This window comes from Nymphaea colorata, chromosome 9 (assembly GCF_008831285.2).
Source record: "Nymphaea colorata isolate Beijing-Zhang1983 chromosome 9, ASM883128v2, whole genome shotgun sequence".
Lineage (NCBI taxonomy): Eukaryota > Viridiplantae > Streptophyta > Magnoliopsida > Nymphaeales > Nymphaeaceae > Nymphaea > Nymphaea colorata.
Window position 1 is genome coordinate 19743029 of NC_045146.1, and position 62074 is coordinate 19805102.

General features: G+C 38.3%; 3 long non-coding RNA genes across 7 annotated transcripts; all 3 read left to right on the forward strand.

Annotated features, from left to right (window-relative positions):
• The first annotated feature begins 31590 nt into the window (after positions 1-31590).
• On the forward strand, positions 31591-41430 carry LOC116260336 (uncharacterized). 5 transcript variants are annotated; one of them, XR_004174093.2, is made up of 3 exons: positions 31661-32985; positions 33058-33110; positions 34530-41430. It is a non-coding gene; the product is annotated as an uncharacterized LOC116260336 (long non-coding RNA). The 5 variants fall into 5 exon arrangements; XR_004174090.2 differs by having other exon boundaries at positions 31662-32985; positions 34527-41430; XR_004174091.2 differs by having other exon boundaries at positions 31591-33110.
• A 3688-nt stretch (positions 41431-45118) lies between these two features.
• Positions 45119-49951, forward strand: LOC116260375 (uncharacterized). Its single transcript, XR_004174100.2, has 2 exons — positions 45119-48282; positions 49113-49951. It is a non-coding gene; the product is annotated as an uncharacterized LOC116260375 (long non-coding RNA).
• A 1404-nt stretch (positions 49952-51355) lies between these two features.
• Positions 51356-52129, forward strand: LOC116260934 (uncharacterized). Its single transcript, XR_004174213.1, has 2 exons — positions 51356-51571; positions 51650-52129. It is a non-coding gene; the product is annotated as an uncharacterized LOC116260934 (long non-coding RNA).
• The last annotated feature ends 9945 nt before the right edge of the window (positions 52130-62074 follow it).

Genomic DNA, 62074 nt, shown 5'->3' on the forward strand with positions numbered 1-62074 from the left:
GATGCCGGCGGTCCTTTGAACTTGAAGTTCTTTAATCATTTCAGCCAATTTATCCAAAGAGATCTGATTTTCCAATGAAGCCGTGGCATGATTTGCTTGATTGAAGTTGTTCTCTCTTTTTTCTTGATTGCGAGCAATGCTTTTAATGGAAGAATTCTGCCCCTTTTCAGGTTTCCCATGAAGGAACCAACAGGAATCTCAAGAGTGCCCATTCCTCTTGTAGTGAGTGCACTTAACTTTCTTAGAGTCCTCACATTTGTATTTGAATGGCCTCTCACCGGTGGTAGAATAAGCATTGTTGCTTGTTGCAAAAACCATTTTTTCTTTATTAGGTATTTCTTGACAACCATCAGCCAGCATTCCCATAGCCTTACGCCTAAACTCTTCACACATAAGCAAGGAGAAAACTGATGCTAGAGATGGCAAATCATGAGCCATAGGTATTTGACTATGTAGTTATTCATAATCATTAGGCAGATTGCTAAAATTTCAAAATGTGATCTTGTTCACGTTGCTTTTTGGCCTTAGTAAGGTCCGTAGTCAAAGGTGGGTATATATCCATCTCATCCCATATTGCTTTAAATGTACCAAGATAGTTACTAATAGATGACGTTCCTCTTTTCAAGCAGCCCTTCTTTTGTGCTAATTGATACATACGAGCAGTGTTGTAATGCTCTCCGTAAAGGTCTTTGGCACCTTGCCAAACTTCTTCGGCGATTTCTAAGAAGGTAAAGCTCACTGCGATCTTGGGCTCCATAGAATTTATGAGCCAAGATGCTACAGTGTCGTTGGTGGACCTCCATTCCTTGTATTTTGGATCATTAATGGCAGGTTTTTTTATACTACCATCAATATAATCCAACTTAGATTTTCCACTAAAAAATCGTGTAACTGCCTTAGACCATGGCAAATAATTGAAACCATCAAGCAAGGAATGAGTAATTTTGAGATTGGGTTTACCTTGTTCATGAACGACAATCTTATGCATCGACCCATCCCTGGTTTCCCTTTCTTGCTCCATAATGACTCATTGCTTGAAGCTTGATGGTTTTTGCCTCATATGATCTTACGCTTTGATACCATGATAGACTGAGATAATGATTAGAAAAGAAGGTGGTGGAGAGAAAAAGTGGCACACGATTTACGTGGTTCTGCCTTGATGGTTTGTTGCAACAGCCAATAGAAACAGAACTTAAGCATTCTATTCTTTCTTTTTTCGTAAAGCTCTTGTCTTTTGATCAACAGTACAAGAAAGTGCTTAGAGAAGTTGGTATGTTGGAGCTTTTATTGGATGATATCAAGCTGCGTAAGTACCTCTGTGGTGTAGACCTCCAAAATGCAAACTTTGATGCTCTACACCATAGAGGTACTTAAGTTGCTTGATATCATCCAATAAAAGCTCCAACATACCAACTTCTCTAAGCACTTTCTGGTACTGTTAATCAAAGGACAAGAGCTTTATGAAAAAAGAAAGAATAGAATGCTTAAGTTCTGTTTCTATTGGCTGTTGCAACAAACAACAAAGAGAAAGAAGCTCCTGTTCAGGGACGTAATTAACTACAGTCACAGCATATTCTAAAAGCTTCAATATCTTTTCTTGCAAAAGAGCAGGAAACTCTGCCATGTTCACGACAAAAATCATATTTCTAAAATCATGCTCCAAGACACCAACGGTAGGTGTGTGGAAAAGGGCAAAACCAAACCCAGAAATTTTGTGGTTAATGTTGTTCAGCAACAATTAAAGAGTGCCACCACGGTCTACCTAACAACTGGAAAAACAAAGGAATTACTGGGGGTTTATGGCTCTTGAGAAAAAAAAAAAATACCGATCCTCACTTATAATCCTTAAACATTTTCAGAAACAATCCAAACCCAGAGAACTTTGGAAGTCAACCCATCCAGCAACAATTAAGAATTCGAACCATCTAGGTCCTGAAAGAAGAAGCAATTTTACTCCAATACCAACACCAAAATCGCTTCAATAAAAAAGTAGTATTATCCAGCTTCAAGTAACAAGGGAAACAATCCAAACCGAGCCAATTTGTTGGGTTAATCATTGTGTAAATCTTTGTGTAGTTAGTTGCACCCGATAGCTCCTGAAAGAAGAAGCATTTCCTCAAGTACCATGAATCTGATTAAAAACAAATGCAACCAAACTTCTAATTACTTCCACAAACAATCCAAACCAAAACATTTTGATGGTTCAACGTTCTGCAGCAATGATTAACAGGGCAGCTGCACCACCTAAACTCCTGAAAGAGAACATAAACCCCTGAAAGAGTAACAAGCGTTTTACTCCCAGAGCACCATAACTACCATTACTAAAATAACGAACCACTTGCACAAGAAATCCAAACCGATAACATTTTGGAGGTAGTTGTCCGGCACACCTATCCCAGTAATTCTTCCTTTGAAGAAAAAGTGACGAAAAAGCTTTGGAAGTGCCAAACAAGAATCATCTTCCCCACGAGAACCGAGCGACAAAGAGTTTAGTGCCGTGACAAAGTAGGCACAACCATTCCACCAACCACCACTCTCATAAAGGCATTCACCACCGCTACCCCTGCAAGAATCCCCACAACACGAGTTACTAATATAGACAATGTAGGGATAAAACAGATACGCCCATTCCTTGACATGAAATATTAAGGATCCTCTTCCGGCCATATAGACGACGAAATCAGAAGCAAACCCCAAGGAAGAAAGATATCTGAGCATTTCGAATGAAGAATATAAATCACACCACTTTTCCTTTTTCTTTCATAATCGTAATTACGTATCAAGACAAATAACATTTAAATCATACTTTTTTGTACTTTTTTGCTCCGCTCATTTGCTTATTTGTAGTTTACCAAAATGAATTTTAACTTATAAATACATTTCTAAAAATTCATTAGAATGATTATATATATTAAAACTAATCCGATTTAACAATTGTAATTGAACCTACACATTGAACATAGAAATTACATTGGATTAGTAACTTTTTGAAAGCTTGTCCCTCCTTTCGAGACCCCAAAAATTATTACAAAAAGGAAAAAAATGCAACTACAATTTCTATCAGTACGGCCTACTACCGGGCCGATTCCTTGTAACCAAATCCAACTCGACGCAATACTACATGCAAGGCACGGGTATATAAAGCTGATTTCATTGGCCTCTTAATGCCAAAGGAGAATTCAAATTCACTTCGATGCCATATCTTGAAAAGGGATCCAATCCAATTTTAAATCAAACATTGGATGATTTTCAGACCGCCCTACACATTTTGACGATGTATGATAAAAACACGGTTCCATGAGCACCTTATTTATCGGATCAGAGCACCTTATTTATCGGATCGGACCAATTGTCGTCCAAAATTACTGATTTTCCTTTCATCTGGAACCTGAATATGCAACTAATCGATGCAAAAATATATTTTGATCTAGACAATCTCCAGCTCTTCTTCTCCTTTTTTTTTTTTACCCAAACTGTCAATATAGCTGGGCATTTCAGTTTAGGATATATATGTATTCGAAAACGAAAAAGGAACACTGAGCATGAGCATATGGACACGCATCGACTAGGTTTAGACATTCTTTAGGCATACTTCAGCACATGTGGTTCAAAAATGTCATATATTTCATTCATGTGGCACCATTGGCACCTACTTATTCACTTCATTATATCATTAGATAGACCACAAAACGTGACATCTAAACGTGCCTCGAACCTGTGCAAATAACTGACGGACACAGCTTTTCTTCAACGATCCAGCAGTAGGAAATTTGTATACTTCCTCCTTAATTATGTGTTCCCGTTTTGCATAGAACGCAGCTTTCGGTTGACACAAAGTGATTTCTTGCGTCCATTCAAAAATTATTTGCCAAATTCAAGGAAGATGCATGCACCATGCAGCAAAGGGAACGATATACAGATCTTTTAGTTCTTCTTGGTTTCGAACACTCGGACTCTATAGGCGAGACGAGTCATATTTGCTAAGTTCAAAACAATAAAAAAATGGTCCCTTTTCAAAGTTCTTTTACCTGCAAAGCAATTATGCTCCTAGCAAACCTTCCTTAATTAACAGACTGCCTCTCAGTTTTGGGGTCAACAATGTTGGACGACCACTTGTTGATATATATATATATATATATATAAGACCTGAGATAAGTTTTTTTAAACCTTGGAGAATATTGGAGAAAAACCTTGCTGATAACATCCTAGGGAGCAACATGTAAAAAAAAAAAAAACCATGAGATGGAGTTTCATAAAAGGCAAAAACACCAGATTGAAACAGCAGGTACTAAAATCCGTAGTTGGATAATGACTAGGTGTTTACTAATCTCACATAGTAGTCAGCATGCCAGCAACTGATCTGATTAGGTGACGAATGCTTGATGATTTTTATGGGTAAAAACCTAACTCCTCGACATCTCTAATGGCGGTCAAGGGACAGCCTACTAAAGACCATCGGCCTCATTGATGACATTTGGTATTAAAAACATTGTATTTTTGGAATGCATGCTCTTCTAACGAGAACACCATTTTTTGTTTTCTAAGAAACGTTATGTGATTAATTATAATGAGTATTTGATTGTTGAGATTCGAAGAGACATCTATAATCACATCTTAAAACAAAGCTGCACCTTTGTAGCTTATGTGTTATAAGAAGAACCTCTTCAACCGAAAAAAAGAATGCATTACGCTACATTTGTATTCATTTGTCCAACCAGAGCATGATCTTTAAGTATGCCACTAGCAGCTTGAACTTAGGCAGCTAGGAAATGCAGCTTAATGTACATAAATTTACCTGAATGCATATGTATGGCTATTTTAAAAAAATCCAAGGTACGGATAGGAAACAGGAACTGTTTCTTGTACCTTGGTTCGTCAACCAGTAATGCAATCTGTTCCATGCCTTTTCACATTACAAATTCAAGGTATGAACTACAGTAAAAAAAGTTTCAAATTCAATTTTCACATTACAAATTCAAGGGTATGAACTACAGTAAAACAGTTTAAAATTCAATTTTCATTTCTGGAAGCATTGAGGCAAAGTATTCGAGTTCACAGCTTAACCAGTTATATGTAATATGAAATTTGCTTATTAGTGTACCCCAGAAGATATGAAAAAAAGTGGTAAAACCAAACGCACTAAGACTCGATGCATCGATAAGTTTTAGCAAAAAGGAATGGCAGGGGACAGATGAAGAGATGATTTTGGAACCTGAGAATTGAACTGTTCCAATGAACTATTTCCCGTTATCCTTTGGCTAACATTGGGGATCTACATGTTCGTTAAGTAATACAAGATTTTCTCGAGATGTCCACAATGTCATGACAGGCACTTTTTCACTTAACATTGCCCTCCCAGATGCTTTGGTGGAAGAATCCTGCCACTGCCAGTTAATGATAAGGATCAGAAGCAAGCAACTGCACAGATGGATTTTCTTGGGAACTTCACCAGCCGTTTTCCTTCTCTCAAGATTGACTTCTAAAATAACCAAACAAGTTTGATCACTTTAAGAACACGATTCAGGGCACAATACCAAAATAAGGAGTTCCTGCATTGGCTTCTAGGAACTAGAAATGTGAAATATGAGAATAAGGAAGCTAGTTCCTATCAGGCAAAGCCAGAAATTAGCAGTAATACTTGAGTTTTTATGCTATAATAAAAATACATTAGAATAAAACCTTTCTAAGCAAAGAAGTTTTTTATGCTAGAATTTTTATATAATTTCTAATTAAACTATTCGCTTTTAAGCTCTATAAATATATTTCCATAGGCATGCAAACTATCCAAAACAAGTGATAAATTTTTAAAATAATCACGTAAATTGCATCAATTTAATACTTTTCAAAGCAAGGCTAGGCCGGATGCCATGAACATTATATACATTTATCCTCTCTCTCTTTCACACATGAAGCTTGTAAAGAGTCCTAGTTTTGGAACAACTACTTTGCTTGGACAGCCTTTTTTCTTCTTTCTCATGGCATGCAATGCTTTCCTCCCCCTTGTGGTGAATACGGGTTGGATAAAGGAATTGTGTCAAACCTTGAACGACTTGTATCCGGATTTCGAAGGCGGGTCCGCATCCTTCGAACTGTTGATCCATCCAACGAATTGGATCCAGTTCGACGTTTTCACAAGTAATGACTGAACCGGTTCAGATCCAAAGTTCGTGTGCTTAGCCGATCCAGTTGCACCTGCTTCGTATTTCGGGTTGATTTTCATTCTCTTGATTGGGAATCGAGACAGCCTGGTACTTGCCGTTTTTGTAAACGGATTTGCTCGAAGATCCAAATTTGAATACCAATTGAAATTGAACTGTGAATAAAACTTGCATTACCTTATTGGAGCCTGTTAGTTTATGTCGGCGTGATGAGCAATATAATATGATGGGTGGTTCAAGTGGTTGCATTACCTTTACTTCATGATTCCTAGGTCCAACAGAAGTTTTTAACATAGATTCACACATGTAAATTCAAAACTACTAAGTCTATTCTTTCTCAAAAGGGATGGTATCATATTATATTGGGTGAGTAAGAGGAGTATTTTGTCTTACAGCCCAACAAGAGAGCTGATGAGTCTACCCTCCTCCACATCGCACCAGAAAATGATGGTGTTACTACAAAAAGGACGTGGCTCTCAACATAGTGATTGTATGCCTTCTTCTAGCATTTGATTCAGCCAAAGATTAGATATATGTCAAATGGATGTCAACAATGCATGTTGATTTACATGAAGAGGTGTACATGAAAATCACTCTTAGGTATACCAAAAAGAAAGAAGTAAAACAAATAAAAATCAGCAATGAAAATATTCTTTTCATTAAACGTATATAGTTTTTTACCATGGAATGCCACCATGAGCCTTAGTTACACAATGCATAAAACGAGCTTAAATAGTTGGAGTTCCTATAATCTTGGCAATGATAATCATGAGAAACTAAATTTGATATTTGTGGAAAGATTTTCTTTTTCCTTTATCATTAATTTTGATTGATCTTGCTGGGATTCTTTCCTTCAATTTCTCTTGAACGGTTGCTTTTCAACATTATCATTAATACTATAAACTTGGCAACGATAAACGTGAGAAATTAAATCTGATTTTTGTGGAAAGATTTTATTTTTCCTTTATCATTAATTTTGATTGATCTTATGGGGATTCTTTCCTTAAATATCTCTAAAACGGTTGTCTTTCAACCTTATCGTTAACAAAACGAGACAAGGGGAGCGAAGGAGCAAACACGACAACACATAAGGGAGTTGCTAAGGGATGCATGGAGGAGGCTGAATAGGGAGCTGTTCTCGGCTCAACAGCAGCAGCAACAAACCGCTTTCTCTCGTTCCTTCATGAAAATGGCTCCCAACATTGCGAGGGTCTCCCAGTGCATGTACGACTATGAAGATGACGTTGGTGTCTTGGAGCATGAGTCCATAGATCGTGTTTACTCTTTCATTGTCAAACCCATCCCTAAGCAAACCACCAATCGCTGTTTCCCACTTTCAACCATGTTTGTGTCCATTAACTGGATCCTATTTATGATGCTATGTATCATCATGTAATAAAATGGATACATTAATACATTAAATTCAGTACTCTCTCTCTCTCTCTCTCTCTCTCTCTCTCTCTCTCACACACACACACACACACACACACACATATGCACACAATCACAATTTGTTTGCGTACGTGCTTCCAATCTCACCTTTACTATCACTAGAACTGTTTGGATTTAGATGAATGGTGTTCTTGTTTGGTAACTTGAACCAAAAACTAATTCAATAATAATATAGATCATGTACAAATGGGTCTAGGTCTGTATCAATATGAAAGACAAAAAACAAAAAAGTAGCAAAGCATATATATACATAACCACCACTTATTATGTTAACTCAAACTTTATTTATCTTTATGTTTTACACTATGGAAATCAACACAAAATAGTGAGTTTTATATGCTTAAAAGGATGTTATTGACTCTTAAGATCTAATTTGTAGATGACATTTGAATCTTGTTACTGATCAGTTGTGAAAATGGTAGTTTTTATAGCCATAGATCTAGTTACTGACCAGCCATGCCTGGTTTAAACAGGAGCTACATAGAGATGGAGAAGAGGATGAAGATATGGATCTACAAGGCAGGGGAGCCACCCATTTTCCATGATGGGTCTAGCATGAACTCAATTGAGGGCCATTTCGTCCAAGAGATGGACAAGCAGAGGCTGCCCTTTACTATCTCACCTTTACTATATCTCTTGTCTCTCTCTCACTCACATAGAGAAGACAGATCGAGATCCTTCAAATGAGATGATCCAGAATGTACTTTCAGACCATATTGGAGTTCAGTTAATTAGGTTGATTTTGGTATTGGATCATAACCAGATTGATGCCATATAGAAGAGTTCGGACACACATGACACACTCAAATCTTTATTTTGTTGGATCCAATATCATAACATACATTTCATAACAAATACCTTCGCTTCACTGGACATTACCTGCATCCAAACTGATAATAAGATCCAAACTTTGCATCTCAGATTTAGATCTTGAATTAGCCTGATATGGCCTTTGAAATTTAATGAACCGAATTTATCTGATTAGTAATCAAATCCATATTCATTATATGGTCTTCCATTCCTGGTCCCTCCTTGAACCAACTCTGCGACCCAACTAGAGTTGGCAAAGACTTGTAAAGATCCGATGACAACTTGGTTAAATTCTAGTATGGCTATGGAAAGTTACATCCTAGTCAAATTGAACTGGATGGGGAGGAACCAAGATATCATCTCTCTCTCTCTCTCTCTCTCTCTCTCCCCCCCCCCTCCCCTAATCAAATTAAATCAGACTTCAATAAAACCCAGATACCATCACTACCCAATAAAAGCATGAACAAAGAACAAAAGCAGAGGGAAGTGGTTTTTCAAGAAAATGATGAATCAGTTTGAACATCGCCCTTTGTTTGGTATACCTGAGAGGGATTTTCATGTACACCTCTTCATTTAAATCAACATGCATTGTTGACATCCATTTGACATATGTCTAATCTTTGGCTGAAGCAAATGCTAGAAGAATGCATGCAATCACTATGTTGAGAGCCAACGTCCTTTTTGTTGTAACCCCATCGTTTTTCGAGGGCGATGTGGAGGAGGGTGGACCAGTCAGCTCTCTTGTTGGGCAGTAAGACAAAATACTCATCTTACTCACCCAATATAATATAATACTATCCCTTTTGAGACTCAACTCCTAATCTCAAGAATCAGACTTAGTAGTTTTGAATTTACATGTGTGAATCCATGCTAAAAACTTGTGTTGGACCTAGGAATCATGAAGTAAAGGCCTGAATGAAGGAAGTCCTGCTTCAACCACTTGAGCCACCCATCATATTATAATTGCTCATCATGCCGACACAAACTAAAGCCAAAACTAACAGGCTCCAATAAGGTAATGAAAGTTTTATTCACGGTTCAATTTCAATTGGTGTTCAAATTTGGATATTCGACCAAATCCATTTACAAAAACGGCAAGTACCACACTGTCTCGATTCCCAATCAAGGGAATGAAAATCAATGGGGTGCGTAAAATGCCCGAAATACGAAGCAGGTGCAACTGGATCGGCTATGCACACGAACTTTGGATCTGAACCGGTTCTGTCATTACTTGTAAAAACGTCGAACTGGATCCAATTCATCGGATGGATCAACGCTTCGAAGGATGCGATCATACGGACCCTCCTTCGAAATCCAGATACAGGTCGTTCAAGGTTTGACCCGATTCCTTTATCCAACCCGTATTCACCGCAAGGGGGAAGAAAGCATTGCATGCCATGAGAAAGAACAAAAAGGCTGTCCAAGCAAAGTTGTTGTTCCAAAACTAGGACTCTTCACAAGCTTCATGTGTGAAAGAGAGAGAGAGAGAGAGAGAGAGAGAATAAATGTTTATAATGTTCATGGCATCCGGCCTAGCCTTGCATTGAAAAGTATTCAATTGATGCAATTTACGTGATTATTTTTTAAAATTTATCACTTGTTTTGGATAGTTTACATGCATATGCAAATTTATTTATAGAGATTAAAAGCGAATAGCTTAATTAGAAATTATATAAAAACTCTAGCATAAAAAACTTCTTTGCTTAGAAAGGTTTTATTCTAATGTATTTTTATTGTAGCATAAAAACTCAAGTAAAGTTACTGCTAACTTCTAGCTTTGCCTGATAGGAACTAGCTTCCTTATTCTCATCTTTCACATTTCTAGTTCCTAGAAGCCAATGCAGGAACTTCTTATTTTAGGTTTGTGCCCTGAATCGTTCTTAAAGTGATCCAAACTTGTTTGGTTATTTTAGAAGTCAATCTTGAGAGAAGGAAAACGGCTGGTGAAGTTCCCAAGAAAATCCATCTGTGCAGTTGCTTGCTTCTGATCCTTATCTTTTTCTCATTAACTGGCAGTGGCAGGATTCTTCCTCCAAAGCATCCGGGAGGACAATGTTAAGTGAAAAAGTGCCTGTCATGACATTGTGGGCATCTCGAGAAAATCCTGTATTACTTAGCGAACTTGTAGATCCCCAATGTTGAACAATGGATATCGGGAAATAGTTCATTTGAACAGTTCAATTCTCAGGTTCCAAAATCATCTCTTCATCTTATCTGCCCGCAGAAGGACCCCTGCCATTCTTTACCAAAACTTATCGATGCACCGAGTCTTCATGTGTTTGGTTTTACCACTTTTGTCATATCTTCTGCGGTACCCTAATAAGCAAATTTCATATCACATACAATTGGCTAAGCTGCGAACTCGAATACTTTGCCTCAAAGCTTCCATAAATGAAACTTGAATTTTAAACTTTTTTACTGTAGTTCATACCCTTGAATTTGTAATGTGAAAGGGCATGGAACAGAGATTGAATTACTGGTTGACGAACCAAGCTACGAGAAACAGATCCTGTTTCCTATCCGTACATAAAAATTTATGTACATTAAGCTGCATTTCCTAGCTGCCTAAGTTCAAGCATCTAGTGGCATACTTAAAAAAGATCATGCTCTGCTTGGACAAGTGAATACAAATGTAGCGTAAAGCATTCCTTTTTTCGGTTGAAGACGTTCTGGATTTTTAGTGGGGAAGTTGGGTTACAGTAGAACTTGCGTAATGATTTTTGTTGTGGATTTTATGCAGAACTTTCCCACTAAAAATCATTACGCAAGTTCTACTGTAGTGCAACTTCCCCACAAAAAATCCAGAACCTCTTCAACCAAAAAAGGAATGCTTTACGCTACATTTGTATTCACATGTCCAAGTAGAGCCTGATCTTTAAGTATGCCACTAAAAGCTTGAACTTAGGCAGCTAGTAAATGCAGCTTAATGTACATAAACTTTTTACATGAATGCATTTGTATTTTTAAAAAAAATCCAAGGTACGGATAGGAAACAGGATCTGTTTCTTGTACCTTGGTTCGTCAACCAGTAATGCAATCTGTTCCATGCCTTTTCACATATTTTGTTTCATCTAAGGGAACTACCGTTCATTCTTTTGTTCTCTGCATATCTTAGACATGAAAAGATAGCACATACTTGAGTGTTTTGAATATCTATAGAGTTTTCAACTTGTCATCTCCAGTTATGGATATGAAAAAATTTAAGTGGCTAGGCTTGCTACTACTTTGTGCTTTCACATTTCTCCTTTATTTGATTCTTGGCATGTATGAAAATTCTTACATTGTTGACTTAATAAGTTGATTGACTTTCCATTTGTTTTCAGGTTAAGCTCATGACTGCTATCTACAGTCTCCTAATCTTTTACAAGGCAGCTATCTATTTCTCTTTCTTATTTGCTAGAGAACAGTCTTCCATGATTTGGATGGTTGAGGTTTGTAGGAAATCAGCAGTGTACTTGTTATGTTTTTGTATAAAAATGCATTTGGATTCCAAACTACAGTTTGTATTTTTTAACTTTTTCATAAATCATTGATCTAATCAGCAGGACACATGGTCACAAATGATGGCTTGTGAATAGCAAGTTTGTGGCATTCAATGCATTAAATTTTCCAACAGTTATCTTAAATAGTGGGTTGTACCGGTGGGTTTAATGTCATTTCATTAAACGTGCATCATTTTTCACCATGGAAGGCTACCATGAGCTTTGGTTGCATAAGTCATAGAGCCAACTTAAATAGTTGAAGTTCCCATAATCTTGGCAACGATAAACATGAGAAACTAAATCTGATTTTTTTAAAAGATTTTATTTTTTCAGTATCATTAATTTTAATTAATCTTACTGAGATTCTTTCCTTGAATCTCTCTACAACGGTTGACTTTCAACCTTATCGTTAACATCCTCTCCCAAATTAGACAATGAATCTAAAAGTTCAAGTTTACTGTAGAACTTTGTAAAATGTGATCATGCCATAACTTTGGCTGTGATTCGGCGAGACCAAATTTGCTTCATGAAGGTTTTTGTGAAGGTAGATCATACTTTAGCAGCGATTTAGAAAACCCAAGTTTGATTGCTCAAGATTTTCTTCAAATGATCGAGTCTTCGCTTTGGTGAAGAAGACAACGATGTATTTGGTGGTCTGCAGGCCACCTATGGGCCTCATTCTTTTTCGTCAAACATCCTGTTTTGATACCAAGTTAACAAATAAAAAAGAAGCAACAAATCAAAACCAGTAATGAAAAGATTCTTTTCATTAAACGCGTTTGGTTTTTCACCATAGAATACCACCATGAGCCTTGGTTACACAATGCATAGAACAAGCTTAAATAGTTGAAGTTATTATAATCTTGGCAACGATAAACATAAGAAACTAAATCTGATTTTTGTTGAAAGATTTTCTTTTTCCTTTATCATTAATTTTGATTGATCTTGTTGGGATTCTTTCCTTCAATTTCTCTAGAATGGTTGTCTTTCAACCTTATCATTAACACTATAATCTTGGCAACGATAAACATGAGAAACTAAATCTGATTTTTTGTGGAAAGATTTTCTTTCTCCTTTATCATTAATTTTGATTTATCTTGTTGTAATTCTCTCCTTAAATCTCTCTAAAACCATTGTTTTTCAATCTTATCGTTAACATAACGAGACAAGGGTAGCAGAGGAGCAAACAGGGCAACACATAAAGAAGTTGCTAAGGGATGCATGGAGGAGGCTGAACAAGGAGCTGCTCTCAGCTCAGCAGCAGTAACAACAAACCGCATTCTCTCGTTCCTTCATGAACATGGCTTTCAACATTGCGAGGGTCTCCCAGTACATGTACGATTATGAAGATGGCGTTGGTGTCTTGGAGCAGGAGTCTATGGATCGTGCCTACTCTCTCATTGTCAAACCCATTCAGACTGCCTGAGCAAACCACCAATCGTTGTTTCCCACTTTCAATCATGTTTGTGCCCATTAATCGGATCCTACTTATGATGCTATGTATCGTCATGTAATAAAATGGGTACAATATTACATTAAATTCAGTATTCTCCCTCCCTCCCTCCCTCCCTCTCTCTCTCTCTCATGATGTGCTTCCAATCTCACTTTTACTATCACTAGAACGGTTTGGATTTAGATGAATGGTGTTCTTGTTTGGTAACTTGAACCAAAAACTAATTCAGTAATAATACAGATCCTGTACAAATGGGTCTAGGTTTGTATCAATATCAAAGACAAAAAAAAAATAAAGCATATACATACATAACCACCACTTATTATTTTAACTCAAACTTTATTAATTTTTATGTTTTACACTATAGAAATCAACACAAAAGTGAGTTTTATATGCTTAAAAGCATGTTATTGACTCTTAAGATCTTATTTCTGCATCGCAACGCCACTTTAAGTAGATAGATTTTATTGTTTTCATGAGCAAGATTTGTGTCCGCATTTTGTACGAAATGGGTATGGAATGTTAAAGAGCGCAACATACTGTTTATAATCATCTTTTGCAAGAGACCTTCTTTCCAAAAGCACTAACTTCTATAGTTCATGTCCAAAGAAAACAAAAAGTGCCTCTCCAAAAGAACCTGACATGCACAAAAAGCAAGAGGAGAGACGACTCATTCGCCGCTACACATGTCGAAGATGCAATTCAACGGGAAAAAATAAGTGCAGACAGCAAATCATCTAATAATTAAAATCATTTTACAAATCAAGACAATTCCAAAACTTTAATTACACAACACTCTCCCTTTAGCATATATGCAGAAAAAAATGACCTAAACCACCCACCGGCCGCCTGCGACCAGACACCTCCTTCTCCACCACCACCACCAAGGTTCATGGTGAGGCTCCCCACAAGACCTTAGCAATAATGATAGCAGCCTCAGTGTTGAAGTCCACCGCCTCTCTCACCTTCCTCAACACCTCCAGCTTGAAGGTCTTCTTCTCCCTTTGCCTTAGCTCCTACCCCACCTCCATTTGTATAACAAACTTGGCCACACACCAACCAAATGGGTGTCTCTCCAACCACCCCTCCTCCTCCACCACCACCTCCTCCCCCTCCTTCACAGAAGGGGACCACCATCGCCACCACCTCCCCATGGAGTGGAGAAATCCTGCATTTCTTCACCACTCGCACCGTCCAGTTCTTTATCTTCACCATGCCTGCGAAATTTTGACCTCTGCAAGAGCACGAGCTTCCTCACCAGATCCTCCTCCATCATAGCCTCGATTGCCTCATTTATACCAAAGTACCCAATCTCCAGAATACAGTCCAAAGCAGCCGATTTCAACCCTAGGTCTTTCGAATCCAAGGCCTTTATGATCTTGCGGAGCTCCCTGCTTTGGTGGATCTCATCGACAAAGGGGCTTTTAATGGCGAGGATCAAACTACAGAGGACCTTGAGTCCGTCGGCGGAGCCCAATTACACCAAGGCCGTCGCCATTGGGCACGAACATGTCCTTGTTGATCCTTTCCACCAGCCTTCCTTTCACCGTCTTGGGAAGTCCCATATAAATATAGTTCTTCGAATGTTTTTTTTTTTTGTTAAATCGAGTGAAAAGATAGTAAAAATTTGCAACTGTTTCATAATTTAAAGAGAGCATGAGCATTTCTATATTCTAAATGCTCCTAAAACATCCTTTCACAAATTTATAGATCTAATATAAAACATAGGGGAAATTGGTAGATTACAGGCCAATAGGTTAGGCATAAAAACCAGACCCTCTAATTTTTTGCTAAAATAAAACCATCATAATTTGTTTATAAAAACTAATTTGATATAAACCATGTTTTATTTTTAGTTGCTTTTACAAACAATGAAGATTTTTCCATGGTTAAAATTTGGATGTTATATTAGCCATTCGATTTTATGTTTTATCAATACAAATTAAATTCAAAAAATAATTAACTTTATGTATGTTTCTCATCAATTTATTCATGACACCATAGCAAAAAGTAAGTTTAGATCGCAAAAAAGGAAAATTACTTTAATCATTGCATTTAAGCAGTCTAGTTTTTATTCCTAACCTAGTAATATAGGACATAAAAATTGCCTATGCAGTTACCTAGCTAATTTTAATATTAATAAAAAATAACTAATTTGAATAGTTAAGAAAGAATTAGTAATCCTATATTGTATAAATTAAAGAGGCCAATAAAAATCTGTCAACGTACAATTTGTTGATATAAATGTTATTTTAATAAAGTTTTCCATCAACCCAACTAATTTTAGCAATAACCTTGGCCTTAAAATCAATATTAAAATACATTAATTTATTTGTGCATCTTTCCCGGCAGTATTTTGTTCCCTGTTCACATAAGTATATCATGGCTTGGAGTCTTGTTGTGAAAGACCGTCCCCTAAGATTATGATGATCCTCATTTTATTGTTACAATTTGACTGGTTGAAAAGATGATGGGGTCTCCATTGATTATTAGCTGCTGTCAGAAATCTATTAGTTGTCTACGCATTAGACTGCACAAATTCATGTTGTTGGGGTCTTCCTCGAAGTGGCTATGTCGAATAATTCCACTTGTGAAGCTTTCTCATGATTGTGGCAACTTTGTATCGCGGCTTTAGATGTTTCGGCTTCTTGACCAAGCTTATGTGGGATTTATTTGAGTGGTGATCCTTTGTTTGCTCATGTTATGCTAGGGGAGCTTCCTTTCTTTCCTTTCACTGGTTCTTCCAAGAGGTTTTGTTTTTCTGCAAACAAGCAAGTACCGACCTTCGAGTTTTGCGATTACTTTCCTTTCACTGGCTCTTCTAAGAGGTTTTGTTTCTTCTTCTGCAAGCAACGAAGTATCGGCCTTCCTGTTTACAACTTATTTTGCATCTATCTACCAGTTTGCCATTTTGTGAAGCCTTTCTCGGATTGGAAATCTGCACATGAGAAGTTCTATTTAGACGACCAGTATTATTTTTACCAGTTTGCAATTTTGTGGAAGCCTTTTTTGGATTGTTTTATTTAGAGGACGGAAGCCAGTTTGCAATTTGTGAAAGCTGTTTTTGGATACGAAATTTTCATGTGCCATATGCCATCAGTGTTTGTTTTAGACAATGGAATTTGAAATTTGGTGGAGCCTTTCGGAAATTTGCATGTCTTGTTTGGGCGACGGCAGTCAGGTTGCGTGTGCAATATGTGGAGCTGTTTTTGGATGGGAAATTTTCATATGCCATCAGTGCTTGTTTTGTTGATATAGAGGCTTTGTACAACCATCTCTGACGGCACGATGTTTTGTATGCAATTTTGAGAAGAGCTATTGTGGTGTATTGATGGGGTTGTGCAATTTTGAAGAGAACTATTGTTGTGTATCGACGGGGTTGTGCAATTTTGAAGAGAGCTATTGTTGTAGTGAGTTTTACATGTCTTACACGGAAAAGCTGCACATGTGTTTTCTTTTTCATAGATGAATGCATCTCTAGGGTGTGGTTTAGTGGTTTTCCTAGTGGAGTTGACATAGCAATTACGATACCTTTCCTACTAGCTGTAAGTGGGCCGTTCTTTATTTGGAGTTGTTAGATTTTGTGCGTTAGGCTTGATATTTTTGCACCGCTTTATGTCTTAGTTTTTGTGTATTGGGCTTCATTTTTTTCCACCGCTTTATGTGTGAGAAGTCCTTCCCTCTTTCGACTTATGGTAAACTGTTGTAGCACTTCCATTGTGTGGCTTGTCCGACCTTTGTTTTTTTGTGTGTGGATTTAATAATTTGTTTTGAAGTATTGAATATTGTATAGTATATGTAGGATTAGGTAACTCCGCCATTGGTCGAGTCGTCCCGACTCGCCAATGCCAGTCCCCAGCCTGGGTGAAGGAGGAGGGCGATCCTTACAAACATGTAGTGAATATGCCAAGCAGGATTGTTCGGGAGAAAAGATAAGTTTTACATTGTTCCCTTGACAGGGTTGACAGGGCTGTCGGCGGTAGTCGCATGAAATCCTTCCTAAACCAAGAAGCAGGGTCAGCGCCATTTCGCAAACGGTCGGAGCATAAATCGCAGCACCGTTCTGGGGTCGATTGGTGAAGGCGGCTTTGATTGCCTACGCAAGAGAAGGTCGATAAAGAATTCAACAAGAAAGGTCCATCTTGCATGTGGTAAGAGTTGTCTGTGAATTTAGTGGGCTTATCGCGTCGATGTAAAGTATAGATTTATTGGAAGCCTCTTTGTATCTAAGATGTACTGGTGGTATCATAGAAAACGTCTCGACCTTCAGAAATTCAAGCTACTGTGTTTCTTCAGTGTACTCTACTTTCTGGCAAACTACAGGCTTGGTCTTTAGTGGACTGTTCTGAAAATAGAAGTCGGTGGCATGGCGTGCACTTTTTCTTGCTAATCACATCTGTTTCTTTGTTGAAAATGGTTTAGTCAGTTTTCTTTAGCGGTGTTGAGATGGCAACCTTTTACCCCTGTGGTATACTTTTAAAAAAAACTGATCTCATGTCTTAAAACATATATATATATATATATATATATATATATATATCAACAAGTGGTCTTCAAGAAGAACTAAAAGATCTGTATATCGTTCCCTTTGCTGCATGGTGCATGCATTTTCCTTGAATTTGGCAAATAATTTTTGAATGGACGCAAGAAACCACTTTGTGTCAACCGAAAGCTGCGTTCTATGCAAAATAGGAACACATAATTAACGAGGAAGTATACAAATTTCCTACTGCGGGATCGTTGAAGAAAAGCTGTGTCCGTGAGTTATTTGCACAGCGTTATGTCACGTTTTGTGGTCTATCTAATGATATAATGAAGTGAATAAGAACTGCACTATACTTGGTATAGGTGCCAATGCTGTGACATGAATGACATTTTTTATCCAGATGTGATGAAGTATACCTAAATTGTCTAAGCCTAGTCGATGCGTGTCATTAGTCATTACGGTCCATAAGCTCATGCTCAATGTTCCTTTTTCGTTTTCAAATACATACATATACTAAACTGAAATGCCCAGCTATATTGACAGTTTGGGTAAAAAAAAGGAGAAGAAGAGCCGGAGATTGTCTAGATCAAAATATATTTTTGCATCTGCATATTCAGGTTCCAGATGAAAGGAAAATCAGTAATTTTTAGACGACAATTGGTCCGATCCGATAAATAAGGTGCTCTGATCCGATAAACAAGGCTAGGAGCATTCGTGTAAGCAAAAGAGAAGAAAAAAAGAAGCAAGAATCCCAAACAAGAAACTAAAAAGTACTAGACGGCATCATCTTGGTGCAACGCTTTTCTAGCTACTGCCTCTTCTGTGCTGTGATCTCTTCAATGACCAATCTCCTAGTCTTGTTGATAGTTAAGAACATTGTCACAAAAAACGCCGTTATTTTATAAAAAACGCGTATTATACGTTAAAAACGTCTTTACCGTATAAAACGGGAATAAAACGCGTTTTTTTCAAAAAAACGTTTAAAAATAAAAGACGCGTATAAAACGTGTTTTATACCCGTCTTTCACGTTTTTTAAGACATATGTTTTTAAAAGAAATGGCACGCGTGTAATATTTATAAAAGAATTGGTTTTTTGTAACTTGGATGCTCCTTTTAATGGAAAAAACGTCTTTTTAAAGGATGGCATGCGTGTAATATTTGTAAATGAATTGGTTTTTTTTAACTTGGACGCTCCTTTTAATGGCAAAAATGTCTTTTTAAAGGATGGCACGCATGTAATATTTGTAAACGAATTGGTTTTTTTAAACTTGGATGCTCCTTTTAATGGCAAAAATATCTTTTTAAAAGAGAAAGTGGCTTATTAACTTCCCGCCATCCTCTCCTTTTTCCGTTTTTGATTTTCTCATTTCCCGCCTCTCGCTGGAGTTCACTTCCCAGGGGAAGGGGAAGAATTTATTAACTTTAAACTTTATTTTTAATTTAAACTTTATTTTCAATTTTTAAGTTGGCAAATTGTTTCAGACATGTACCTAAAATTTGTTGCTTATCTAGCTATTTTCTAATGTTTTTTTAATTTCTCATTTATTTTATTTTTATATAATTGTTAGGATTTTTTTATTTATTTTTTAAAAATTTACCGTCTTTTTCCCGTTTTATTCCCGAGATTTTTTTCCTCGCCGTATTATACCCGTTTTTTTCCTTACCGTATTATACCCGTTAGCGTCTTATGTGACAATGGTTAAGAAACACAAGTAGACGTGCTCCTCCAACTCATTTAGCTGCTCTACAAATCCTCCTCTGCTCAGCCTCAGCTCTCTCAGGATCTCCTGCAGCGTATGTCTCTCCCTGTTCCTCAAACAGATCTTGATGACTGCTCTGTTGTGCTCGATCTCATCATGCAGCCGAATCACCAATCTGCTCATGGTGTGGAAGTCTCTGATCAAAATGTAGGCCGCCCGAGCGGCGGCATCCAATTGGGCACTCAGAGTATTCAGAAAATTGGTTCTAAATGCTCTCAATCTCTTCAATTTCATCACCATTTTCGTGCAGAAGCCAGGCAGAGCCAGCGGTGCTGCTAAAACACCAGCACAGCCATGCAAGGCTAGGAAGACGCCCACTGCCGTGCACGCCAGAATGAGGCCTGCGGATGAGAGCTTCTTGACGAGCCCTATCAGCTTCACTCTCTTCGTTATCTTCCTCTTCCTCTTCGTCAGCTTCTTCTGCATCGAGCTGTAGAGGTCATGAATGGTTCGGAACTGGGTGGGAGGACAGATGGACAGAGGGTTGTCTAGTATGGTGGAGGAGGAAAGTTCTCCCATCACCAAATTGAGTTCTTCATTTGTGAAGTCCCGTGGATTTTGCGTCAGGCTCAGGACCTTCTGTATCTTTCTATAATTTATCCTCGCTGGTTGATGCACTGAAGGAGAATGGCGCATGTCCTGCCAGCCTCGGTGCTGCTGTCGAAGTAATCATGGACGAGATCGATGAGCTTGGAGTTGGAGGCGGAGATTTGCTGCTGGAGAATGAAGTCTATGGTGTCTTGTCTAGGTTCTAAGAGGGACTCAGGCAAGTGGTTGTACAGGGAAGGCGACGATGGTGGTGGCAGTGAAAACAATGACGAAGAAGAAGAGGCTAATGAGGTCGGCTCGTCTCTGGGGTGCCGTATCTGACATTGGACCTTGCTCCATATCTCTATGTATGATCTTGTTCTGAAAGATTTCAGGTACTCCTGATTAACACTTGGCTTGTGCAACAGGTTAGCCTCCCCTCTTTCTGTACCTAACAAAACAAAGCCATCAATCAGGTAGAACATGAAGGAATTGAAGGAAACCAATGAATACCAAGAAGACAAAATCTTGAATGCTTGGGAAATCTTCAGCTAAATTTGATGCAAGCGATGGGACGTTAGAGAAAGGGATGTAGAAGTTTACCTCTTGGGGGTGGAGGGGGAGCCCCGGCGGTCTGTCCCTTCAATCTCCTCCACATGGAGATCATGGGGGCTTGCATCTTCCTTCTCTCTTTCAAATATCTTTGTTCTTTTTCCGTAAGCGTGAGATCTAAGATGAAAGAAGCAGCGGAAGAAGGAAAGAAGCAGCGGAAGAAGGACGGGAAGGAGGCGGTGGTGGCGATCAGAATCTGATAAGAGAATTGAAGAGTAGGGAGAGGGGCAGCCACTGAGAATTTAATGGCGGATGAAGGGAGGGGGAGAGGAGGGGTGCATTGTCAACTCAACGAAGGCTGTGCACCGCCGTCTCTCCCTCTCTCTCTTTCCGTGTCTTCCGTGTGATGTTAATCTTGTAGAGGGACGCTAGAGAGCTCGCGGCCACCAGCCTTGCGCTAGCAGTTGCCGCTGCAACCTGGCGCCGGGCGAGTCGGGGTCCGGCTCTTGGCCGGTGGTGGCCATGTGGCCGCGTTCCGTGGTCTGCGTGGGAAGGAAGAGGGTCCGGCCGGGGGGGCTGGTCAATTTTTGAAGAGCCCCAAGAGTGTTCAATTTTTGGATCCAGCTAGGTCTAGCTTTCTTTGTCCAACCAATGTTTAGCATCCTCTTGATTTCCCACAATCATTAGATCTCAACATATATTGAGAGAAAGTTCCCACGCAGACCATGGAACGCGGCGACATGGCCACCGCCGGCCAGGAGTCGGACCCGGACAAGCCTGGCGCCAGGTTGCAGTGGCAACTGCAAGCGGTGTAAGCAAGGATAATGATATTTACGCAAGGCTGGTGGCCGCGAGCTCTCTCGCATCCCTCTACAAGAGTAACATCGCACGGAAGACGCGAAAAGAGAGAGAGGTAGTGAAGGCGGTGCACAGCCTTCGTTGGGTTGACAATGCACTCCTCCTCTCCCCCTCCCTTCATCCGCCTTTCAATTCTCAGTGGCTGGCCCTCTCTCTACTCTTCAATTTCCTGATCAGATTCTGATTGCCACCACCGCCTCCTTCCCGTCCTTCTTCCGCTGCTTCTTTCATCTTAGATCTCACGCCCACGGAAAAAGAACAAAAACATTTCAAAGAGAAGAAAGATGCAAGCCCCCATGATCACCATGTGGAGGAGATTGAAGGAACAGACCGCCGGGGCTCCCCCTCCACCCCCAAGGGGTAAACTTCTACACCCCTTTCTCGCTAACGTCCCATCGCTTGTATCAAATTTAGCGGGAGATCTCCCATGCATTCAAGATTTTGTCTTCTTGGTATTCATTGGTTTCATTCAATTCCTTTCCTGATTAATGGCTTTGTTTTGTTAGGTACACAAAGAGGGGAGGCTAACCTGTTGCACAAGCCAAGTGTTAATCACGAGTACCTGGAAGCTTTCAGAACCAGATCATACATAGAGATATGGAGCAAGGTCCAATGTCAAATACGGCACCCCACAGACTAGCCGACCTCATTAGCCTCTTCTTCTTAGTCATCGTTTTCACTGCCACCACCATCGTCGCCTTTCCTGTACAACCACTTGCCTGAGTCCCTCATAGCGACCTAAGAACCACGCATGTTTTAGTAATTGTCACACAAAACATGTTTTATTCGAAAAAAAAACATGTATAAAACGTGAAAAACAAGTTTGCCGTATAAAACTTGAAAAAACACGTTTTTTAAAAAACATCAAAAAATAAAAAATGTGTATAATACCCATACTATATGTTTTTTTCCATTTTTTTTATTAATTTTCATCTACTTCCCCACTAAAAATCATTACGCAAGTTCTATTGCAACACAACTTCCCCACTAAAAATCCAGAACCTCTTCAACCGAAAAATGAATGCTTTACGCTACATTTGTATTCACTTGTCCAAGCAGAGAATGATCTTTAAGTATGCCACTAGAAGCTTGAACTTAGGCAGCTAGGAAATGTAGCTTAATGTACGTAAATTTGTTACCTGAATGCATCTGTATAAGGTATGGATAGGAAAAAGGATCTGTTTCTTGTAGCTTGGTTCGTCAATCAGTAATGTAATCTGTTCCATGCTTTTTCACATATTTGGTTTCATCTAAGGGAACTACCATTCATTCTTTTGTTCTCTGCATATCATTGACACGCAAAGATAGCACATACTTGTGTGTTTTGAATATCCATAGAGTTTTCAACATGTCATCTCCAGTTATGATGGATATGAAAAAAATTGAGTGGCTAGACTTGCTTCAACCTTTGCTTTGACATTTCTCCTTTATTTGATTCTTGGCATGCATGAAAATTCTTACATTGTTGACTTACGAAGTTGATTGACTTTCCATTCGTTTTCATGTTAAGCTCATGACTGCTATCTACAGTCTCCTTATCATCATTAAATCTAGTAGACTAATCTTTTACAAGGTAGCTATCTATTTCTCTTTCTTATTTCCTAGAGAACAATCTTCCATGATTTGGATAGTTGAGGTTTGTAGGAAATCAGCAGTGTACTTGTTATGTTTTTGTATAAAGAGGCATTTGGCTTTCAAACTACAGTTTTTATTTCTTAACTCTTCCATAATCATTGATCTAATCAGTAGGACGCATGGTCACAAATGATGGCTTGTGAATAGCAAGTTTGTGGCATTCAATGCATGAAATTTCCCAACAGTTATCTCAAATAGTGGGTTATACAGGTAGATTTAATGTCATTTCATTAAACATGCATAGTTTTTCACCATTGAAGGTCACGATGAGCATTGGTTACACAATGCATAGAGCAAACTTAAATAGTTGAAGTTCCTATAATATTGGCAACGATTAACATGAGAAACTAAATCTGATTTTTGTGAAAAGATTTTATTTTTCCTTTATCATTAATTTTGATTGATCTTACTGGGATTCTTTCTTTGAATCTATCTAGAACGGTTGACTTTCAACCTTATCGTTAACATCCTCTCTTAAACTGGACAATGAATCTAAAAGTCCAAGTTTATTGTTGAACTTTGTAAAAGGTGATCATGTCATCTCTTTGGCTGTGATTTGGCGAGCCCAAATTTGCTTCATGAAGTTTTTTGTGAAGGTAGATCGTACTTTGGCAACGAATAGAAAACCCAAGTTTGATTCCTCAAGTTTTTCTTCACATGATCGTGTCTTTGCTTTGGTGAAGAAGACAACGATGATTTGGTCGTTTGTAGGCCACCTATGAGCTTCATTCTTTTTTGTCAAACATCCTGCTCTGATACCAAGTTAACAGATAAAAAAGAAGCAAAACAAATACAAACCAGCAATGGAAAGATTCTTTTCATTAAACGTGCATGATTTTTCACCATGGAAGGCCACCATGAGCTTTGGTTACACAATGTATAGAACGATCTTAAATAGTTGAAGTTCCTATAATATTGACAATGATAAACATGAGAAACTAAATCTGATTTATGTGAAAAGATTTTTTTTTCTTTATCATTAATTTTGATTGATTTTACTGATATTCTTTCCTTCAATTTCTCTAGAACGGTTGTTTTTCAACTCTATCATTAACACTATAATCTTGGCAACGATAAACATGAGAAACTAAATCTTCTTTTTGTGGAAAGATTTTTTTTTCTTTTATCATTAATTTTGATTGATCTTGCGATGATTCTTTCCTTAAATCTCTCTAAAACGGTTGTCTTTCAACCTTATCGTTAACATAATGTGATAAGGGCAGTGGAGGAACAAACAGACATCACATAAGGGACTTGCTAAGGGATGCATGGAGGAGGCTGAACAGGGAGCTACTCTAGGCTTAGCAGCAGCAACAACAGACTACCTTTTCTCGTTCCTTCATGAACATGGCTCTCAACATTGCGAGGGTCTCCCAGTGCATGTACGACTATGAAGATGGTATTGGTGTCTTGGAGCATGAATCCATGGATCGTGTCTACTCTCTCATTGCCGAACTCATCCAAACTACCTAAGCAAACCACCAATCGTTGTTTCTCACTTTCAACCATGTTTGTGCCCATTAACCGGATCATACTTATGATGCTATATATTATCATGTAATAATATGACTTCATTAATACATTAAATTCAGTACTCTCTCTCTTTCTCTTTCTCTTTCTCTGTCTCTCTCTCTCTCTCACACACACAATGCACACAATCATAATTTGTTTGCGTACATGCTTCAAATCTCACCTTTACTATCACTAGAACTGTTTGGATTTAGATGAATGGGTTCTTGTTCAGTAACTTGAACCAAAAACTAATTATGTAATAATACAGATCCCGTACAAATGGGTCTAGGTCTGCACCAATATGAAAGACAAAAAAAATTAACAAAGCATATATATACATAATTACCACTTATTATTTTAACTCAAACTTTATTAATCTTTATGTTTTACACTATGGAAATCAACACAAAAGTGAGTTTTATATGCTTAAAAGGATATTATTGACTCTTAAGATCTTATTTCTACATCGCAACGCCACTTTAGGTAGATAGCTTTTATTGTTTTGATAACTGAAATTCATGTCCACATTTTGTACGAAATAGGTAGGGAATGTTAAAGAGCGCAACATACTGTTTATAATCATCTTTTGCAAGAGACCTTCTTCCCAAAAGCACTAACTTCTATAGTTCATGTCCAAAGAAAACAAAAAGTGTTTCTCCAAAAGAACCTGACATGTACAAAAAGTAAGAGGAGAGACGACTCCTTCACTGCTGCACATGTCAAAGATGCAATTCAACGAGAAAAAATAAATGCAGATGGCAAATCTTCTAATAATTAAAATCATTTCCTCTAATAATTAAAATCATTTTACAGATCAAGACAATTCCAAAGCTACAATTACACAACACTCTCCCTTTTGCATATATGGAGAAAAAAATGACCTGAACCACCCACCGGCCACTTGTGACCGGACACCTCCTTCTCCACCACCACCACCAAGGTTCATGGCGAGACTCCCCACAAGGCCTCAGCAATAATGGTAGCAGCCTCGGCGTTGGAGTCCACTGCCTCTCCCACCTTCCTCAGCACCTCCAGCTTGAAGGTCTTCTTCTCCCTCTGCCTTAGCCCCTGCCCCACCTCCAACTGTGTAGCAAACTTGGCCACGCACCAATCAAATGGTTTTCTCTCCTACCGCCCCTCCTCCTCCTCCTTCGCGGAAGGGGACCCTCCATCGCCGCCATCTCCACAAGTAGTGGGGAAATCCTGCATTTCTTCACCACTCGCACTGTCCAATTCTTTCTCTTCACCATGCCCGCTAGATTTTGACCTCTGCAAGAGCACCAGATCCTCCTCCATCATGACCTCGATTGCCTCATTTCTGCCAAAGTACCCAATCTCTAGAATACAATCCAAAGCAACTGATTTCAACCTCAGGTCTTCCGAATCCAAGGCCTTTATGATCTTGGGGAGCTCCCCGCTTTGGTGGATCTCATCGACAAAGGGGCTTTTAATGGCGATGATCAAACTAAAGAGGACCCTGAGGCCGTCGCCATCGGGCTCATCACCACTTGACCCACGAACATGTCCTTGTTGATCCTTTCCACCAGGCCTCCTTTCACTGTCTTGGGAAGTCCCATATAAATATAATTCTTCGAATGTTTTTTTTTATGGGTTAAATCGAGTGAAAAGATAGTAAAAATTGCAAACATATCTACATTCTAAACCCACCTAAAACATCCTTTTACAAATTTATAGATCCAATATAAAACATAGGGGAAATTGGTAGATTACAAGCCGATGGGTTAGGAATAAAAACCAGACCCTCTAATTTTTTGCTAAAATAAAACCATCATAATATGTTTATAAAAACTAATAAAACATGTTTTATTTTTAGTTGCTTTTACAAACAATGAAGATTTTTCCATGGTTAAAATTTGGATGTTATATTAGCCATTCAATTTTATGTATTATCAATACAGATTAAATTCAAAAAATAATTAACATCATGTATGTTTCTCATCAATTTATTCATGAGACCATATTAGTAAGTTAGTAAGTAAGTTTATATCGTAAAAAAGGAAAAGTACTCTAATCATTGCATTTAAGCAGTCTGGTTTTTATCCCTAACCTAGTAATATAGGACATAAAAATTGCTTATGTAGTTACCTAACTAATTTTAATATTAATAAAAAATAACTAATTTGAATAGTTAAAAAAGAATTAGTAATCCTATATTGTATAATTAAAGAGGCCAATAAAAATCAGTCAACATACAATTTGTTGATATAAATGTTATTTTAATAAAATTTTCCATCAACCAACTAATTTTAGCAATAACCTTGGCCTTAAAATCAATATTAAAATACATTAATTTATTTGTAAAACTCATAAAATCCAAAATATGGCAATATGAGCCTCCTAGCCGAACAACAGTAGTGCTTGACAAATAAGTTGTTTCCGGTTGACAAATCCAAAATTTATGTGTATGGTTTTAATAATATCAAAAGGTGAGGCGTGTTTTATGTTATTTTAACTTTTTTATGTGTTGTTCACCAAGATGACAAGATCGAACATTGCCAATTAAAATATCCCACAGCAACCACGTGATCGATATACTTCACCTTGTGGTTAAATATTTTTTAACGTATCGTTTTAAAAGAATTAATATAAATTTTAGTTGACTGATTACTGGGTCAATTAAAAGACGCCATTTACTTGGTTGACTCTTGGACAATTTTTTTAGGATTTTTTTTAGGATGGTATATAATTACCAAAATTTATCAAGGGTGAAATTAAAATTTTTGGAAATGTTAAATAGTAAAATTTTATTTTTCAAAAATTCAAGGGACCGTATTAAACTCAAATTTGTGTTAGGCGATTAAACCGCGGTCTGAATACCAATATGATTAGAACTAAATCTGAATTTGTTTGTCAAATCCAACTAAATAAATTAATCCATCTGGTTCACAAAGTAATTAATTTAAGAAAATGTGAAAAATGAAAGACAAACACTTCATGAATGCTTAGTGGTTATTTAAAGCTTTCAAACTCCACCGTGAAGGTTGAACTCTCGGAGATTCTTACCGGCGACGAGGATCTCCTGCGGAGATCAATGGCAGCATAAACAAGAAGTGGTTTGAAATGTACCGCCTATGTGTGTTGGCGCGAAGAGTTTTTCATACCACCTGCGGTAGCAGGCCGCTGTCGGTTGCTCTGACGGGGCCCCCAGAAGGAGAAGCAGAAGCGCATGCAGCAATATGAGAGGAGCCTTGTCAGCCTTTCTTTTCCTGCTGCTGGTGCTCGTACTCTCTGTGGCCATCTTCGATTCCTACAACGGCAGTGGAACAAGTTCCTCTGGACTCTCCTTCTTTCATCTCTTCCCTATAACCATGTCTGCCCCCGCTCCCACTGATTCTGCACCTACACCCATGTCGGTCCCTCCCGCCGACTTTGCCCCTGCACCGATGCCCCATCGAGTCTGCCCCTGCAACGCCCAACGACACTTAGCACCGCTTCGAATGCTTCGGTGATTACAGTAGGAATTTGAACTCAGCTAATTAATCTCTCTTTATCTTCTTTCACTGATCAATTGAAATGACCAGCCAGTTTTTCTGACTATAACTGTCCTCTCTGGCTGCAGAGGAAGAAGAGAGGCAGCGATGTTGAGACGAGGAGGTGGGAGAAGTTGGAGGAGGGTCTTGCCAGGTCGAGGGCGGCGATTAGAAGGGCTGTTCTGGCGAGAAACTACACTTCTTTGATTCACCAGAGCTTCGTGCCGAGGGGGGCCATCTACCACAATTCTTACGCATTTCATCAGTAAATCAACTTTGTATTTGCCTTCTTTTATAGAAAGTAAAAAGAACTAGGGATCAAGCTTCCTAGGAGTTGATCAGGCCTTGGTCACTTTAAGAATCTTTTAGCAACGAGCTTATAATTTGTAGATGGCATTTGAATCTTGTTACCAATCAGATGTGAAAATGGTAGTTATTATAGCCATAGATCAAGTTACTGACCAGCCATGTCTGGTTTAAACAGGAGCTACATAGAGATGGAGAAGAGGCTGAAGATATGGATCTACAGGGAAGGGGAGCCGCCCATTTTCTATTAACGGATTTAGCGTGTACTCGATTGAGGGCCATTTCATCCAAGAAATGGACAAGCAGAGGCTGCCCTTTATCACCAGTGATCCACAGCAGGCCTTGCTCTACTTCCTCCCTTTCAGTGTTTAAAGAATGTAAAGGTTTGTCGCATCCAAGGCCGGCGTTGTGGATCTTCACCGAATGTGGGCAGTCATCAGTGACTACATCCATTGAAGTGATAGCAAACAAGTACCCATATTGGAACAACACAAATGGTGCAGATCATTTCATGGTCACCTGCCATGATAGGGTAAGTAAAAATCTCCACTTTCCTTCGGTTTTTCTTTACTTCTTCACCCATTATTTGAAGCCATTGTAAAAAACACATTTGCACCAGCCATTATCGCTCACATCAACTAGTTGTAAACAGTGATTGGAAGCAGCAAGTTTGCATGTGCTAATTCCAATGTCACATTCTGCAAATTATAAAATATTAATATCAAAATCATCCTTCAGTCATGCACTTAATTTAGTTTTAATGACTGGTGTCGATTGGTGAAGGCGACTTTGATTCCCTATGCGTGAGAAAGCGTCGATAAAGAATTGAACAAGAAAGGTCCAATCTTATCTGGTTAAACTTGGCTGGACGCTCATTGTACGCGCCGCAGCGGCGGTTGTCACCCTGGTCTGTCTCCGTGGTAAGAATTATTTGTGAATTTAGTGGGCTTATCGCTTCGGTGTAAAATATAATACTTTCCGAGCTGTAGATTTATTGGAAGCCTCTTTGTATCTAAGATGTACTGGTGTACCGATTTTATGTCATAGAAAACGTCTCGATCTTCAGAAATTCAAGCTAATGTGTTCCTCCAGTGTACTCCACTTTCGGGAAAACTATCGGCTTGGTCATTAGTGGACTGTTCTGAAAATAGATGTCGGTGGCATGCACACATTCATACGCTCAGTGCGCCTTTTTCGTTTTCAAATACTGACAGTTCATATCTTAAAACTGAAAATACCAAGCTATACTGACAGTTCATATATGAACACATTCATATATGCACACATTTATATCTTAAACTGAATTATTTTTCAAATATGCACACATTCATATCTTAAACTGAAATGCCAAGCTATACTGACAGTTCAGGTGAAAACAAGGAGAACAAGAGTCGGCGATTGTCTAGATCAAAATATATTTTTGCATCAATTTGGACGGATTAGTTGCATATTCAGGTTCCAAAAAACCAGTAATTTTTAAACGACAATTAGTGTGATCCGATAAATAAGGTGTTCATGGAACCGAGTTTATCATACATCGTCAAAATGTGTAGGTCCGTCTGAAAACCGTCCAACGTTTTGATTGGATCCCTGTTGAAGATAATGGCATCGAAGTGGATTTGAGTTCTCCCCCTGGACGTTTAAGAGGCCAATCAAATCAGCTTTATATACCCGCGAGCCAGTGGCCCGTCACCCTTCTGTTGTTTAATGACAGAATATTGGAAAACCGTCGTTAAAAGCACCAAAACGTTAGCAACAATTTAAAGGTGTAGCAACAGTTTATGGTGCTGGTGCATCTACCGACGGTTTTTGGATTGTTTATCTATTAGGCAACATCCAACAACCAAACTTATATACGTGTATATGATGTTGGACTTTTCGATCCAAATTCCACCGGTCTGCGCCATTCAGAATCTGGCGGTGTGTTTAGGGTGGCGATGATTGGATGGTGGAAGATTTAACCTTCTCTCTCTCTCTCTCTCTCTCTTTTTAGAGAGAAGAAGAAGGGGTTAACGGTCATAATCTCACTGTCAGCCACCAAACTCTGTAAATTATTTGTTCTGGTCGGAGAGGAGTCACCAGAATCGCAGAAGGTTGGAGACTTTTGGTAGCCAAACTGAAAGCAATCGGAGAAATCATAAGATCTGGGCAGGGCCGCCTAATGAATCACGGTGTGAGATGAGCTCTAACGTTAGGAACCACCACGTCGGAGATCAACGATCAGGTTATTCTGATCAGCCGCCAATAATGACTCAGCGGCGCAGAAGATGATGCAACAGTGGCGGCCCCGCCACTTGGGCGGTGGGATGAAGCTGGTTGACACATATAGGACAAATGATCTCAGCACCATTTATTTTTTTTCTCAAGACTTTAACGAAAAAGAAAAGAAATCAGACTTCAAATGCACCATAGAGCGGTTTTGGAGGAGAGATGAAATATAACCAGAGATATCTTTTTTATTATAGGTTAAATCGATCACTAGAAAAAGAATTAGGTAAAAAAATATGATTCATTCTAAGAAATCGGACAACTTCGAGAGAAAAAGAGGCATTTACGAGATGGTGCAATTTGATTCCCTTTGTGTAAATAACTCGGTTCAGAGTTGATAACATCTTTGCCAACTAGAGTAACTCTTAATTAATGTTATAGTTTAAGTTTAGTCGATAAATTATAATTCTGTAAACCAGTGATTTAAGTAATGGATATAATTGGGTTCATGTAAGAGAACATGTCAACTTAGATTATTAATAAAAATAATTTTGTTATACAGCAGATGATGTTGCACGTTCCATCAAACATATATATGCATATATTGATAGCACAGGTGAAAAAAAAAAGCTCGGGCATTATCAAATTAAATCTATGTAAAATGTATTTTCCACCAAGTCACTTTTGTCGGAGTTGCATATCACGTTCCAAATTAAGCAGCGAAATCAGTAATATTTAAAAGTTGGATTCAGAAAAAGAAAAAAAAAATATATCCATGGACATCGATAAAACCTAAATAGGATAAAGGGTCTTATCCTACTCAACCCGATCCATAGACCTAGACATCCTTATCTTCTGATGACCTGTCATCCTCATCATCTCACGATGTGCGGCTTCATCTACACGCTTCTTAAACCGCCGGCTGCCCACTGGAAGGTTAGCTAAATGTTGACCGCCCGTTTGGTCGTCCACCGCTTCATCCGGGCCGTCGATGTCCGCCCCGTCGATGTATAAATTCCGCTTGGCGGGGATTTCTTAGTTGCCTTTCCCCGCTCGGGGTTGGGTCATTAGGATTTTAGGTTATTGGGGATCGTTGTTTTCGCTGAGTTTGGTTTGTTTCATGGATCAGTTTCTGTTCCTGTTTCTGTTGTTCGTGAGTTTGATGATTCAGGAGGAGCGGAGGAGGGCCAGATCTTGAACAGTTATGTCAGCGATCGGCAAGATTGAGGGTTAGATCTGATTGTAATTGTAGCAAGCCTGCTGTTTTTTTGGATTGAGCTAATCTTTTTAGGGTTTCTCGCTTTGCTGGCGACGATGATCTGGATATTGCTTGTTTTCGGAACGATTTGGTGGTGTGGATGGTTTTGATGATTTGTTGTTACGGAAACAGCTTCCTCGGGTTTATTTTCGTAGGCTGGAGTTCGTAGATTAAGCGACCTGATTTTCTCGTTCGGAAGCGTTGAGGCCCTGCTTGGAGATGGCAGCTGACGGGAATTGGTTTTTCTTTTTGTTCCGTCTGTTTTTGAAGTTTTTGATTTGCAATCTGGTCGGTTGTAGTACATGAGGATGACGTGGAGTCTATTTCTCTGTGTAATTGTGATAGGCAACCAGAGGATTGTTTGGAGGTTGGCGTACTTTCAATCTAATACTTGCATGTCGCCTCGGTAGAGGAGTTTGTTGGTCATCATGGTGGTTTGTTTTGGCTAATTAGGCATATTACCGAGATGGTTGGATGAGTTCTATTAGGCTTAACTTCCTTTTTGTTGGATATAGGTTTCGCTGTTTATATTCGTGAATTGGAGACCAGTTTCAGCGATGGGGTGGAAGGAATGGACTCTGATGTGGTTCTGTTTTTTATTATGAGGCGGTTCAGTTCCATTCTAGAGTTTGCTTTCTATCAAGGGGAATCCTATTACGCGATATTGATTTTAGCTACTTATTTGGTTCTTGTAGAGGTTCTTCTCCGTTCATGGTGTAATGAAGAAGCCTTTTTTGTTCGTACATCAGTTGTAGAGCTCGGAAGATCCTGCTTTTAAGCTATCTGCTAACAGACAAGTGCAGTGTCTCTGGGACAAATTTTAGCCTAAGACGCGATTTTTTGGACTTTTAAGATACCCAGCGTTTTTTAAGTTCCCAAAATTATCGGTTGTTCGATTTCTATGTTTACGGTCGGATCACTTTGCAGGGTCTAAATTGCGGGATACCATGTAGTGATCGATCTGAGACGAGAACCTGGAGCCGCAATCGACGGGCCTTTGAGTTGACCGTCTGACCTATATAACTTTGTGGTTTGGTATGGCTCCTCTGTTGTTATCATTGGAATTTTTTTTTTTATCAGTTATTGGTTATCTCTAACTGCCTGCAGGCTATTAACCTCCGTCCCATTCAAACTTGGACAAAATGCGGACATGATTTTAGGTACCAACAACTGTTTGAAGCCAGACTTGGATGAACATTGGGTTCCTGTTTTTGTCGGCCAGGGGTTTCCTTTTAGTTGGTCATTTGCGCTTTATTCTTTATTAGCGACGTGATTCTATTTTGAGATTTGGTTAATATCTCTGGGGCCTCGAATTTCTTTTCTTTTTGTTTTGGTATCAAAGGGTTGCTTGGAAAATTTTTGAGTTTCTTTGATTCAAAATATTTCAGGCTTCTTGCACCTGTTACTGTGGATTACTGTGATCTGTAGGAGCCTTTAAAAATAACTTTAAGGACTATAAAAGTTTTGCAAATTCTCACTTAAAACTTGTTAGTTTTACTATTTGTTAAATCACTTGAGTTCTAAAAAAATGTTAAGGATGTGTTTCTACGGGGATATAGTATTGCAATCTCAACTTTCACAGTGGATGCCCTTGATTGGTCGACTTCTTCACCTCACACTTTTCTCAATGTTCTAGTTGCATTTGAACTGGTTTTAGGTTCCATTATTTGTTTTTGGGATGGATAATTGTTTGGTTTCATATTGTAATCTTTTATCATGAGACATGGAGTAACACCTTGACTAGGTACGACTATTTATTTTAATTCACTTGGAACTGGGTTAGAATTTTATATAATTAATTGGAGTTATTGAATGTCGTCCACTTGGCATCAAGTTGTTTTACTTTAATATTGTATTGACCTTAATATAGTTGTACTTGACTGTAAACGTCTACTGAAGCTGTAACTAAAGTTTACTGAAGCTTATTAGTTCCATTGTTTATTATTCCTAATATCAGTTTTTTCTCCGGCGGGGCGGTGGATCAAGTATTACGAAATATTACTTCTTGATTAAGGATGTTTGAAAGTGGTCGTTTTGTTATTCCATGACATTTTTAATATTCCAGACAATCTTTCGTGGTCGTTTTATTATCTCATGACGTTTTTAATATTTCAAGTAGCATTTGAGCGTTTTTATATACAATATTTGTGTCCATTAATCTCTTCTTTAATTTGATTTCTTTTGGCTTCGCTGTTGCGAGTTTCCTGTTTTAACTTTTTGAATTCATCTACCTTATTTGCTTCCGTTTGTTTTGCGACGTATAATTATCTGTTTAGATGTTATCTAATGTGCTACTATTGGATTTTGCGATGGTCGTTGACTTTAACCCACCTATAGGTCAAATAAAATGTTTGTTAGTTCTTCGTGTGTTGTCCTGCTGTTCGTGCATGTAGAAGGGTTTTGGAAGTTCTCTCTCTGTTCTCTTTTGAGACTTAGAGGTTTTTTCCCCTTCTCTTTTGAGGCTTAGAAGCTAGAAGTTTTCATCTTGTACTTTGACTGAATATTAACGATAGGTTAATTAATTAGTTGGTTGCTGTTGCTGCATATCAACCTTAGCATTATCTTCTTCTTTGCAGCAGTTTTTTGTTGGCCGGTAGTCCATCGTCGACAATTATGGCTTCGTTCTTCTTTTGAAGATTCATTATTTATATGAGGATGTCTTTGCTGGTGAACCACGTTGCCTGAGTGGGGATCGTATTTGTGGATGGGCATTCCTTTGTGTACGGTGGAAACAGTTATCCTTCGAGCTTGTTTTAGACTTTCCGTTGAGCTCTTTTTTGGTCATCCTTTTGATGGTAGAATATTGCAGCTTTGATCATGCGTTGGGATTTCTGTTCGGCTCAATGTAGGAATTTTTATTATTTCATTTTCATTTCGGTGAAAATCGTCTTGGTGCTTCAGGAGGTGTGTTTGCAGATAAATGAAGAGTATCTATCCATGTGGAAAATGGTTCCTTTATTTAGTTGGCTTATTTCTTGGAGTTTGGGATGGAATTGCGGAATGCATCGAAGGTGGTTGATTAGGAGTTGGCACGTGTTGCTTTGCTTTTGTCATAATTTTGACTTGATGTGAACAGATAAAAAAAAATCGTCGTGGTGCTTGAGGAGCGGGTGCTTGTATATAGATGAAAGTGTATTTCGTCGGTGATCAAGTTGGAGAAGGGTTCCTTTGTTTAGTTGGTCTATGTTCTTTGGGGGAAATCAAACCATGGGAGTTGGGATTGGACTGTGGAATGCATCGAAGGTGGTTAATTAGGAGTGGGCGTGTGTTTTCGTCCGTCTTAATTTCGGCTTGGTGTCGCCGAATCGTTCTATTGATATCTTTATGGCTTCGTGGAAGAATCTGTTTTTCCCCCCTGCTTGGCCGTCGTCCTTGCCGTCGGAAAGTTGTTTCCACCGTGCTCAGGTTTTCTAAGTTAAAAAGCTTTTTTTCCTTGTACAGTGATGGAGGATTGTTGTCAAGCCTTGTTATCCAGTTCACAGATTACGTTACTTGTTAAGTAGTTTAGAGGGATGATCCTTTGTTAGGGTTGGGATTCATCCGTTGATCTTGATTGCAATTTAGTGACTTGCTGCGAGATTGCTGTTGGAGTTGTCAGCTTGACGGATTCTGTTTTGGAGGTCTTTTCCTGGTCTGTTGTTTGAAGTCCTTGTACCTCTATGTTGGAAATTGTAATCTTTTTAATCTTCTGTGTGCTCGTTTTAGGTATTAGCTTTAGTCACCTGATCTTGGACAGGTGGAATGTCTTGTAATAAAATCTTGTGACTTGCAATTAGTTTTTTTGAAATCAGTTATTGCCTTGCAGGCACTTCAGTTAATCTGTTAATGAACCAGTGACAAAAGCGTGCAATACGATTTTTTTTTTTGGTTAAATAATTTTATTTAATTATGAATGCATTGCAGTGTATATCTGTTTAATAGTTTTTTTTTTGGGTATTTGCAGTGATTTGATAGCTTTTCAGTATGGTCGCATGTTTCTTTCAGTTTAGACAATTATTAATTGTAAAATTGGCTGAACATCTTTTATTGGAGTGGATTCTCTTATTTAAGTTGGATTGTTCTAGATGTTGAAGTCGGTGATGATTTGACACATCTAAGATCTAGGCTAGTTCGAAATCTAAGGTAGGTAGGACGTGTCCTAAATAAAACCGTGTAAAAAATCATATAAAGATATCGGTGGAGTTTGTAGTTATTTGTTACAGTTGCGTATTGTTGGAATTGTTAGAACTTAAAAGGATGATTGTGTATCTAGCAGTTACATTGTTATGGGCGTGTATTTTGTCAGTACTCGTTTGATAGATTAGTAAAATGAGTGCGGAGTTTCCCAGAGCGAACCTATCTCGTGAAGTGTGCATTGATAGAATTGTTGGAATTCGAAAAGATGATTGTGTGTACTTACATAGAATTGTTGGAATTCGAAAAGATGATTGTGTATACTTACATTGTTGTAGGCGTGTATTCTGTTAGAATTACTTGGCGCTCTAATAGATACGTAAAATATATTGAATGTTCCCACAGCGAACCTATTTTTTTGTCTCGTGAAGTTGAGGGCGTCGTTGTCAACCTTGTTTTCTATTAAACTTTGTATACTTTATAGAACTACGGAGGTTCCCAGAACGAACCTAGCTCGTGAAGTGTGTATTGTTAGAATTCGAAAAGATGATTGTGTATTACATTGTTGTAGGCGTGTATTTTATTAGAATTCCCTGGGCGCTCTAATAGATACGGAAAATAGGTGCGAAGGTTCCCAGATCTATCCTATTTTTTAACTCGTGAAGTTAAGGTCGTCGTTGTGAACTTTGAACGACGAACTTTGTTTTCTATTAAACTTTGTATAATTTATAGAACTACTTTAAGTTTGAACAATGGAAAACCTATAATTATGATGTTTGTGGGAGAGTATGTTGACAAGGGTAACACTGTAGTGCTATTTCGGTCGATGACCAGATCATGTTGGAAAATTTTGACGGATTTTGGTCGTGGGGGATTCTGATGTTAACGTTTCAAACCAGAACATTTTATTTAAGTGTTGGTGGGACAAATCGTAGGAGGCGGATGCCATAACATGACCATGCAAAATTATGTTACTCTTGTATGATTTTCCATCTCTGTCTTAGTACTTGAATGTATGACAAGGTGTATATGTTATGCTTTAAGAAGCAAACTGTCTAAAGGGCATTATTTTCATTTTGGAATTGCAATTTGGGGAATATTTGACTACTCTTAAAACTCCCAGCCTAAGATGGGGAACCTTATAGGAGATTTCTCTTTTATGGTATCGTAAGTTCTTTTTTGATGGTGCTGGTGAAGATCATCTGAACTGTATTTCCTTGGGAAGAACTGGTGGTGCTAGTACATCCTGTAGATTGGACTTTAGTACAAGTATTTGTTTTCTCTGGCTTTTAGGTCGAGAGTATGTTTTTCCCTTGTTTGTAGATTGGTGAATGCCGTTTAATCTTTATTTTTTTAAGTGTCAGGCTTTTAGGTCGTGAATATGTTTTTTCTCGTTTGTAAATTGATTAAGGCCATTTAATCTTAATTTTTAGGTCGAAAATATGTTTTTCCCTTATTTGTAGATTGATGAAGGCCATTTAATCTGTCTTTTAAGTTGTCACGTATGACCTGTCCTCAGTTTCAGCAGTTGGTTAATAATTTTCAGTGAAATTGTCCTTTGATTGGGCCGAAGTCATCTTGACATTCAGTTGATTAATAGAGCATGTTATGTTTTCGAACATTTCACGATGCTGGAACGGAATGTTATGTTATTGTGTTACATTGTTGCTGTGGGTCTGTTTGTGAGCTTTCCTAATGGTCTCAATTAACTCATAACCTCTATACTGAAAATCAAAAATGAAATTTTCCTAGTTTTAGAAGATTTGTTGAGGGTAGGTTAACTTTCCTAATGGTTTCAATTCATGGTTCCTTACTGAAGCACATGGAAAAATTTCCTAGCTGTAGAGAGGCGTTAGTTTTCGATGTATTTTCTTATTAGGGCGTGTTATATTGTCGAATATTAACTATGATGGAAATGTAATATTTTTTCCTGGGTGCATGTTCCTTCTTGAGCTTTTATGTGATGGGCAAGTGGGTGCCTGTTCCTTCTTGAGCTTTGATGTTTGGGTGACATTCTCTTTTCCCTAATAGGCTAATACTAATACCAAGGGTCCCATTCGTATGTAGCATTATCGAGTCGTAGTTACATAAAAGAAATCAGTTCGTGTTTATCATTGTGGAGCCGTTGTTCTATCAAAGAAGTCGGTGTTCGTGGATAAACATTTAAGTTGTGGCTTCTAGTCCACTAATGTGTTGTCTCACGTATTCCAGTTTTTTCTTATTTTTCAATATATGTTGAATTTTCTCTTATTTTTCAATATATGTTGAAATTTCATCATATCATATCTTTAAAATGATTCCATAAGAGAAATCAGTTCGTGTGTATCATTCTGGAGGTGTTGTTATCGGTACGTAGGTGATAGATGAACATTTAAGTTTAATTCATGTTCTTGTGTAGCTTTGCAAAAAATACTAAATTGGTAACTACGTTTCTTACTGTAGTCTAAGGTACTTCTTGTTACTTATTTGCCATTGGACATATTTGCCGTTTGACAATCACAATCTATCTCATTGATATTTGATATTTGCTGTGTATCTGATCCCTTCATATTCTCCCCTGTAATTTGAAAGCCAAATAGAGACTTAACTTTTTTTTTTTTAATGTTTATATGCTACCCAACACGTGTTTTATGACATTTACTAGTTTTGTAACTATGCATGAGGATATTGCATGTCGTATAAGGAGGTAATAAGTAAGTATTTTTAATATGTTGAGAAAACATATTTTCCGATATTTTGCAGGCGAGAAAAGAATTTGTATAAGTAAAAGATAAGCGTGTCTTCAATCAAGCGCAAGTGAAAGAAAAGGATCTCTTTGAAGAGAGAGAAAAGAATTTCTATTATGTTATTTTGAAGGAAAAATAAGCCTGTCATTTCAATTCAAACCTGATCTTCTAGCAAGTAATAAGAATCGTAGGCTCCCTGGATATGAGGCCTTTCATTGACTATTCTTCCTGGGGTAAATTCCATAATAAATTGTTTGGGCATATTTTATGTTGGAAGGACAAACGGGACAAACGGAGGCCAAGAAAGTGTCTGATTTATATTTTTATATATCAAGTAACCTGCTCATCATACTTCTATTCAACATCAAGTAAATTAAAGGGGCTGAAACTGAATTTAAAGAGATGCTAAAGAGATGTGGAAGCAAGTGCCACTACAAGACCCTCTTACTAAAATATAAAGATGCAATTCAGTGTGAAAATCGAAGTGTGTGAACATGAGGGATTTAAGTGTGGTTAACAAATGTACATTTATTTTTTCTCTGATGTTGCTATAGAAGTCTCTTACTAAAATATAAAGATGCAATTCAGTGTGAAAATCGAAGTGTGTGAACATGAGGGATTTAAGTGTGGTTAACAAATGTACATTTATTTTTTCTCTGATGTTGCTATAGAAGTCTCTGATCTCTTTGTATGGATAGCGACGATTCCTATGCTTTTATCTCTGTCGATTCTTTTGGGTCGTGCACGGCATCTATGGCCTCCGATATTAACAATTTGGATTTTGGTAGGAAAGCTAAAATGCCATTTGGAGACTAATTTAACAATTTTGGTTTTTTGGTTGGAAAGGGGAAAGGTCGCATGGGATCAGTCTTTGAGATCAAATCTTGTACATTTCTGTTCTGTCCTTGGTGAATGTTTTTATTTTACCTCTTCTCTGTTTTTAATTTTATCTTTGTGATGTTTGCTGTAAAAATGTGGCTTGCATTTGTGTCCTTGGAACTTCTTCGGTATTTCTGTTGGTGATTATCTCTACCGCTCGTGCTTCTATCTTGCTGCGAACGGAGACCTTGACCGTGTAGTTTTTTTCTGTTGTGCTTGACCAGTTTGTGATAGCATTAGCATGAGAAGTTTAGGTTCAGACCATTTCTGTGTTTTGAGCGGATAATCAATTGACCGTGCACCAAGACATTTCATCTGACTGGATAATTGAGATTTTTGGCTGTCTTTTTCTACTTTCTTGAGTATTTGACTCTTCCTATTTCTCATGCACAGAGCCTTGTAGTCTGACTGGATGATTGAGATTTTCTTTCTCGAGTATTTGTGTCTCTTTTCTATTTCTCGTGTACAGAGCCTTGTTGTTTTATTAACTTTTGGCTATCTTTCCTATTTCTATGATTTGAGTCTTCTGCTTCTATTGTATTCCCCTTGTTGTTTTGCAAGTGCCATTCTTTTTTCCTCGAGTATTTATTTGCCTCCATCTTATGTTTCCCCTCCATTTTTGTTCTCTTACTGTACTGGGAATTCTGTGTTATGTGGGCTGATGCTGTTGACAGTATATTATTATCTTTTGACTTGAAGTATTTTGTATTTCCCTATCCTTCTATAATTTGGGTGTTGCTTGTTCTATAATTTGAGTTTCCCCTATTCTTCTCTCCAAGACTCTGCTTTGTGTTGGAGAGCTGGTGCTGTTGACGATATACTAATGTGGTATACTAATGTCGTCGTCATTTGTTACTTGTCACATTTGAAGTATTTCCTTTGTAGGAAGGATTAACAGTGTTCTCCTTGCATTTGTACTATTTTGTTTGTATGTAGGATCACGTTTGAAGTATTTTGTTTTGGTTACAATCTAAAATTTCCATTGCATTTGCAGTATTTTGTTTGTATCTTATTTTCCGGTATCCTTATTTTCTATTATCTTGTATGATGAGTTTTGAAGTATTCTTTTATGTAACTTGAGGCAGTTACAATATAAAATCTAAAACTTGCTCTTCTGATTTGAGTTTTGCGTTTTGCTTCAATAGTTGTATTTTTTTTTCTTGTTTTCGAATTATTCATTTAAAAATTTTCTAGTGTCCTTTGTTTCTTGGGCTTTTTTGTTTTTGAAATTGACACGGGATTCTGTGTCCTTTGTTTCTTGGGCTTTTTTGTTTTTGAAATTGACACGGGATTCTGTGTTGTGTTGTGTTGTTGGCAGTGTATATTAATATTTTTTGACACTTTCTACAGTGGTTTGTGTTGGTGTTGTTGGCGGTATATTAACAACTTTGGACATTTGCTACAGTGGTTTCGTCATTTGAGGTATTTTGTAGGTAGGGTTAGGTAACTCCGCCATTGGGGGGTCATCTACTCTGCCAATGCCAGTCCCAAGCCTGGACAAAGGAGGAGGGCCATCCTACTATGATCATGCGTTGTATCGAGTGGTCATCTACTCTGCCAATGCCAGTCCCAAGCCTGGATAAAGGAGGAGGGCCCAAGCCTGGGTCTCATCGTCACTGTTCTTTTCTTTAAAAGTCTGGTGCCGTGAATGAAACCTCTGTTATTGCAATCTTCCCAAACTGGAGCGAGGGAATTTAGATTTGTTGTGTACTATATATTAATTTGAAGTAGATTCATTGCTGCCTGGGTTATTCTACTATTATATCTTGTGCAGAGTCGCCATTATTATCTCCGTAAGGTCTAGAATTGGTTTGATTGGAACTGAACCTTGAGAAGATAAAACCGAACAACACCGACGCTAATTAGTAATTGTGCATGTAATCCTTCGGTTGGTGGTGGAATGGAAACCTATTAGAGAATGGGATGGAATGGGGTGCACCATTTGATGGGTGGTAAAGCGCCGAGTGGGATCAAGTTTTGAAAATTTATAAGATTTGAAAATTTACTAATGATTGGTGGAAAGCGGTTCGCTTGTCAATTGTCTTGTATTTATAATTATGGTTGACCCTGACAATTGGTCTTGGTGATTGGGTCACGGGTCAAATATATGGTGCATCTTTCTTCGTTTTCGATCTAGTGCAACAATCGTTGTTCATCTTCGTTTTCGATCTAGTTCTACAATCCTTGTATTTGGTCCAATTGTTCGACTACATCCACTCCAGTGCTTTCAAGACTATTTGTTATATCCAATTCATGCTCTTTCAATTAGAATTGTTTTTTCATGAAGCACGTGTTTTCAACTGGAGAACTGTTGCCCATTTGTCAACTGTTCTGTAAGGTTTTCTTGTTGGTTCTTGGAAAGATGGGACTTATTTTTTTTTGTCATTCTGGAGGGTTTGGAGCAGTCTTATGGGTTAAACCCATTGCTTCCTCCCACATTGCTAGATGGGAGGAAGGGGATGTTCTGTGATTCTTAATTTACTGGAGTTTTGGGATGACAGACGTCAGCAAATGTGCGTCTTAAAGTTCTTGTTCTATGGTCCGTTCTTGTCACCATCATACTACACTGTTCTGCTTAGGCATGGTTGCAAGCACATTTGTAAGCAGTGTGGGCAAGTAAGACCTAATTTTAGCATCTTGAGGACTATTCTGTTCTGCTTCATTTTTGGCTTTGTGATTGAATTTGTCAGCTTACTACTAGGATGATTTTTTTGCATGTGGTAAATATATTAGCCCTGGGAGTGAACTCTTCTTCATGAATTAGTTCTTATATGTTGTTCTGTTAGCTACAAGTTATATCATTCTAAAGTGAGCAGCTCGGATTCAGTTGACTCTACTTTCATCATCTTTCCTTTTCCTTATGTTTTTTCTGATGCTTGTCATCTTTCCGGTTTTTAACCTTTGCTTATATCTGGCTCACGTAGAATTATGACTGCAATCTTTATGTTTTTGGCATAAACTTGTAAAGTATTGCTTTAAGTTTTGTTTAAAGTTTTACAAATTAAGTTAATCCTTCCTCCTCATGGTGCGTTGATTGATCAATTCTCTCTCTCTCTTTTTCTGGTGGATCACAAATAAACTCAAATCTTTGCACTGAGGTTTTCTATTTGATTTGCTGTATTAGCCGACCAGTAGTTCCTTGAGCCTTCTATATATCTGCACTCCCGCTTGCGCCTGGTATTTTATGACTTCTTATTAGGAAAGTCAAAGTTGGAAGACCTCTACAGTCCCAGGAACGTGCAGCCTGCGGCCCCTACTGCTTTTAAGCGCAACAAATAGCAAGGTGTTGAACAAAAGGAGATTGGCAAGCAGAGAAAAAAGGAAAAATAAGGCTTCTGGTCGAGCGGTCGAGGGATCAGCAACGAGTGAAAGCCACGTCCTTCCCAGCTTCAAGATCATGCAATGCTAGAAGCTGGCTTTTGAAGTTCCTTTTTTATATTTTTGGCTGTATCTTAAGACGGTGAGGATTCGAGCAGTCTGAAACTGAATGCAGAGTTACTCAAATAAGAAAAGAAACGGGCGTTTGTAACACATGTTCTTAGATACAATGTTCTAACTAGATACGCAATTGATGGTTCGTAAACGAACAATTTATGTTAGACACCTAAGAAGTTATCCTTGAGCACACTTTTTTAATGGTGGGTATCCAAACTTTTGGTACGAAAACGAACAATTTATGTTAGACACCTAAGAAGTTGTCCTTGAGCCACCCTTTTTTAATGGTGGGTATCCGAACTTTTGGTACGAATCGATGAGCTGTGATCAACCTGTAATGAGACATAAGAAAGACATTACGAGAACTTTTTTAATGGTGCTTGGAGGACTGATTGGCCAGTGAAAGTTCGTCGTTTTATTCTCATAAGCATCATTCTCCTGAACTACCAATGGTAGAAAGTTTCACGTCCCATCCAGGTCCTAAGCTTTGAACCCTGAAAAACAAAAGGAAAGGAGTTGGGCCTCTTTGGGGTGTCCCCAAAAACTTTTGTAGTGGTTAAGATGACTAGTACTGGAAGAAGAAAAAAAATACGTTTAAAAGTTGCATATATTGAATTAGTTATTAGGAGAAAGCAATCTAAATGGGTAGGTTTTCAATATATATTTCCCAATGAGCACCACCTATGGCTCAGGGAGCCCACTTCTCCACCTGGCCGCCTGCAAATCCGTATCATACAAAAAACATTTGAAACTCGTGCTAACGGATTCAATTTAGATCGAATATCTAACCAAATTGTGTTAAGTAAATCAGATATGAATATAAGGTAAATTTGGAGCTGCAATCTGGACCTAAACACAACTTTGAGATGAGACGCTTTGGTCGGACATGAAATTGTATAAACCATGCCTCTGTCGAAAAGTGATCAGACTCGTTTATAGCAAAATATTAAGCCAATTGACCCATTCGCCTGGCTGAGTTCAATTCTTAGGTAAGACATAATTTTTACCATTAAATTGTTGGTCTCATAAGAGTTGTTTATCTTCAGCTCGAAATACACATCCAAACATGAAAAGCGGATGATTTAGTGGCTGTTTCCCACCTAAATAAAAGTGTTTTGAGAGAAAAAGACAGAAGCATGGATAAATACGAATATGATAATCGGTAAGTGGAAGCTGTTGTTGGATTACTTCAGGCCTGATCTAAATACAGTTGGGAATTTTAGATTTTATATATATATATAATTGTGGGTGTCATAAGAGCTGTTTATTTGAGCTCCAAATACACATCCAAACATGAAAAGCGGATGATTTAGTAGCTGTTTCCCACCTAAATAAAAGTGTTTTGAGAGAAAAAGACAGAAGCATGGATAAATACGAATATGATAATCGGTAAGTGGAAGCTGTTGTTGGATTACTTCAGGCCTGATCTAAATATAGTTGGGAATTATATATATATATATATATATATATATATATATATATATATATATATATATATATATATATATATATATATATATATATAAATACGAATATGATAATCGGTAAGTGGAAGCTGTTGTTGGATTACTTCAGGCCTGATCTAAATATAGTTGGGAATTTTATATATATATATATATATATATATATATATAGAGAGAGAGAGAAAGAGAGAGAGAGCATGTGTAAATAGGAACATCAAATAGTGTGAAAAGCTGTTTGATTACTTTAGATCTACCCGGAGAGACAGAGAGGCGAATCCCGATCCAAATCCGAGCTCAAGTCTGATGAGCTCAAATCTGATCTGAATTCGACCGGTTTATATCGCGGCCAACGCGGAGGCGATTGTGATTGAACGGTTGGCGTGTCAAATTCAATCACCTAATCCACGTTGGAAGCCAGTTAACCACTCCAAAGTTAGTAAGCGACAAATCTGGCCGTCCGATTTGCAACCGCTTCATCAGGACCGTCGATCCACCTAACCATTACCTATAAATATCTCTTCCTACGTGACTTTCACCATCGCTGGTGGGGGGGGGGGATGGTGAAGTTGTTTCTTCCCTTCTCTGGTTCCTTTCTTCCTTCGCTTCTTCGTTCCCCGATGCTCTTTGATGAAATCTGTTGTTCGGGATTTTCTGCAATTTCGTTTATCATTCTCCACGTCTTTCGTTTAATTCGATGAAGGAGGGTGTCCCAAAGGGTGAAATGATCTCTATTAAATCTTTCTAATCTATTTTGTGCTCAGCATGTTCTTCTTTTGACCCCAGTCCGTTCTTAAGGTCCCTTATTGTTTCTGAAACGATTGTGGTTCGTGCTGTCGGCTTTGACCATCTCGTTTGCTGTAGATGAGGAATATAGGTGATTTTGGTCCGTCATTTGTAGTCGGTTCATGATCTTTACGAGGGGAATTTGATCTAATCACCTGGAATTCTGATTTTAGGCAGAGTAATGGGTATGGTTGATATGCAAGCGGATGATTATGAGGCTTCAATTAGGCTGCTGGTTTTGGTTTTTATGGATTTTTATCACGTGGATAATTTTGAAGCGCGCAGCACTGCATCGTTCTGTCAGCACTGCATCGTTCTGTAGGGTAGTCTTTTTCTTGAAGTGTCCCTTCTGTTGTTAGACTGAGAGATTGAAAAGTTTCTTACTGTTGATCCGGTTTTTCCCGTTTATGACGGGTAGCCATTTTGTTCTCAAGGTGGACATCATCTACTTGTGACTTGACGCTTTTCCCTGCAGATCTGACATTCTGCTGTAGCTCTGGTTCATCAAGCAATCTACTTCCCTACAGCCCTATGACTTTTTGAACCAGCTTCTATTGTGAAATCTAGCACGGTCGTTCATAGCAACTGTTAATTGGGATTGTTATCTGTGCCTTCCATAATTTTGCTGGATAGTCTGATGCGTTCCAAGAGAAGTTTTTTCTTGGATAAATGGGGTCACTTTGAGGTTATATTTGGAATTTGTAAGTTTACAAAGAAAAATCCTAAAGGAGCGTTCTATCTTGTTACCTTAAGCATCTTATTAAGGTGGAAGCCGACTCTTCTTCAAGGCTTGAGTGTATTGGTGAATAGTCTGACAATCTATTTTGATCCAATCAGCAGTCTCGAGGACTATTTCTTCTGCCCTCGGATTACAGTTCCCTTGTTGGAATCTAGCTACTTTATTTACTGGGGATAATTTCTTTAGGTGTGGAGAACCTGCCGCCATTGGAGAAATTGATGTATTATGAAGTAATTGTTATCTGAGGCTTCTCTATATTGGTTGTCGGGAAGTAGAACTCCTACAAATTGTGTCGCTTTCATATTCCATTCCGCATATGTTAAAGTACCTCTACTTGATTTTTCAGGTCGCATGTTCTGCGACAAGGTGATGGTGGAGCCAACCGTTCTTCATTTGCTGCAATAACTTTTCTCTCTCTTTTTTCTCTTTTTCTATTCCTTTGGGTTTTCTGACATGTCCTTTTCCCTTTACAACATCTTTGTTTTCTCCCTCTACTTAAAGAGCCTGATAGTTTTGGCTTCTTATTTTCCATATGTTATGTCGTACATATAGTTAAAGAAGACTGAACTCATAGCTTGAACTGTGTCAGTAGTTAGGATATCAGAGCATTTAGTTACGATTTAATTTTTATTAACCTTTTCTAACTGCATTTGAGATATAACTTCTACCTTTCAAAAATTGTTATTTATTGTTGTTTAATTTAGAGAAGTTTTGTAGGCTTTGAGCTAGCTGGTTGATTGTCTGTGGTTGTTGGATGCTTGGATGCACCTTTCTTTATTATGGTTAGCACAAGACTCGTGTGGACAAGGAGACCTTCATATTTATTTTTTCAATCATAGCTGACTGCTGCATGTTGAAAGTAGATACAATTTTGCTGATGCTATTTACTTTTTTCTCCACTTTCCCTTATCTCAGCTTTGTTTTAATTATATTGATGGTTTTTGCCAAGCTTCCAGTTGGAACTTGGGAAAATAATTAGCTTGTCTTGTGATATGTCATTGGTTATCTTGTATTTTCTTCCCAGGTCTTCTTTTTTTTCTTTTTTTTTTCTTTTTTGTATTGAGATAGTCATGTCCAGATTTAGTAGAACATGTTACAAAAGATTATCTTGCTTTTCCAAGACTTCTGATCCTCCCAATGGAGGTTATCCTCAGAAGAAGGCGGTACATTAAAAGGTCTGAAGCTGCTTATTGGTTTGTTGTGGTATTGATATTTTACCTTACACGATGAAGCTGATGACACATCTCATAAAGAACACAATCTTGGGCACGAAGCAAGCTTCTTCATGCGGAATATGGTGTTAGTATTTTCCTTGGCTGAAGGTTTCACCTGCTTGATTACTTGCCAACTATTAATGATCATTATAGGTTCAATAATTCCTACTTTTGATGGGGGATGTTACATTAAAGATGAAGTTAGATGCTTGATTGCTGATTTCATGTTTTCAACTGAGTGATTCCTCACTGACATTGTGTCAAAGTAGAGCTGGTAATTTTTCTATTCATGAGGAGGCTTCTTAACATTGGTCAAGAGTCAAGACTGTCATATAAAGAATGAAGATCTCAGTTGGTTAAGGACTAGTTCTCCTTTAGCAATCAATGAAATCCTGATTCAAGTTTCAGACTATTGATTCCTTATTCAAGCACGGAGCTCATGTTCTATTTTAAGGTAAAGAATGTGTACTTTTGATGGCTAAGCAATCAATCCATCAAGAAAGGGATCACTTTTACCCTTCTAACCGTTTTGGCCGATGGTTTTGGGCCTAGCATCTCATCCCTCCCCCAGGTGGGACACTGTAGTTTCAGAGAAAGCTTCTTATCATTGATCAAGACTGTCATATAAAGAAACGCAGATCTCAGTTGGTTAAGGACTACTTCTCCTTCAGCAATCAATTAAATCCTGATTCAAGTTTTAGATGATTGATTTTTTTTCAAGCACACAGAGCTCATGTTCTATTGTAGGGTAAAGAACGTGGACTTTTGATGGCTAAGCAATCAATCCATCAAGAAAGGGATCAATTTTTACCCTTCCAACCATTTTGCATATGGTTTTCGACCTAGCATCTCATTCCTCCCCCAGGTGAAGTTCAAGCTTGCTGCAATCTTAGAATCAAGAAAAGCAGTTTGGTGTCCATCTATGGCACGTTTTAAGTGGCATTGCAATCTAATCAGTCGTCAGTGTATCCCTACCGCAGGTTATGCATCTTTTTTTCATCTTGGAGATGGTGCAAGCTTTTATTTACATCAAATCCGGTGCTTTGTGAACCATTTATCGTATCCAATTAATGCTCTTCAAATTAGAATATAATCACTTCATTCATTAGAGCAATGTTATCTTTGCATATAGTAAATCTGTCAGCAATGGGAGAAGATGTTGCACTTTTCATCGGTTGTTTTATTTAAGGGTCTTTGTTTGGTTCCTAAAAAGTTGCAATTCTGCACCGTATGGAACAGTTTTGGCAAGCCTATTTCATCTTTCACTTTTTCAGGTGTTCGGTTTGCACAGAGTTCAGAATGGTTTAAAACTGTCCTTTTGTTGGTTTAGTATCAAATGCATGGTGTCAACTGTTAGCAGTTAAGTTTGATTCTGCATTGGCATTGAAATTAAGTTTATGGTTATTTTAAGAGTCAATTTCTTTTCGTTTAAGTTTTGATGTTTGTTCTTGTAAGTTGAGCAGGGTTAGTGCAATGGTGTGTGCTTGTTGGATTATGATTGACAGGATTAAAGTGGACTAGAACGGATTTTAAATTCAGTTAGTTTGTGAATTAGCTGAGCGCTGCTCAGTTTACCTTTACTTTTATTTTTTTTTATCTTCTCTAGTTCTCCTTCGTTTCCTCTTTATTTGTTGGAAGCATTTATGATTTTGCTGCTCGGTTCACCTTTCTTTTTCCTTTTTATGGTTTATCTTCCCTTCTCATTCTCGCTTTTGATCAACTTTAATTCTTTCCCTGGTTTATACCTGCAAACGTCATTGAGTTCCTCATTGCTCTCTCTTATTTGAGGTCATCTTGGGTTTTTTTTCAGAGTCTTTACTTTTGCTCCACTAAGATTACCATATCTAGATTTGGTACAGGAGGCATACAAATGGGTTTTCTTCCTGTTGAAGTTATGTTTAACACTGAAATTAGTTTTGGTTTGTCATTTGGAAGTTCTGCTTTACTTTAGTCAGTGATTCTAGATGAAGAATGAAATCTCAGTTGGACAGAAAAGTCAATCCATCTTGTGGTGTTGGGATGTTACTTCTCCCCAAGGATGCAGCTTTCTAATGGCGGTGTCACATTAAGTTTGGAAATGGACACTTTCCTGAGTTTGAAAACACAAAATTATCTTATTGGTTTTCTGCATGATTCCTCACTCATGTAGCGTCTGCATAGTGCTGATATGTCTTCGGTTGCAAAGGGAAGCTTCCTAGCTTTGACAAAGACTGGTAAATGAAAATGCAATCTCAGTTAGGCACGAACGGCTTCCTCTTAGCGGTCATGCAGTTTGGTGCCTCTGGGGATAAATATTTTCCGTACTGATCCTGATTCAATTTCATCTTATCATTCCTCTTCAAGCATCAGAGAATCCTGGTTTCGGTGGTTACACATTAAAAGCATATCCTACATGTATGTTGAGCCTGACGTTCATCCCCTTGGCAAGACAATGTTATTGCTTACTAACCCTCGTGCATGCTTTGGGACTGAGAGGATAGTCGAATATGACATTTTCATAAAAAGGATCTTATTAATTTTAGCTTTCTTTTTATGTAATTTGATACTAATGCATTACTTATTGCATGGGCTTGTACCTTAATTTTGTGTTGTTGGTACGGGTGGCAGAATTTAGTTGTTTCGTAATAAAAGTGGGTTTTGCACCTAAAATATTATGGAGAAGATGCTAAAAGCTAATTTAGCTAGGTTCCTCTTTTACAACGTTCCTACAACTCTGCTGTCTGGTAGGTGGTTAAGGCGGCATTAGAAGTGGGGAATGCTACTATTGCACTATATTGGTGGCAAAGAGACAGTTGTTTGAGACGTGCACTTCTTTCTCCTTTATTGTGAGTATTAAGTTTGAAAAGCTGTTGTCCCTCGTGATGGGAAATTCTTCTTTCAGTTGGGCACGAACTTCTCAGTGGTTCCTCAAAATTGGCCTTTGATGATGATGTTTCTTTCCCATGTTGTCCTTGCCATGTGGATGTTTCTACAAGTACTTGAGTTCACAGTGTTCACATGTGAAAAATCAGTAATCTCGGATCTGCATTGCATAGTCTAAAGTTGACAAGCTCAGTTGGGCATGAACTTCTCAGTGGTTCCTCAGAATTGGCCTTTGATGATGATGTTTCTTTCCCATGTTGTCCTTGCAATGTGGATGTTTCTACCTGTACTTGAGTTCACAGCGTTCACACGTGAAAAATCAGTAATCTCGGATCTGCATTGCATAGTCTAAAGTTGACAAGCTCAGTTGGGCATGGACTTCTCAGTGGTTCCTCAAAATTGGCCTTTGATGATGATGTTTCTTTCCCATGTTTTCCTTGCAATGTGGTTGTTTAAGTACTCGAGTTCACAGCGTTCACATGTGAAAAATCAGTAGTCTCGGATCTGCATTGCATAGTCTTCTGCGAACTTGACGGTGGATAAAGTATTTAAGTTAGCCTGATGGTTATCTTGTCTGGAAACATCTCCATGTTTCATGCTTCTCATTGAGCGGCTATTGTTTCTTTGTACATGCACACGTGATCTTTTTGCAACTGGCTTACATCAAATGGAATGCGAACTATGTAGTGTTTGGTTTCCGAATGGTTATGTTACTGTGGGGGTGTGATTATTTTCTTGTCCATCAAATAGTAGCTGATGCAGTGATCACAAGCGAAGTTAATAATAACATTTAGGCAAAATGATAAGGCCGTGCTTCAATTCTCCTTGTCGCAACTTGGTTTTGCTGGTTTGGCAGGTTGTTCTCATTTCGCTGTTCATTGTGCTGGCTATTTATCCCATGCAGTAGTTTACTGGTCGCTGTTGCTTATACACAAGCTGCACTGAATGGACCTAGTCTTCTTGCTCTACTGGAAGGAAACTATGTATCTAATGTTGTAGATGTATCGCATGGATATCGTTGAGGTAAAAAGTTGGAAGGCAGATTTCATAGTATTTACAAAGCACGAATGCAAGAGGAACTTCACTATAATCGTCAGTGCTTTTGTTGTCCCTCTCCTTGCCCTGTTCACGATGGTATCCTCTAGTACTACGCTGAACAGTAAAGGAAAAAGTTTTTAACTCCGCCATTGGTTGAGGTTTTACTTGGCCAATGCCAGTCCCAAGCCTGGATAAAGGAGGAGGGTTTAAGTATTTATTTATGTAGAGATCAGGCCATCCTTCTGCTGACCTTCTCAACAATGGACCACATATTCTTAGTATTGCAAGGTGAAACAGGTGGCCTGGCCTGACCTGGTGTGTGGTTATAGGTGTCAATACTGGCATCCAACCATTAAGTTTGTCCATCTGGTACGAGTTAAATTTAGTCTGAATTGATATTAGATGACAAAAATGTTTGTTATGACTACGGTTAAAGTTGAAATGCAGGTAAGCAAGGACAGTTTTGAGTCTTTTGACTACGGTTAAAGTTGAAATGCAGGTAAGCATGGAAGAATCCCTCTCATGCCGGGCATAGATGCACATGAGAGAAAAGAATCTTAAAACAGGACAGTTGTGAGTATGGTTTATTAAAGTTGGAGAAAATGACGGACTTGGCCTTGGTGTGGCCGACCACACTAGAGTACAGATGTTTTCTTCAATGCTTAACATAGCTGCAGTCGTATCAATTCAAAATGAATTTAATGAGAGCAGCAACTACCGTGAGGCTCACTCATGGGCGAATATGGAATTGAGTGGGGGGATTAACCAGCTTTCTGTCGGATGTGATCGATTATCTTATAGCTACTACTGAAAATTTCAAGTTCTTATTCCAACTGCTTATTTGATCGGATAACTCATGTTATTTGCAATGTTTGTACATTATGAATTATAAAAAATGATGACGAACCACTTACTCATTTTGCATTATATTGTGAGCAAGGTACTTTTGCGATCAAGCAAATTAATGGTAATTGATATTTGATTTTTAAAAATATTAGTTAATTTGATCTACTTTTATAATTTTATTGGATAACTGATTTGTGCGTGGACTGCTTGCAAAAGCCTGCCATAACTATATGATCAACAATTCCTTAAGGTGGCAAATTTACTGTAGCACAGGAAATTTATTGCAAATTTTTAAAAAATTTTCCAGTTTATCAAACATGAAAAAAAAAATTAGTCCGTCGGGGTTGAATACCACAACATATTTTTGAAAAAAAATTTCAATCTGAGAGATGAAAAATTTTTTCTACCTTCTTCTTCCTCCTTCGTTCCCTTCTTCCTCTGCCTGCCTTGTTCCCTTTTTCCTTTCTTCGCCTCTCTTTTTTCTCCGCCTCCTTTCTTTCTTTAAGTTCCGTTGCTGGAGGTTATATACGTGCGAACGCTTTTGCTGGAGGTTATATACGTGCGAACGCTTCTCACGATTTGCAATTTCTCGATAAAATTTGAGCATTGAGGAAAAAGTATACCCCAACCATGGAGTCCGGACTTTAGTATTGGTAAGTGAGCGATGACACCGACCTTGTTGAGGATCTCTAGCGCATGTGCGTGGATTCTCTGCCATTTTGGAACAATCTTTGGTAGTTCCCTCCTCTCTCTCTCTCTCCCTTTATTACAAATCATCGGTATCACCTAATTCATGGGTGGCAATCTCTTCTTCACGTAGGTCCAAATTTGATGCCCCATATTCACAGGGAAGACATGAAGCAACTATGTATATCAATTAAATGTTCATTAAACCATTTTGACTACGCAAACAAAAAACGCCCATTACAATTTGATTGCTGCAAGCTCTTTCTCTAGTGCCAAGATCCTATCCTGCAGTTTGGAAAAGGGGACAGAGCAGCACCTCTTCCTACTTCCCTTGTGGCAACTTGTCAGGAACTGGGATGATGAAGTAAGGCACCAACTATGATTTCACAAGAGAGTAGGGGAGAACGGGTTCAAGCATACCCCAGTGTTGTCCCTAGTTGAAATGGGGGGGACGTTCCGCCATCGGAGACGCTTTGGGCTGGTCATTGGAAAACATGCCGCAGATGGAAATGGTTTGGACATCGTCGATGATGGGATTAAGTCTTGGAAACAGATGCTGCAGATCGTCTTGGCGAATCGGTCCCTCACCTTCGAATGGTCGAGTTCCATGGATCGATAGAGAGAGAAATAGCTTTGATTCTGTGGCCCCTCGGACCTGTTCTCCAGCAAGTCGACCAGAACCCTGATCCCAGAGACTGCCCTGAGCACGTCGAGGCTCTTGGGGCACTCGGCCACCTGCACCGCCATGGCAGTTGCTTCGTCAACGATTCCAGCGAACAGCACCGGAATCGGCACCGGAGACCTGTTCTACGGCGTGTTCTGATGTCTAAAAGCTTTGATCTACAAATGGTAAAGCTTAAATGGAGCATGCAGGCAACACACACTGATGCCCTGTTCACGATGGTATCCTCTAGTAATACGGTGAACGGTAAAGGAAAAAGTTTTTAACTCCGCCATTGGTTGAGGTTTTACTTGGCCAATGCCAGTCCCAAGCCTGGATAAAGGAGGAGGGTTTAAGTATTTATGTCTTTACTATGTAGAGATCAGGCCATGCTTCTGCTGACCTTCTCAACAATGGACCACATATTCTCAGTATACTGGTGAGCATTGTCATGGCAGGTGACTTTGGAAGGTGAAACAGGTGGCCTGGCCTGACCTACGTTGCATAGAGTGTGTGTAGTTATAGGTGTCAATACAGGCATCCAACTATCTAAATAAGGCCTTTCACCTAAATTAATACTAAATGATAAAAATATTTGTTACTTTTTTTTTTCTTTTTTTCTTAAGCATGGACAGTTTTGAGTATGGTTAAAATTGATGCAGGTAAGCATGGAAGAATCCGTCTCATGCCGGACATAGAAGCACACGATACAAAAAAGAATCTTAGAAACTGGACAGGTCTGAGTATGGTTAAAGTTGGAGAAAATGACGGACTTGACCTTGGTGGGGCCAACCACACTAGAGTATAGATGTTCTCTTCAATCAAGAAAGTTCCTAGAGTTGGAGGGAAGCGAGGGAGGAGGGATGGGGACTCCATGAACAGTCTGTGGTCGTTCCCTCTCTCTCTCTCTCTCTCTCTCTCTCTCTCTCTCTCTCTCTCTTCATTACAAAATCATCGCTATCCCCTAATTCATGGTTAGCATATGTTATCCTGGTAATGGCTTCTTCATGTAGGTCCAAATTTGATACCCCGTCTTCGCAGGGAAGACATGAAGCAACTGTGTAAATCAATTAAATGCTCAGCAAACCATTTTAACTACACAAAGAAAAAAGGCCCATTGCAATTTGTTTGCGGCAAGCTCTTTCTCTAGGCTCTTTGGGCACTCGGCCACCTGCACTGCCATGGCGGTTGCGTCGTCAACGTTTACAGCGAACAGCACCGGAATCAGCACCGGAGACCTGTTCTAAGGCGTGTTCTGATGTCTAGTAAAAGCTTTGATCTACAAATGGTAAGTTTAAATGGAGCATGCAGGCAACACAGATCTATTTCACAGAGCAACCCACCTAAGTTAGCTCACGAGATCTAGAACCCAATCAACAGCTTATTTGTGCTAACAACCTGCATCTTTTCTTAGACGAGGCAAGCTTAATGAGATTGAGTTCAGGTTGGTTGACCAAAAATTAGCATAGCGAAAGTATCCTCCGTTCGATATTCTATAGTTTTGGGTGAGCGAGAGGTGTTAACCTCCACTGCCCAAGCAAGGCCCGAAGACCCCCCATTCCTCCTGCTTTTGGGGTCCTCAGCTGCGTCGGTGTCAGCGATAGCAATGGTGTTGGTCAGTTAGACGAATTATGGCTGTAAAACTAGTAACACAAGTTAAATTTTCAGTGTCCTTCTTGCACCGAGTCTTTTTCTTGCATTTACTTTTCAGGTATGAAGGACCTGCGGCATTTTACTGGTGCTCCTGATGCTGTTCTGCCTCCCACAGAATCCTCTTGTGGAAGCATCGCCAATTGGTTGGTGGTAGACTTATGAACCGGAGAGCTGGCCTTGATTGAAGTAGACTTATTAAACATATGGGTCGTTGTTTTTTTTTTTTTTTTTTTTTATGTTAAAGGCATTCGAGTAATCTTGAATCCCGGTTGTTTTCAATGTTAAAGAGGCATTTTAGCCATTTTGAACACAAAACAGCAACCAACTTCAAAACAGTAACTTTGATACTTTTCTAAATTATGCTTCTTGTGGAAGGGCTGAAATAATACAGGAACATTGGATCAGTCGGGGTCAACATTGTCCAGACCTTTAGTTGCATGCAATCCCACTGAATCAATCAATCTGTTAGGTGAAAATAAAATAGGCAGATAAAATATGCCATTTGATTTTTTTATTATTTTTCTATGAATTTATTTTATTAGATATATGTATTCCAAGATTGAGATAACTCAAAAAATTGAGTCACTCTCTTTGGAAAGGCATCGAATAAAGAGATTAAAAAAAGTTCCATTATTGCTTCTCTCAACACACATATATATATATATATATATAATTTAGATAATCCATTTAAAACAGTTTAAGCAGATGAATGATTGAGAAAAAAAATGTAAACTAATATTAGATGACAAAAATGTCCATGATATATTTTTCTCTTAACCATCTATCATGTTTGATCACAGTCCTGATTAGATGGCTAGGTGACTCTTAGAATCACCATTCTTTTTTTTTCTCTCTATATATAACCATGTCTCTTTTTCATATTATAAAAAAAGAAGACACCCAAAAACAATTATATATATATATATATATATATATATATATATATATATATATATATATATATATATAAAGAGAGAGAGAGAGAAGCTCATTTTTTTTGTGTCGTTTTAATTTTAATACAAACATCCAATAAAAGAAATTCATTGAAAAAGTGCACAAATACAAATGACGTGTTTTATCAGCCTACCTTGTTTTAGCCCAACCCATTGGTTGATTTAGTGTGAGTGCGATCAATATTCATGCATTATTTCAACCCTTCCATAAAACGCATAATTTAGGAACAAAACAATGCCTACTCTACTGTCCAAGAAGCTCGTTGCTATCTTTGTGACTTAAAATGACTAAAATGCCCTTAACGTTGAAACCAACAACGGTCTTCAGAAGTGAACCAACGTGGTTGCGATGTTGGGGGCTCAACCGCTTAAGGTCAAGAAAAGCAACGACACCCTCCCCCTTTTCCTCTGAAGGGCAAAAATGGAAAAGTGATGTTTTGGGGTCAAAGGACGAAGATACCCCTCCACCACTCATAAAGGCAACTTAGTTTGTTTGCTTGGTGCTGATCAACTGCTGCTATGGATGATCACTTCCCATATTGAATATTCTTTTCTGTGTGAAAATGTCCAAATTTTATTCATGTATTTGCATTGGAGAGTGTTCGTTATGTATTACGTACGAAATCAACTTAGTTCCCAAGATTTTAGGAGCAAATTAAAATGACAATAAAAATTATAAACAAAGAGAAGGGAAAATTAAACTTACATGAAGAAAAAATGCGGGATGCACAGGCATGGTACCGAAATATATATTCAAACTTTTTGAATCCATGGTTGAATGTTTAAGAAAAATCCAAACACATCCATAATAAATTTCCGAATGGTTGTATGTAAGATTCAATTTCTCACTGGATCTAGTTACATAATAAAGAATTTGAACTCGATTTTGTTACATTTTGTTAGTCGATTAATACCAGACAGCTACATCTATTGTGTACATTTTCTTTCCCTTTTTCCGACTTTCTTTTTTTATACGAGTACGATCTGCGAAAGAGGTATTCACTAATATTTTTGAGCTTTTGATTTTTCAATATACATGAAAATTAAGCTGACACAAATTTCCTAGAAGCAGCTTGAAATCCACTCTTGTCATCCAAATGACCACGTTTAAAAAGTAAAATTCATCGACCATTTATTTCAAGGTTTCCGTGTTCGAGTTAAAGCCCAACCAATTTTTCGTTCATGCTCATGGTTAGTTGTAGGTTCAAATCTGGTTCCCATAGCAACCAATTTTTCTTGTCAAGTTCTTGGCCGTGATGGGCGGGATCCGATAACTTTCAAATGAAAAGGCGGCAGTTGAAAGTGGCGGTTGCACCCAACCAACTGCAAATGATCTCGATGATCATGCTTATCCTTTACATGAACAAATTTATAAATAGGAGACGATTCCGATGGTTGGGTGATGAGAAATTGAACGAGGCATTTCAGCGAAGAAGAGATTACCCGTTCTTCTCTCAAAGGTGTCTGAATCTCTCCTTCCTTGAGAGGTTACCAGCCTATCGAGCGATCCCCAGTCGCGTCCATCCTCACCTTCTCTTCCGCTACAAAGCTAAGGTAAATGATCTGAATCTTTATATTGTGCCATCGAAAAGAAGTATGTGATGCATGTGCGGAATAGGTTTGAAAACCAACATTGGTATCAGAGCAAGATTTACAGTCTTTTCATTTAATGGCCGGATTGCACCTTTTTTTCATTGTTACGCCTCTCGGTTTCGGCGTACAGGGCGGTTTGCCCTGCTGTTACTGTTTGGAGGGCCGGAATCCCTCTTCCTACAGCATCTAAAGATCAAACAGAATAAAATAAAAAGGAAGAAAGGGGTGAGTAGAGGGTCAAACGCATACTGCACAGGAGGACACCGGAATCTGTCGCCGGTGGTTGTGTCCTCTCTTGCAGGCAGCAAGAATGGCAGAGTAGCAGGTTTTCTGCCCAAATGAGGTTGCTTATCCCTCCAACTGCAAATGAGCTCGATGATCATCCAAATGATCATGCTTATCCTTTACATGAACAAATTTATAAATAGGAGACGATTCCGATGGTTGGGTGATGAGAAATCGAACGAGGCATTTCATCAAAGAAGAGATTACCCGCTCTTCTCTCAAAGGTGTCTGAATCTCTCCTTCCTTGAGAGGTTACGAGCCTATCGAGCGATCCCCAGTCGCGTCCATCCTCACCTTCTCTTCCGCTACAAAGCTAAGGTAAATGATCTGAATCTTTATATTGTGCCATCGAAAAGAAGTATGTGATGCATGTGCGGAATAGGTATGGAAAACCCAAGATTCGTATCAGAGCAAGATTTACAGTCTTCTCCGGCAATGGCTGGATTCCACCGTTTTTTCATTGTTACGCCTCTCGGTTTCGGCGTACAGGGCCGTTTGCCCTGCTTACTGTTTGGAGGGCAGGAATCCCTATTCCTACAGCATCTAAAGATCAAACAGAATAAAATAAACAGGAAGAAAGGGGTGGGTGGAGGGTCAAACGCATACTGCACAGGAGGCCACCGGACTCTGTCGCCGGTGGCTGGGTCCTCTCTTGCAGGCAGCAAGAATGGCAGAGTAGCACTGTAGCAGGTTTGCTGCCGTTTTGTTCTTTTTATTACTATTATGTTTTTTTGGTTCTTGCGGGCCGCTTTCGCCTACTCCCTCTTCCTTTACTTTGTTTCGGATTTCGTGTGTATATTATTATATCATTGTTTCTTGGTTTTTTACCCAATTTAATTAATTTGTCTTCTAATTAAATATTACGACATAGATTTGCTAACATTTGGTTTCAGATCCATATTCTTATTCAAGTCTGATGTGCGATCCATTTAAAAAATTGGATGTAGATTAAATAGATTACATTTTTTTCATCCTGTTAGACTTATTCTCTTTACATGATGATGATCCCGGTACGAATACAACTTGTTTTGAATCACGATTAGTGTTCAGGGATCATAATTTGAATCCACGATCATAACTTGAATTCTTTTGTGGCATATCAATTTATAATGGGCGTCACATATTGATGCATTGGATCTGCAACTTTGGATCTTGTTTTACTTGAAGATTCATTTCTGTTAATTTCATTCTTCATTTAGATCCATGTTTATGATCCAAATGAAGTTATTATCTAAATTACATCCGTAGACCCAAAGATGTTCAGAGTCCAAACTTGGCCTCGATATGAAGACCAGCACAGCATGAGATTTGGTTTCATGCCCAACTGGTCCATAGTGAATTGAACATTTTTGGAAATGGGGATGTCTTCATAAATGCCTGAATGTTCTCCTACACGAAGAATAGTCTCTTTTCAAGGAGATGTATTATAAAAACATGGCAGTGGCCTCGTCTTCTCTGAAATGCAAATTTTCAATCTGACATTGTGGTGCAACTCTAATTCATGATGCAGTCTACCTTTCTATTACATATTTATGGTTATCTGAGCTATTGCTAGCCAACCAGTCTACTAAGAAAGACATGGAATACATCTTGAGTGCTATTCATAATCTTTTTTAAAAAAAAAAAAAATTGTAGTTCATCGGCTTAATCATCAGATCTGGCATCCTAACTAGTGGAGTTGATTGTCCAGATTTAATGCAATTAAGCATTGCTGCATGCACCTGGGATCAGGAAAATTGTCTCAAAGTCTACATCCAAGTTGTTTCAGGTGCATATGGCACGTTCTCTCTACCATCATACTCCTCTTAGCTTGGTCATCTCTTATTATGCTTGGAGATTAGGTAAGGATGCTTTTGAAGAGTGTGTGACTATCTAGGTAGATCCAAACAGGTACGTATATGACTGTCTTTGTCTAATCTATGAATTGCAGTTTTGGTTTTATTTACTGGGTGCTTTTGTTAGATGTGAAATTTTTGCACTAGAGAGATTTCTGCGCTGGGAATTTGCTGTTGCCAGAGTTTTTCTATGTTGGTCTTCAAAAAGTGTGTGTGCAGGTTGTGTTGCAGTACAAGGAATGAAGGAATGCTTTCTGCAGATTAATATTTCTCCCTCTTTTATCTACTTTTCTAATTACTCTCTTTTTTGAAACTGCTTTTTCTCCTTTACAGCATCTTTTCTTTCTCTTTGTGTATTTGAATAGTTTGACACTCGTCTTTTTAGCTTATCATTTTTCATATATTATCTTGTATCTGTAGTTAAGATGATAGGGACATGGTCTGAATCCATTGGTAGTTACGCGATGAGAGCATTTGGTACAAATTCATCGATTTTCTGTCCAGTTTTAGTTGAAATCAAGATGTAATTTCTGCCTTTCAAAGTCCAACTTCTTTTGAACACTTGTTTGCAGAAGGTTTGTAGGTCTTGAGCTCATGGGTCAATTGTCTATAGGTGTTGGATTATGTGTGCCACTTGGATTATGTTTGCCAGTAACACTGAGTGGATTTGTAAAACTCCATCAGAACTGACCGCTGCTTGTTAGCAGCAGTGAAAACTTTGTTGAGGAACTCACTCAGGATTCATTCTGGCCATTCTTAGTAGTAGGGGTGGATCTCCCTAAGTAGTATAAATTTATAGAATTTTCATTGGACCTTATGAAAGTTTTTTAGAAATGTTATGTAGTACATATTTTGTTTTTCAGGCACCAAAGGGCTATGGCCCCCTAGCTCTGCCCTTGCATAGTAAATTGATTGCCAACTATGTCACATGGGAGTGGGGTACAGGTGCAAAGCAATTTTGAATGTGGATATATGGACACACATGGAACATTGATTTTTCGATGATTTAGAGGAATCTGGCGTCTCTCACACAAAACCTAATATAATGCATTGAGCTGCATGTGTGAGAGGCCAGATGTATATATTATTAGCTTCTATCAGTTTGTAAGAGTAGTATTTTCAACTGCAGAGAGACAACCTTTAGAGCAGTACACATATAGCATTGACTACCATATACCCTCATGTGTACTTACTACTTGTGCACAAAAAAGTCGTATCATAAACATACTCATGCAATCATGCACACTGATGTTAGGGTGTAGCCAGAGGGAGTCAGTAGAGCCATGGCCCTCCTCAAATTTTAAAGAGAAAGAATTCACACCCAAACAAAATTGTGGATATACCAACAGATGCTGGCTATATATATTTGTGAATAATATGAATATGCTATTAATACAAATATGCCCTTTATCAGTTTTTTTTCAGGCAAATGGTACAAAAAATGCAAATGATATGTTGTTTTATAATTTTTGTGTACATCAATATGTATAGGGATATGATTTTTTGTCCACTGCTTTGGAAGATAGTCACTCTGCAGTTTCCACATGCTGCTACTTTAAAATAATAGGCACTGAATGGTTTAATTTTGAAGTGTGAACTGTTTATTATGTCTCCTGAAATTGCTCTGCACCTGTGTCCACACTTGCGCCCCTACTTGCCTTCATTCCCAAACTTATGTATAGGCATTTGAAGTAAAACTGAGGCACATCAATTGCTGGTTCAAACTTAAATCATCGAATGTAGTAATACCTTAAAAATCAAATTACCAGTGGAAACCAATTGTTCCATCCTTGGCATCTCGAGAACACTAATCAAACAACCTATAATGTCTCATAAGTCTCCCACTTACCAAGTGCCTGATTCTTTTATGCAGCCAAACTTTAGGCTCTAGTTTTCTCCATTAGTTATATATGATATATCACCAAGAAAAATTTAAAGAAATTATAGCTTGTCACTATTTGATATGAATAAGATTTTCCAACACTTTTTTGCCTAGGTTATTGCCAATAAGTTTTTCATAAATATTAATATTATATTATTTTCATCACCAGTATTAGGGCCAACTCTGATTTTTAGCACTAATATCATTGCCACTATTGCTACTACTATCACCATTATATTGTTGAACCTCAATGATTATTAGTATTATTATTGCTATCACTTTCACCCCCACTACCACGGTCAACAATAACAATAACTCTTTAAATAAATGCTAACTTTATTTTTTTATTTTTTGTCAAAAAACAGTTAATTAAAAGAGCTCTCTCAAAATCTCTAATGTGATCTACATGTGTCTAGTGTCTAAATTACACATTATTGCCTTTGTTGTTGATTTTTCACTCCTTGTGTCTGCCTAATT